This window comes from Eulemur rufifrons, chromosome 20 (assembly GCF_041146395.1).
Source record: "Eulemur rufifrons isolate Redbay chromosome 20, OSU_ERuf_1, whole genome shotgun sequence".
In the NCBI taxonomy this organism is placed as follows: Eukaryota; Metazoa; Chordata; class Mammalia; order Primates; family Lemuridae; genus Eulemur; species Eulemur rufifrons.
The window spans coordinates 48,815,923-48,886,800 of record NC_091002.1 but is presented as its reverse complement, the minus strand read 5'-3'; the positions used below and the strand labels follow the sequence as shown (position 1 = coordinate 48,886,800).

Genomic DNA, 70,878 nt, shown 5'->3' with positions numbered 1-70,878 from the left:
TGGAGTGGTTGGGGAAGAACTGTGGAGGGTGGCCAAGCCAGGGGACCACTTGGCACATCACCTCCACAGTCATTGCCGCCTGGCCCACTTCCCTTTTTTTTTTATTTTTTATTTTTTTATTTCAGCATATTATGGGGGTACAAAAGTTTATGTATATTGTCTTTGCCACCCCCCCAAATCAGAGCTTCAAGCACATTCATCCCCCAGACGGTGCACATCACACTCGTGTATACACCCATCCCTTCCTCCCCCACATCTGCCCGACACCTGATTAATGTTATTCCTAAATGTGCCCTTAGGTGTTGATCAGTGAAACCAATTTGACGGTGAGTACATATGGTGCTTATTTTTCCATTCTTGGGATACTTCACTTAGCCCACTTCCCTTCGACCATGCAAATCCTCCATCCATTTCCCGCAGAAGACTCTGCTCATGTCTCCCTGCGTCCAACAGTGTCTTGAACTGTTTACCATTTGGTGTGAGTTAGTCTCATAACATCTGGGACATTGTCACCTTTTCTGGAAATCTGAGCCCAAGTCTTAGCTCTTCTTAGTGTGTTGTTCAGGGCTGCACTGATGCAGGAGTGGGATGGGGCAACAGGATGCTCCATAATATGGATTGATTGATTGATCGATCGACTCGTACCCTATTGGCAATCTGTTGTATGAGTCTCCCGGGGCAAACACTCTTCCTGATTAGGTTTTTTACTCCATCAATTAAGGATGCTGTGTGTGAGCCCACTGCGTCAGCAAAAGATCAAGCTCTAAATAACGGTTAACGTCTGCTTTGGAGGCAGGCTTGCTGAGCCTAGATCCCGGGTTGGAGAGGCCACGCTGTGCAACGTCAAACACCGCGTGCAATGCAAACATGCCGTGGTGGGCGTGTACAAATCAATTAGCATTGCGGGCAGGCAGCACCGCTGAAGGGTGATGCGATGCGAAGGTTTTCGCTCAACTACAAGGTCATTTCACCTTCCCCAATCTATCGACGGTTTTCACCCCTGAAATTAAACAATAAAATGTGTTGCCCAAGTAAAAATGCAACAGCAAAATATCTTTATCACTCAAGTGTGGCTTCCTACTGTCAACCAGGAGGACAGGGAGGGTGGGGACAGATGGCCCTGGAGTTGTTCTGCATGTCCTGACCCCAAGGAAGAAAGTCTCTGGCAGGTACTGAGGTTTGTGAGTTCTGGGTTTGTTTCTTTGCCCCTAATTCAACACCCTCTCCTACTTCCTCAGCTCTGCAGGGTTTTTATTTTTCTTCTTTCTTGTTACTTTAAAAACCCCACATGCTTAGGAAACCCGAAGTTGCAGAGGGGGAAATAAACCTGCTGTGCTGAGACCAGGCCCCCTCTGGGCCCAGTGTGGTCCTCAGTGCTGGCCCCAACTTCGGTCTCGAACCGAAGCCCGAATGAGCCGTAGGCCAGCCTGGCCTAGCCTTGCCGTCCACCCGGGCAGACTTGTCCCTTGCTGTCGCCCCAGATAGAGCAGCCAGACCCATGGGGAAGGAGCGTGCTCTCCAAGCAGCCGACGTTATTAACCAAATGAACAAGTAAATTGGATTCATGATACTATAAATTAAAAATTATGCTAACTCTTCTTTCAAAATGCAGACCCTAAATACAGACTTAAATTAAAATGCATGCAAGGACAGCGTGAGAGAAGCTGTAATGAAAATGGGACCCAGTGACGACAGTTCCCCCCACCCTGTGCTGCCCGAAGAGGACTCCAGAAAGCCCTTAACATGCAAATTCCTGACAGCAGATGGAAGAGTTAACACCAGCAGTGAAAGGTGAACTGTGGCTGGAAATAACTTAAGCTTCTTAGGCCCCTCGGGTGGGGAACAAGGCGCCTCTCTGGGTGGAAGCAGAAGGCACCTGCTGCCGGCTAATTGGGAGTGTAATGAGGCTCCGGTCTCGGGCTCCCCAGGGCTCCTTGGGGAGTGATGCTTGCTGCTCCCTCCCCCGCAATTCACCCAAGGCTGGAACAGAGGGGCCTGGGCCTCCACAGCCAGGGGCAACAGGTGGCTGCCTCCTGCTCAGAAATTAGCTTGAGGGCTTTCTTGGGAGTCAAAATTATTTCTTCAATAACTTCAATATGAATTTGTTCCTTACATTCTCGAGTGTCTTAAATCTATACAGACGCGTGCGTCATGAACTCCATGCTTCCCGGTCTTGCTGTGCAGCTGCAGGTTGTCTGAGGAGCTGCTTCGCCCCTCTGGCTGATCTGGCTTTATGGGGGGTCGGTTTGATTAGTGGTCAGCAGGGTGGGGGGCTGAGGAGCTCTGGGCAGGGCAGGGAAGGCCAACCACTGATGGCTCGGGGCTGCAGGGGAAGGTGAGGTGGGGGCAGACAGCAGCGGGGAAAGCCCTGCTCTTGTCCTCAGAGAAACTTCTCTGCTTCCATTGTGGTGGCTCTTCTGTTCTCCCCAGAGCAGCCAAAGGGGGGTCTTGTCCTGAAAACTTGTGTAGTTGTATAGCATGGGTACAGGGAGGGGCTCACCTCCAGAGAGCACACGTAGCCTTGCTGCTCAGACCACACGACCTGCGGGTCTTATGGATTGGAGGTATCGGAGACAGGAAAAGACGGCATGGCAGCCCCAGTAAGAGAATCACAGTGCAGACCTCCTTTGGTGCTGGAGCAAGGCCATACCATCTGCAGTGGCGGATTACTGACTGCTTTAAGCAGACCTCCTGGTGACCTTCTCAGCCCCGTAGAGATGTGGAGCCTGACTATGGGTCATCAGGTGACCTTCAGGCAGTGCCCCCATCATAGCTGGGTTCTCTTAGACACCTCCTGTCAGAAAGTCAGGACAGCCCAGCAACAGGGTACTGTAGGATGGAAACGGTCCCCCCAGCAGGAGCACACGCAGGGCAGAGGGCACAGGTGAGCCTTGGGAGTGGGAGTCCAGACTCGCTTGTCGCCTACCGAGGTTGCACTGGCACCTCTCCTCCACTCACAGCATTGCCACCTGGGGGCGGGGGTGCGTCCTTAATGACCAGCTGAAGAATGAAAGAAAATCTTGCATTTGGTTCCTGAGTGGGTTGATCTGATGGAAACCAAAGTGGATACCAGGTGCACTACATTCCCACTCAGAGGTGACCCTGAAAGACAGTGGTGAAAGAAAATCCTCCCAAAACCAGAGCTTCGGGTAGTGCACATTGTCATTCAGTTTTGTTTGGAAAAAAAAGAAAAAACTAGTTCAATGTAAGAATATACATGACTCATGAGCAGAGGTGAGGAGCTTGTGTGGGAGGTCAAAGGCCTTGAGAATGAAGACTTGAACATTTGGGACGAGGAGGTCTGGGGACGAGGCATATGGAAGCACCCATGAGAGTTGTCACGAAGGGTTAAGATGGTTGTATCACATGTCCATGACAGGGAGCATCTGTCATGGAAGCCACTAGACAATCAGGTAGGCAGAATTGCTAGGCCAGCTGTCATCAGCTACTCTGTTGATGCCACAATGGGTGCATTAATAGAGTAGCTGCAGCAGCATGCATGGAAACTATGCATGAGCAGTCTAGCTACTGCCACCACCAAATATCCAACTAACACGTTAGATCCTCTAACGTGGCACCAACCCTCAAGGGCACCAGCCAGCTACTTGGTAGCAAGTTGATTTCACCAGACCCTTCCCACCTTTGAAGGGGCAGCAAATTCTCTTGCTTGGCACATATTCCAGGTATGGGTTTGCCTTTCCTGCCCACTGGGCCTCAGCCAGCCCTGCTCTTTGAAGGCTTAAAGAGGGTGTGATCTGCCAATATGAGATCCTGCATAATGTCCCATCAGACCAAGGACTCTATGGCAAAGAAGGTGTGGCAGTGGGCACATGACCATGAAATTCACCAGTCCTGTCACATGACATCACGCAGATGCTGCCAACCTGACAGAGTGATGGAATGGCTTTCTAAAGGCGTATCAAAGGTGCCAGCTTGCAGATGATATCCTAAGAGCTTGGGGCAGCGTCCTTCAGCCAGCAGCTAAGTCAATAACCATCATGTAGTTCCGTGTCCCCAATAGCAGCATCCATGGGTCCAGGAACCAAGGGGTGGAATTAAGAGGGGCCCCACTTATCATCACTGCCAGTAACACATTTGGGGGAATCTGTGCACCTCAATGGTAATTCTGGGCTCTGTGGGTTTACAGGGTCCCAGAACACTTCCACCAAGGGTCCTAGGACGGGTCCCATTAAACTTGAAGCTATGGTGTGCTTTGGGCTTCTCATGCTAAGAAACCAACAGGCAACAAAAGAAGCCACTGTCCTGGCTGGAGCAATAGACCCTGGTCCTCAGGAAGCTAGGCTGCAGTCACACAACGCAGCACGTTTGACAATCAGGCAGTCCACAGGGTATCTTTGGGTACACCCTTGACCAATTTTGGCTGTAAACAAAAAAATGTAGCAACTATGACATGAGAAAAGCCTGGTAACCTAGGTGGCCTAGATCCTTTGGAAATGAGCATCTCGTCTTAGTCATCTCAGCAGGCAAGCCACCTACATGAGCAGAGGTGCTACCTGAGAGTGAGGGCTCTAGAATTGGCAGTGGAGGAGGGAGGCAACGAGTAGCAGGTGAGACCCATAGATCACCTGCAGCAGCAAGGTCTGTAGCATGTCCCAGTACCCCTTATCTTGTAAGTTTGTCCGGGAAAGTGGCCACCCAGATTCTGGAGGAGCTAAACAAGCCGATCAGAGTGGTGCAGGGTGAAGCGTCAAGGATGTTTGGGTGTATCACCTTTTGGACAGAACCACTCATTCTCCCAGTTTCTGTGAGTGGCATCTGAAGGCTCTCCCGAGTCCCTCTCCAGGCATTGCCCTTGGCTCATAAAGATGCCACATTCGCAATGAGGCCTTTCCCCAGGGACAGTGTGCATCCAGTGACTGATTAGTGGGAGACATAAAGACCGAGACCCTTTGCCTCAAGGCAGGACAACACAAAGGTCCACCTCAGCTCCAGAATGCCCCATGGGAGTGGCTGATGCCGTTGTTGCAACTCTGTAGCAGTTGGACTCCTCCCTCCACCTCATCTTTATTTTTTCACTTTTCCACAGGTGCTGATCCTGAAGGAACATCCCAGCAATTTTTCTGTGTATAAAACACCAGCTCAGGGCCGGGCGCGGTGGCTCACGCCTGTAATCCTAGCACTCTGGGAGGCCGAGGCGGGTGGATCGCTCGAGGTCAGGAGTTCGAGACCAACCTGAGCAAGAGTGAGACCCCGTCTCTACTAAAAATAGAAAGAAATTATATGGTCAACTAAAATATATATATACAAAAAATTAGCCGGGCATGGTGGTGCATGCCTGTAGTCCCAGCTACTCGGGAGGCTGAGGCAGTAGGATCGCTTAAGCCCAGGAATTTGAGGTTGCTGTGAGCTAGACTGACGCCACGGCACTCACTCTAGCCCGGGCAACAGAGTGAGACTCTGTCTCAAAAAAAAAAAAAAAAAAAAACACCAGCTCAGAATCTGTTGCCCAGAAAAACTGACCTAAGACAGAAGCCATCTGCCATTCATTTATCAATTCAACACTCAATTATCCACCCACTCATCCAACGCTCTACCCTAACAACCTTCCATTTATCCATCCAACCATCCATTCAATTATCTATCTGACCAACCTCCCATCAGTCCATCTATCCATCTATCCAACACCCAAATATCTATCCAACCACTCAATCGTCCCATCTTCTATCCTAATAGCAAACATTTTTATTTATCCAGACATTTATCCACTCATCCATTAAACCATCTGATCATGCATCCATTCATTTACCTGTTTGCTGTTTTTTTCTATCCATCTATCCATCCATCCATCTAACATCCAACCATCCATCCAACCACCCACCCATCCATCCATCCACCATACAAATATGTTTTTTGCACCCACAATAGTCCAGACACTATACAGTGGTGGACAAGGCAGACCTAGCCTTTCTGGAGCTTTTTTCTAGAGATAAAAATCTAACAAATATTCAATACCTATTTCAAGCCTCTCCCTGGAAACACAAAGACCAAAAACGTCGTCCCAGCCTGCAAAGGGTTCTTCATCTAGAGGGGGAAACAGATGGGAAACGAGCGATTGCCACAAACCTCCAAATGAGGGATAGAGGAGGTTCAGGATCTACAGAAGCATCAGCAAAGCCCCTGACCCCCAATGGCAAGTTCAGAAAAGGCTTCCTGGGGTAAATGACATCTCGCTTCTGAAGGGTGAGTAGGAGGGAGCCAAGTAGAAAAAGTAGTCCAGGCCCAGGCACATGTGCCAACACTCAGTGTCTAGAACATGCGCACATATGGTAGGAGCTCAAAACATACTTGTTGAATGAATGTTAGAGGACAGGGAGGGGGAGGAAGAGAGGAAGAGAGAGAGATGGTGCTTTTAGTAAATTTAAAATTCCTGCCTGGCACAGGGTCCCACTGACGTTTTTAATGGAATGAAAGGATATTAGAAGGCACAACTGTTTGCCCGTCTCTAAAACAGGATGATAATAGCGCCTGCGTCATAGGATTGTGACCAGGATCGTAGCTCTTAAAACACTAATGGAATATAATGGTACTCTATGTTTCTATTAATAATTATAAATAATACTTGATCTTTAATGATATAATTAAATAACACAATACAATAACAACCATTGTTGACATTCTAGTATATAGCTATTATTATTGTCATAATTTGCAATCATCGCATGTGATATTTTTCTGCATCCAGCTTTGTAGGAGGAATTTGCTCAGGGAGCCCAAAAGAGGCACACTGGCTTCTGATGTCTGTCTCCCTACAGGACAGTGTCTGGGAGAAGTGGCGTAGCCCCTGACGGGTGGACTCACGAGGCTTTCGGAGGACCTGCCTTGTGCCTGGCCTCGTGCTGCCGGGTGCGGCGGCTGTGGAAACATGCAAGAGGCCGGGTGCCCACCTGACACGAGGCAGACCTCAGCCCACGGGTTCAAGAGCGGTGCGCCCTCCTTCCTCTTAATAATGCCATTATGGCTGTCACCCATGAATTTCGCTAAAACCTTTTGGGAAATTGTTTATATTTTCAGCTGAATAACCTCTTGGGGTAATGAGTTTCCATAACAACTAATGGGTGGCCAGCAAGCTTCCGCCCTGGCCTGGGTACTACGTGCTCTTTGGATTGCATCAGCAGCGGCTGATGGCAAATCAAGTGGTTCCTGTTTGTCATCTCCGCGCACCATGGCACACAGGCGGGGCACAGGCCCAGGACACGGGGCCCTGGGCCTCAGTGCCCCACCATGTGCCGACCCACAGGGTCAGGGCCTGGGTCTTTGGCTTCACCCGAGCACCCTCTAACAGGGGTCTATCTGCAGTCGGGGGTGCGGGGCTGCGCTTGTAGCTGGCCGGAAGCTTATGGGAAGGGTTTCTGGACGAAGTGGAAGCCCCTCGCTCAGTGGTCACCTCCACAGCCAAACAAAGGAAAAGTTTGGAGCACAAGAAAACAAGCACATAGATCACAGTGTCAGTGTCCATGCCTGGCATGTTTCCCTGCCTGGTGTCCCTGACGGTGGGGAAAAGAAGGAAATGGATTTATGGAGACCCTGGTGGCTCACCTCACGTGGGGCTGTGCCTCACACTGGGAGGCCTGAGCCAGCCCCTTCCGGGGCCAGGATCCCATCCCGGTGGGGAGAGGTTAGATTCACTTACTAGCATGGAGCCTTCCAGAGTGAGGGCCCTGCCAGAGGGGAGAAGCGATTGTAAAATATTTTACATGCACAGAGATGAGCTGATGGGCAGGTCTTAATGAAGGATTAGAGGGACACATTTGAGAGCCTGGGACGCGCCAGGCAGATTTCCATGGCCCCAGAATAACTGCTTTGTCTCTGACCTTTTCTATCTTGGGAACTTGCTCAACTTTAGCCCGAGAAACTGAGCTCAAGGCACCAGTTTCAACTCCTCACTCTGGGTCTCAGTCACGGACAAGGCCAGCTGGTCCCATCTACCCCAGAGGAACCTTTTGCTGGATTCAGAGGCTGCGTGGCACCAGCCACCTTCTTTTCAAATCCAAAGTTGCCTGGAGGTACCCCCGGAGTGGAGACGGGTAGCCTGGGGACCCCACTAATAGCTGCAGGATGAACACTCACATTGCGATCACCGCGCCAGGCCCTCTGCTCCCTCATGTGCAAAATGAGGAGCTCGCGAGAGATGAACCCAGATTCATGAAATGTCACAGCTGAAAAAGACTCCACTCCAGTGCCTCTGAGGCGCGTACGGTCACAGAACACATGCGTTCATTTACTCCAGCCAGTCCTCGCTGGGCTGGGGGTTGTGTGTGGACAGGCGAGGAGGGAGACGTGCATTCGGGTGAGGCAGGAGGGTCATAGCTGGCAAACAAACGGAAGGCAGGAATTTCCAGGCCACAGCAAGGGCAGCAAAGAAACTCAAGTAGACGATGCCATAGGAGAGACAGCAGGGTTAGTTCAGACAGTGGGGCTCGAGGAGGGGACGGCGGGGCCTACAATTGAAGAGGATGATGGAGTTGGCCGTGGGCAGATCAGAGCATCCAGGCAAAGTGCACAGCATGGGCAAAGGCCCTGGGGTAGGAACCAACTTGGAGAGAATCATGAATTGAAGGAAGCCAGGAGGGAGAGAGTAGCCTGGGGTATAGGCAGAGACAAAGGAGGGAGAACCCCGTGGCCAAAGTCTCAATTCTGGGTTTCACTCTTAGTGAGCAGGGAGCCCTAGGGAATTCTGAATCTGCCTTACAGTTTGAAGTCCACCCCAGCAAAGGGCAGCTGCGGGGCCCAAAGAGACAACGACCCCTGGAGAGTCTGAATCAGCCACCTTGGGCAGAGCCAGTCGTCCGTATTTCCGTAGAGTCCAAGCTGGGGCAAAAGCAGCCCACTCGGCAGCCTCCAGCCCCTCCCCGCTGGCCGTGGGGAAGGGGAGGCAACTTTCCCAAGGCAACTCCAGGGAACTCTCGGCATTTTGTTAGCACAAAGTCCGAGCTGTGCCAACACAGGCGAGAAACCGGAAGCAAAGAACTTTCTGGGCCCCTGTTCATTGTGCCTCCAGCAGAATGGAAGAAAGGAGAGAGCTCAGAAATGATGGAGGGGGTCGATGAGCAGCACAAAATTTGGCTTGTAAAAGGAAAATCAATTTGACCTCCTCAGGAAGAGGGCTGCATGTGGCCTGAATTACGATTCTGAGTTATTTGGTTTGCCTTCAAATCAGAAAATTGTAGTTATTACAGCCCCGGGAATTGATTGGCGTGGAGGCAGCGCGGCCGGCACCTCTGCCTTTGTCTGCGGGAAACCTGAACCGAGAGCGGGTCCCATTTCCTCCCTGGTGGTGGGTGGTCAGGCGGGAGGGCTGAGGCTGGCGTCGTCAAGGGCCGACAACTTCGCAAATGGCTTCCCTGATGCGTCGCAGCCACGACCCTTCAGGTTTGACATGTGCCCGCACCCTGCGGACTTTCCATGCTAAAAGGGGCCTGCTGGGGGCCGCCTTCTCGCTTCCTGCAGGACCCGCCCCCAACACGCAGACATGCCCGCCCCTGCCCCCTGCGGTAATTACCCACTGATCACCTTCAGGCTTTAACCTTAATCCCCGTAAGCCTCAGCAAGTAGCCCCTAATTCACAATCACCTGAAATGCTATCAATTTTTTTTTAAATTTAACTTGCAGTAAGTTTCCATCCCCACCGCCACCCAGAGGGCAGGGGGATGATTTCAGCCCCCCTCCCCTCCAAGAGCCATTAAAACCCCACCTCCTCCCCAAAACAGCCCTATCTCCCAAGCGCAAAACAGGAACATTTCTTTTCATCATTTATTGTAGCTCAATGACCTTTTAAATTCTTAACAGCTCCAAGAACAAAGCCAAGTTTCTAGCGTGCACTAGTGTTGCAATTTGTTATTAATTTGAAGCCATCGGACGTTAACAGCTACAGTACTTTCCCTGCTGCACGTTGTGGGAGGTGCGTTTCCGTTTGCCAGTCGGGCTCTCTGGCCCTGGCTGTCCGAGCCAGGCAGCCGCACGCTTTCTGCCCACGTCACCGGTCTAGGAGTGTACGTAACATGCCCCTTCTCAAGGACTCCCTCTGTGTCACGTTCCATCAAGGTCCAGGCAGAGACTGGAAGGTACTCTGTGCTATAGACCTACGTATATATTCTTAAAAGCTCTGCCCTTAGTATATCATCTTCAGAAGAGATAAATCAGCAAGATGACATTTTTACTCCCAGCTATGTGGGTAGGTTTTTCAAGGGCTAACTTCATGCAGAAGATCAGTGTCCCCATATTAATCATGTTCCCAGAGGACGGGGTATTGGAAAACCTAGAGGAGCAGGTGGGGCTGCAGCTTCGGAGTTCGATGCGAGGCAGCTTGGCCTGGCTACTTACTGCCGGTGTCGGTCACCTGAGCAAGTCCCTTAAGTCTTTCTGCAAGTTGGTTTCCTTGTCTATGAAAAGGGGACAGTAGTGTCACGCCGCACAGAACTACACATGCACAGATGCAAATGGTTCATGAAACATGGTGAAATCTGAAAAAGAGCTGTAGATTGAACCAATGTTAATATCCTGCTTTTGGTACTCTACTAAGTAGAGTCACGTAAGATATTGCCATTGGGGGAAACCGGGTGAAGGCTCCATGGGCACCCTCTACTGTTGTTTGCAATTTCCTGTGAATCTATTAGTTTTCAAAATTAAGATGTTGGGGTTTTTGTTAAGGGTATGATAATAGCGTCTATTTCTCAAGTTTTTAGAGGGCATTCAGAGAGATAAGTCAGTGTCGAGTGCTTAGAACCAAGCCTGGCATCAGTGTGTGCTTAATAAATGGAATTTATTTTTGATCTATTGGTCTGTTTATTTAAACCACCAGAGGCTCCTTTTCTCATTAGAGGTGTCCAGAAAATCAGAATGGTGTTTGTTGAAAGGGTGTCTGTTGAGCTTGGCAAAAGCAAAACTTTCTTTTGTGATGGTTCATTTATTCTCAAGGTTAATTGTCGCTAATTGCACTATGAGATTGCCAACGGAAGTGTCAACACAAGCCCAATTAGATGCGCTGATGTTGACTGGCTCCAGCGAGGTGGGCTGGAAGCCGGTCCTGCAGGCAGAGTTCAGGGTCCACAAAACAAGACTAATGAAGCCTAAATGAAGGCGGAAGGGCATTGGCTGCTGGTCAGTGTTGTTTTCAAAGTCTCCTTGTTTTCCCTTGTTTTGAATTAGGAATTGAAATCTCTTCTGTGCCTTTGCAAAGCAAAGCACGTCTTGAACATAAATGAGGTTCTGGCTTCATTTTGGCACTGGGCTATCTGACATTTCCCTACAGCTCTGCTCTCAAATTCTGTGGTTCCATGACAAGCACCTCCTCCTCCTTAAGCCCCTTGGTAGATAAACACAGGGTATCATAGGCAAAGCTAAACACACGCAGATCTGGCCTCGACTCCCACCACTGCAGTGTGACCTTGTGCAGGTTCCTTAACCCCTCTGAGTCTCGGCTTCTCCCCCCGTAGACTGCTGGTTAAAACACTTATTTTAGTGTTAACATAAGGAGAAGCTGGGCGAGGGGATCTCGGGGAACTCTCTATACTACTTTTGCAACTCTTCCGTGAGTCTAAACTTATCTAAAAATAAAAGGTAAAAATAAATAAGTAATCCAAACACATACTGCCTGGGTTGTCTGAGGACTGGAGATGACAAATGTGCCCGGCGTGGACTTGGCATTCACCAGCTCTTATGCAGAGGAGGGAAAACAGCTCAGTCGTGCTCCAGCCTTTACTCTTTCTTTCCCTCCCCCAAGCCCCCACTGTGCTCTGTGTCCCAGATGGGGAAAACAGATTGATCCAATGTTGACAAGGTGATGGAAATTGATGAAGGGTCTCCCGCAGAAAAGAACACCCTTGATACTGTGGAGAAGAGTGTTTCTCCCCTTGGAATTAAAATCATAACCTTAAAAACAAGTTTCGGGGTGACCAGCTGAGCTGATTGCCGGTTCCCTCTTGGCCTGAGGGTTGGAGGCCACTGAAGAGCAGGTGGAGGTGAGTCTGGCACAGGACCCAGCCTGCAGCCGGCAAGAACAAAGGAGGCTTGACATCCTCCTCATGTGGCTGTTCCCTGGCAAGCTCGACGGTTTGTGCCATTTTGGAGCCCAGAGAAAGATGAAAAATACTGAGCATCCGTTTTAGCTATTAAAGCAGGAGGAGTCCCTGATTATGTTTATGGGGGGTGGGGTTGGCAAGGGAAAGGCAATTCAGTTAAACAAAAGGCAGGACACAGAGGAAGTTTGGAAGGAGGGTCGATGGCTGAGATGCTTCATCCAAATACAATTCTGTCCCCCCCGCCCCCCGGAGGCTGCGGTGAAGCCGTGTCCAGCAGGAGATTTACAGCCCCAAACATCGCCTCTGCTGGGTAATAAACTGTGCTCGCTAATCAATATTGGTGCTGGGCTGTCTGTCTGCAGCATGGATGTCCATTTAGCAAAGTCACCGAGTAATGGAAAATGCAATTGAGTTGCATAATGAGTCTGGGTAATTGGATGGACCAGGCAGAATGATCCAGCTAAGTATATTCAGTCTGGCGTATTAATTAAAAACTTGACACTTCAAGCATCATCCAAAATGCGCCATTAATTATTCTTTGCATCGAAAGGTCAGATGTTGCGAATGAGTTACAAGACGATGATAAAATTGCTCAACTGTAGGGCCGTCACGACAACCGCATCCATTGCATCGAGTTCCTAGACTCACCTGTAGCTTCAGGGGAGGGTGAACAGCCCTGTCCTCACCTGTGCACTGCTGGCATCAGATCCGGTGGGAAGGGCCGTGGCCGCATGAGGTGCTGACACCAGCTCAGCCCCTGCTCCACGGGTCCTAGGCCACAGCCACCACGTGAACGGATGGGCAGACGGACAGAGTGCTCTCCATGCGCTGGCATTTACCGAGTGATCTTGTGCCTCCCTCCCTCGTCTGTGAGATCTTCAGGCACAGACAGGGAAAGCCATTTGCCCAAAGTCAGAAATCAGCAGATAAGGATCAAACTCAGGTTGTCAGGCTCCCTCGGCCATGGCAAGGTGCTTATTTTATGTAAGAAGAGACAAACAAATTTTGTGCTTTGGGAAAAGCAGAAGTGGCAGAGCTTCTCTATAATGTGACAAGCTGTGCAACCTTGGGCAAGTTACGTCACCTTCCTGGGCCCCTATTTGCCTGTCTGTAATTGAACAGACCACCTCATCTCTGGGACTTCAAAAGAGAAGAGGACCGTTGGCTGGGGTGGAGCTTGGAGCGGCAGGCTGTGCTTCTTCTCAGCATCCCCACGACAACTCCAAGGGCAAAGCCAGCCTGGACATCGCGGCCAGGCCTTCTGGAGTCCAGCAGACTCATGTCCCAAGACCGCGGCTTGCTTCCCTTGACCTGTGTGCCCTTCGACTTAACGATTCCACTTCTAGGAATTTACCCTCCCAGAACACAAGTGCATGTGGCTAAGATCCAAGCGCTTCTGCAGCAGAGCTTGTGACAGCAATGAGTTTACAACCATCCACACCCCCAGCTTCAGCCCATGAAGGGCACCCCAGAGTGAGGACACATCCCACAGCAGACTAACCAGGGCTGGGTGGTGTCCCCCACTCAACGCAGATACTTCCTGCAAGCAGGTGGGTGCTGCACTGGGCACCGAGACGGACAGGACGTCCCCTTGGGGAAAGGAATAAGGAAAGACGCCTGCGGGGATCCGTCAGGGCACAAAGCCAGGGCATATTCGCACACACACGAGGACCCCACTGTAGTTGTTAAAATACAGGATGTACATCCCCCTGGGGACACATAAATACGGAAAACTCCTGGAGAATGTAACGGGGTGAAGGAGGTGGGAAAATTTTTCTTTTTATTGTATTGCTTTCAGTCATGATTAATTTGTTTTGTATTATCATGAGCATATATTATTTTATACTTTGTAAAAAAGTTTGAATTTCAAAACTTCCATGACCAGCTCTGAAGCCGGTGGAGGAGACAGAACTCCTCCCCCACCCCCCCTGGGCCTGGGAGCGAGCCACACGTGGCACAGTTGGGAAGCCGACAGCGCCCACCAGTGAGCAGCAAGGCAGCGCTCTGAACCGGGCTGGCCCTTGAGCCCATGACAGCACAACTATTCATTTAACTGATGGCTGCTGTCTTCATTCAAATGATGTCCACCCTGCTGGAAATGAATGTCCATTGAATCTGTCACCATGATGAAGTGCACCTGCGTTTATCCTTCTGCTGCCAAGGCTGAGAGTTCAATATTTTGTCCGTTAATTTTTAACACTTTTTAAAAAATGGGGCTTTAGTGAGGGAATAAAGAGGCCATCGCTTTCCCAGGCATCCAGCCTTCCTGCCTCCTCCCTCTCCCGGGACTCGGCGGCCAGCAGAGTGGAGGCACCCCCCTTCGGCCTTGTCATTCAAAGGCCCAGCCCTCCCGAAGCTCTGGCTGATGGGCAGAAAGATGTGGGTGATTTTCTAACTGTCAGGGGGCACCCAAACTTGTGCCCAGGCGTGTGTGGCTCTAGAAGGAAGTTCCCATGTACTTAGAAAATATCCAGATATTGCCAAGGCCCCCAGGCCACCTCTCCTTCAATCAGTCTGTTCTGGTTACCCGGGAGCCTCTTCTGTCCCAGGCCTTGTCCCCTCAACTAATACTTGCCAGTTGAATTGATTAATTCTGTTTCCATAAGGCTCTGCCATGGCTTTGTTGTCCCCAAGCTTGTGCCTTGTAGGGAAGGACAGAGTGACCCTGACATGGCAGCTCTTTTTTTTTTTTTTTTTTTTTTGTTGAGACAGAGTCTCACTTTGTTGCCCAGGCTAGAGTGAGTGCTGTGGCGTCACCTTAGCTCACAGCAACCTCAGACTCCTCGGCTTAAGCGATCCTACTGCCTCAGCCTCCCGAGTAGCTGGGACTACAGGCATGCGCCACCATGCCCGGCTAATTTTTTTTCTATATAGATTTTTAGTTGTCCATATAATGTCTTTCTATTTTTAGTAGAGACAGGGTCTCGCTCAGGCTGGTCTCGAACTCCTGACCTTGAGCGATCCACCCGCCTCGGCCTCCCAGAGTGCTAGGATTACAGGAGTGAGCCACCGCGCCCGGCCATGGCAGCTCTTTCATTCATTCATCAGCCGGTACTAACATCCTGCTGCGTGCCGGGTGCTGTGCTGGGCTTGGGGATTTGGGACGGTCACGTCAGCCGGGACCCTCCCCCAGGTCTCAGCTCAGTCACGGGGCAGCAGGGAGGAGGCAGGTTTCCCATGCAGCGTTGTGTCCTGGGGCGACGCCCCTGTCCACGCCCACCCCTTCCCACCGTGGTGTCGGAAGCAGAATGGCACCTGGCACAGCAAACAGCGGGACCAGCAGGGCGGGACGGTTGCCAGGAGCCTGCATACGTTTGCCAGCCTCCAGGGACTGGGGCGTGGGGTCCGGGGCTGCCTCTGTGCCCATGCTGCCTGTGCTTTCTGTCACTGTTCGCAGCGCTCCTGTGGAGTGGAGCTCCTTCTAGAAAGTATCCCCTGACTGCACTTGCCCCATAACCTCCCTGGGCCTCCATTTCCTTGTTTGTACACTGGAGGTGGAAAGAGCTACCATTTTTTGTGCAGCGCTGAGTGTCTGGGGGTCCCCTAAGCCCTCCCTGTGCTCTGCCTGTCTGCCGTCCCAGCAACCTACACGATAGGCTCCACCTGCCCCTCAGCGCCACTGAGGAAACTGAGACTCCACGAGGATGAAGGCTGATGCCCTGTCCCTCTGTCCCCAGGACTGCAGGAGCATCGGCTGAGACACTGCGTGAGAAAGCCAGGGTTCGGCCTGGTGAGACTCAATTTCGGATTCCTTCCTGCCCTCTGAAGGGGTGGCCGGAGGGGACATTCCACACCCACATCCTGAAACACACCACTGATGGCCTCACCCCACAGCTCTGACCACATCTGGGATGTGGCCTTGAGGGAGTGCCCAGAGGGGTGAAAGGTAGTCTTACTAGTAAGCTATCTAACAGAGGAAAATAGCCTAACAGAAAGGGAGGGAATAAACTCACATTACAACTACGCTTTGATTACTTAAAACCCCGGTGTCTAACTTGTTATCTCTAAGACTTCATTTTCTCGACCTTGAAGGGCCCTAGGCGGACGGTAGGGGTGCAAACTCCCCACTTCAGTTCTTGCCAGCACCAGATTCCAAAGACTCAGATAACCCAGCCTCACAGAGAAAAGAAAAATAAAAATCACCTACAACAACTTTGCTGCCACTTCTGTTCTCGGTCTGTTGAAGCGGAGGGAAAAAGCCATCTTTACCCTTTAAAACACCAGCCGCTTTTCCCCACCTGCCCAACGTTCTCACTCTTTTCTCTGTGTGCCGGGGCCACTCCCTCCTCCTCTCTCTCTGTCTTTCTCAGGAAAATAGATAAACTTTGTACTTCTTTCTATCCTAAACTTTGTCCAAGAATTCTTTCTCACAAGCGCCGCAAGTACTTAATAAATTTCCATCCTTTCAAGGGGTCCCCTCCCAACGGCCATCACTGTGCCATGCCATAGCCCCAGATGGCCGGTGCCCTGGAGTTTCACAGAGCAGCCCTTCAGAGCGCAGGAAGGAATCCGAAATCCAGACCTTCTCCCTCCTGGCTTCCACCCGTTCTGGGCCATCCACTTCCTCAGGCCTAGAACATCCCCAACAGGGGCAGACACACACACACACCAGTTGTGTGCACCTGCATTAGATTCTGCCAGGGGAAAGTTGCTGCCACCAGGATTAATAAATCAAGCCATAGATGCTGGGCCCAGACCCTGGACGACAGAAAGCAGAAGTGGCCCTAGAGTCCCCATAGCCAGTGAGAATCTCAGGCCACATCTCAGAGAGGCAAGAACGAGCCAGGCTCTCTGATCCTCCCCATCGATGCACGTCACCTGCACACGCCCATCCTGCCATCTCTATTGTGCCAGGGGCTCCCCAGAGCTGTGCTAGGTCTGAGCAGATGCCAGAACATAGGAGAGAGCCTTCTGGGCGGGGCCACCTGTCCACACTGCTCACCAGACAGGTGCCCGTTGACCCAGCTGACGAGATCTCACTGACCAGCTCCCAAGAGCTCCCGACCTCTCTTCTGGACACCCTGGTCCCTGAGTGAGGGATGAATGGCCTTACTCGTTTTCCATCTTTCTTCTTTCTCTACCAAATCACCCCTTGCCCCTCTCTCTGCAGCCCCTCAAGGACACCAGCCTTAGTTCTGCCAATGCCCACGATCGGGGGAGACAGGCAGGCGGGCAAGGGCATGCCCTCTGAAGGCTGCAGCTGGTCCTCGGCCCCAGCCCCCTGTTGCCACGTGGAGATGCAGGGCCAGATCACCCGGGAGTCCCGGGGTTTATGTGAAAACTCTGAATTTCAGGGCCAGTCACTGCAGCTTCATTTGATAGAAGGAAGAAGCTCTGGTAGGTGGCTGCCACCTGGGTGGCCTGTAATACACACCTGTCCAGAGGCCAGGGACACAAAGGGCCCAGTGAGCTGCCGGAAATGGGAGAAGGAAAAAAACAGAAGGAAAACCAGCTCGAGTGGCTAAAGAAATGACTTACTCCGCTGCCAGGGGCGCAGAGGAGGGCACCTCACACTCCAGGCAAAAGACCCCGAGAGTCTCTGAGCCATCACTGGACAAAAAATAGAGCCAGCAGGGGTGCCAGGTGAATGGCACTCTGAGAGGGTGAGAGGGAGAAACCTCACCATCAGGCGGGATTCTGTCAGCCCTGCCACCTTGTCCTGGGAACAAATTGTCAATTACTCAGATCCAGTCCAGCGATACCAGCCCCAAATTCCACCGAGACGCCACAGGATGCCGGGCTCAGGTGGATGAATGTCTCCGCCCGAGGGAGGGAGGCGGTGGCATCTGCATCTCTTCAGACGGAAGATTTCCGGGTAAGTGCCCACATTGTTCCCGCCACGCTCCATTAGATACAGCAAGCTCAGACTATGCCGAGCCCTCAGGATTATGAAATGCCGCCAGTTTTAGAAGGAGGTAAAGTCATTTTTCTTTTGTTTCTTTTTCACTCTTAAAACTTAGTTTCCCTTGCTATGGCCTGCACTAGAGTCCCTTGAGCCAGCAGGTTGGGTCCAAGCTCTGGGACCTGAGACCCACCTGATTCGCTTCTCCTGCAGCCTCCCTCTGCCCACCGCCCACCCTCCCTCGGGACAGTGCGCCCCTCCCTCTCCTGGGCTCCAGTGGCCTCAGTTACTGCTCTTAACCTTCCTGGGTCGAAATGTAGGCATTTGTTTGTTCTTTTCCCACCTCCTGGAGATGCCTAGTGGTTGCCGGTTGGATGGATGTTTTGATGGTTGGATGGAGGAAGGAAGACAAATGGATGGATGGATTGATGGATGGTTTATGGATAGAGGATGACTTACCAATAATTAAGGCAGTGGTTATCAAATGTCAGTATGCCAAGTACTCATCTCTAAAATAAAAATTATGATGATACCTCTGATCGGGAACTATTATCAGCCCCACTTCACAGACGAGAAGGCCGAGGCTTAGAGAAGTGGGCTAATATGACCCAAGCTCCCACAGAGACCTCCCCCCAGTCCCCCATCCACAGCCATCTACGTGTTTGGTGACCGAGTCCCTGTCCCATGCAGTTCAAGTCCAGCTGGGGAGACGATGAGCACCAAAGATACAAGCATGGGGCTAATCCGCGAACTGACCGCCACGGCAGGCTGTGACCCAGTACACAGGACCCCAGCGAAGCGCGCAGGGGGAGAGGGCTGGGATGGGGCATGGACGCCACCATCGTGACGGTCACACTCTTTGCTTTCATTGGCTCAGGGTCACACAGGGAGCTGTAAAACAGTGACCCAGTCCAGTGAATTTGTCAACACTGTCATGCTTTGAAAGGGCAGCCCGTGGTGAGGAATTCCTGTAAAAGAACCAAAGGCAGCTCTGAAGTTGCCCTTCTTTGAGTCTTCATCTTTGCTGACATGTTTAGGAGCTGCGTTGCCTCTGGGTGGCCCACGGAGGAACAGACCCGTAGCTTTTCTGGCACGTTACATGGTCTTCCTGTTAAAGGGGACTGTTTGGCCAAAGACGCTCGGGGGAAGAGAGGAGAGATGCCATGATGAACCCATGGTGACACAGTGCCATCTGCGAGGACAGCAATAAATCGCTCGGGTCCTCGAACATGCTACATTAAACTCTTATCTCACCTTTTCTATTTTTTTGCTTCTTACATATTTGTTTAGATTACAACGTAATCCCTGGAAAAGGTAAAAGGCCCTTCCAGAGTTTGTTTTTAAGATCCACTGGGAAAAACCTGCAGTGTTCAAATGGAAAAACAGAACCTGGGTTAATCAACTGCATGACTCATGTTTGTTTTAACTCAGTGTCCTAGAGTGTTAGCGCTAGAACAGGCTTGACAATCTCTTCATCTAAGCCCTGAGTTTTCCAGATGGGGAGAGCTGAGGCTCCGTAGGCCACAAAGTCCCACCCAGCGGAGATCCACGGTGACCCTGGTGCAACTGTGTGTGGAGGCACAAGAAGTTGTCACTCAAGAAATGCCAAAGTGTGTGACAATCCCCTTTTTTGAATGAATTAGGGAAGGCTCAGGGTCACCTCTACAAACAAAATCACTCCTCTAGGAATTCCAATAGGTTTCCTCATGGAGGAGAGAAAGGAGGCTTCCAGATGATTCCCGGAGTGTCACACGTGACCGCGCACACCGACGTCCAGCTGTCGAGTAGTCTTGCCCAGTGTGCTTGGCAGAGTCGGGGCCTGAAAACATTTCAGTGAGTGAACACGTGAGGGACCTTGCTCGAGATCGTATGCTGGCCACTGGCAGGGTGCGTGAACCCCGTGGTGGACAGGCATGCCGGTGCCCGAGCCAGACCCCGCAGGTCCCCTTTGCTGTGTGCACATCCCCGGCCTCCGTGCATTTGCTCCTGACTAGTCACACGTGCAGGCGCCTTTAGAGGACGGCGCCCATGCTGCTGAAATACCCTGGGGGCATGGTGCCTCACTCCTCACCCCCAGGGCAGCTCGAAGCCCAGGGCTGAGTGCTGTGGGGCTACAGAAGCCCAGTCCGCTGCCTCGAGCAGGACAGACCTCATTGTCACCAGGGCTGCTTCACCCACCTGGGTCTCACCCTTCCCTCCCGGCTCCCTTCCCTACCTCCCCGGTTTCCCTGGGGGGTGCCCTTTTAATGAATCCACAATCCAGGGGCTGCTCCTGGGGAGCCCAGCCCTAGCGGAACTCCAAGCTCTCAGTTTCCAGTTCTAAGGCACTGCTGGCCCACTCGGCCACAGCGTGACAAGTCCAGACTCCCAAGAGGAAATTCATGACATAGGCCCCAACAGCCTGGGATGCCAAGTATTTCTGGACCCCGCTTGAGCCTGCCAGCTGCCATCCTCTCAGAGCAGCCCTGCCCTGCCCTCCTGTGTCAGCCTCCTCTTGCACATACGAACCTGCACCCTCCCCGGTTGCTGCCCGGGACTGTCACTGCTGGCCAGGACGATGGGTGCACCTGCCAAGGAGCTGCCACCCAGGACTCCCAGCCCCACAGGTCTTTGCAGAGTTAGGCTAGATTCCTCTCCCCAACTTGGGGTGGCACTTTGTCACCTGGGCAGCACCAAAGCAGGACCACTTGAGCCCAGAGACTCACAAAATCTCCATTCAAATCAGCTTCTTTCATTTCTGGCCTTAACACCCCTCACACTTTGACTCCTGGCCAGGGGGCTGGTGAGAACAGCAGGAGGCAGTCACTGTCCAAGCACTGTCACCCCAGGCCCCTCTCCAGAAAGCCAGAGCCCTAGTGCTTGTTAACTCATAAAAATAACCCCCCAAGCCAGGAAGGAATTCAGAATGTGACCAAACAATCTAACTGCGTTACAGATGTCTGAGACAACCTCGCTGAACAGGAAAGGTGCTGACCTGAGTGACTTCGAAATGAGCCGAGCGGGTTGAGGCGAAGGCCACAGAACCTGTTCGTAAGCACCAGCTCGTAAAGTTGTTCCCTGGGCTGGGGGAGGCACTGAAGAGCAGCTCTGACACCAACACACGTGTCCCCTGCAACTGTACAACGAGGTAAGTGGCTGGCAGGTGGGGAGCCAGCATCCAGGTTCCAGATGTGGCTCTAAGAGCTCAGCCTGATGCCGGAGTGCGAATCTGGACTCCCCACACCACTGCTGGAGTGAGATAGGCATGGGGGGGGGGCGGCCAGAATGGCCCACGCCATGATGGGTTAGCGCCGGTGACGTCAGCATAAACTCACATTGAGCTGCACATACACATGGGTGATTACATACGAAAGTATTCACAGATGTGTGTACATACATGGGCTAGCGTGCAGACACAGCTCTCCTTACTCTGCCAGCTGAGAGGGCCTGAAAGCAGTGACGTCCCATAGCAGTGAGCACACAGGCACCCACATCTTGGTTTCTAATATCATTGTCACTGGCTACAAGGAACAAAGGCTCCTTGGAGAAGTAGCTTATTGTAGGACCGGGGCAGCAATATACACGATGACCTTGGGGTGTCTTATAAGCGCCAGAAAGTAAGGAAACGCTAAAGAAATAATAATAGCCACCCACGAAAATGAGAGTATGTCAGAGAAACACGGGAGCCAACTGAAAGAGCTCCCAGTGGTCGAAGCTGGAAAATTTGAGCAACAAAATACATAAAGTAGTATCGAATCATAACTCAGGGTAAAAATAAATATCCATGAGACCATACTGATTAAAAATGTTGAATAAATAAATAAACTGGAGAGAAGAGAGAACTCTCCCAGGCAGAAGAATTCCAAATAGCTGATGTGGACACTCTGCCCTCAAAGACGGGGAGGACAGCTGCCAACTCCTCATGTGTGGCTGCGTGAGGACCTTCCTTCAAAGTGTGTCACGAGGGATCTGACCTAACCTGGGGGTGGAGGAAGCTTCCTGATGCTCCAGACAGGATCTGAGGAGGAGTCGGGTGACTTCATATGTGTGGTGGAGATGGAGGGAACAGCATCCAGGCACAGGGAACAGCATGAGCTAAGACTCTGGAAGGAGCAGTCAGAACGCCAGGGACAGCTGCAGCCTGCGAGGCACAGGTGCGACAGTAGATGCCTTCGATGGGAGCAGCTGCCTGCATAGGCTGTCGCAGGGTCTACGCTCTGCAGACAGCCCAGCCACTCTGACGGATTGAGGGGCTCCCGAAGGTTCCCAGGAGTGGGGGAGGGATACTGGGGAGCCCAGGACAGCAGCTGTTTAACAGTCGGCAGGGAGGGCTCTCGCAGTTCCGCCTGGGGCAGCCAATGTCTTCTGTCAAAGGCCATGCGGGACTTGTTTTAGACTTTGTGAGCCACGTGGTCTGTGTCACAACTCTGCCCTTTTATGGGGGAAGCAGCCACAGACAGTCTGCGAGTGAGTGGGCATGGCTGTGTGCCAACGCATCACTTGTGAACGCTGGAGTTTCAATTTCCTATCATCGTGTCAAAACATATTCTTCTTCTTCTGATTTTTTTTATCAGCCTCACAGGCTTCATCAGAGAGTTGGCCTTTTATCCCAGGGCCCATGGGGGGCTTTGAGTGGGATCTCGGGGCAAGTTTGGGGTCCAGGCCTCCACACTCATACTCCGGACTCCTGGTACTTGGACACCGGCAAGTCATTGCCCCAGACCGTCCCCTGGGCTTTTCAGAATCCCACGGGACAGTGCCCAGGAGGATGGGGCTGTGTTTGTGGGTCCCACCATCTTGGGCTTTTTGTTTTCCAAGGAGGCGGGGTGGGGGGGGAGCAGCCAAGGATCATTCGCTGCTGGCCTGGGGTTGTGACGTGTGACTTAATTCTGTTCGGAAAGGCTCAGGATGGATTGCAGTTTGGTTGGCTCTGGAATCAAGCGGAGCTCTAAAGGCACATCTTGAACCTGTCACCCTACACCCGCCCCCATATCTGATCTTCATCAATCTTAAGAATGACGGAGGGGGCCACTCTTCCCCCAGGAGGCTTTTCCGTGGAAGTAAATTTTTAAAGGCACAGCTTTCTTGACCGACAAAGTAATGTTTCAAAGAAAAAGCTGGATGCGGGGTGGGGGGCGTCTGGCTGAGGCTGGGGGCTGGGGAAAGAGAGGCCACCATTCTTGGAGGTCCAGGGAGCCTGCCTCAGGCATCGCCGGCTACAAATATGCTGTTTATGTAGCACCTTTGCGGAGGCGGCACCATGGCTGGAAATGGCCCATCTTTGGAGTGGGCAGGTGTATGATGATGGCACCACGAGCCTGCTCTTCTCTGTGCACCTACGCAGTGGCCTCTGGTGTCACCTAGCAGCATGAGCCAGAATCTTCAGCCCACCCTGGGCCATGCACCCTACCCATGCTTCCCTCCCGCTCCTGTCTGCTGGGTTTGCCTGAGCCCCTCCTGGTCCTCTGCCCCTACCTCCTACGGCGGCCACCATCGCTGGGTCAACTCTGTCTCTCTCCTGCCCCTGTTCCCCACTCTGGCTCCCCAGCTGCCCCTTACCCCATCCTGCCACCCTCTACTTGGAACCTCCAATAATCCCTTCACCTCCGCCTCTGGCTAGCGTGGCCCAGCCCTGTTGACCTGCCTGGCTGCACTGCCCTCAAATCTTCTTCCTCAAGTGCCCCTCATCCCAGACCACAGGGCCTTTGCCCCTGCTGTTGGCTCTGCCCAGAGCTCCCCACCCTCTTGCTTGGTTATTCCCTCTCACATGAGGGCAGAATCCCAGCTCTGTTTTCTTCATACCTTATATCTCTGAGTATGAACTCTTATCTCAATGATAACTTTTTGAGATAATTTGACTGTCTCTCTCGGATCCTGTTGGAAACCCCCTGAGGGTGGGGGCCATTGAGCACAGTGCCTGGCGCACGGTAGGTATACATACATATTTCTTAAATGTAGGACCAGCTACCGATTTTGCACGGCGGGTGCAAAATGAATACGTGAGGCTCCTTGTGCAAAAATGATCAAAAATTTCAAGACAGTGATGGCAGAGCTGAAACCCAGTGTGGGGTTTTTCTAAGTGCCAGGCACAATGCGCTGGCACAGGTCCCACACCCGCAGAGCTGCCCCTGCTGGGATCAATGTCCTGGGGCAAGCCCATCTGCCCTTGGCGTATCAGTGTCCTTACCGTCGTGCGTCGGGCCCTGTTTTAGCTATCTGTGCTAGGTAACAAATTACCAAAAACTCAGTGGCTTAAAACAACACTTAAGGCTCGCAGTTCGGCAGGTCGGAAGTCCAGGTATAGATGGCTGCGTTTTCTGCTCAGGGTCTTGCCCAGCTGAAACCAAGGTGTCAGCCAGGCTGTGTTCCTTCCTGGAGGTTCTGACAATCTGATTTCTTGCAGCTGTAGGACTGGGGTCTCCATTTCTTTGCCAACTCTCCCAGGGGTCTCTCCCAGCTCCCACCGGCCATGAACACGGCCACGAGGGCTCCTTCCTCTTAAAAGCCAGCAACAGAGCCTCCTCCACAGCAAACCTCTCTCAGGCTTCAAACCTCTCTCATTTCTGTCTCTGATCTCTGGACCTAGACTTTAGGGACTCAGGTGATTAGGTCAGACCCACCAGATGGTCTCCCTCTGAATTAACTCAAAGGCAACCCATTAATAACCTGAATTATACCTGCAAAATCCCCTGTGCTGTGGAAGGTAGTCCCGGAGTGACAACCATCGTATTCCCAATTCTGCCACACTCACAGGGACGGGACCACACAGGGGCAGGGATTTTGGGGGTGCCTTGGGGGTCTGCCACCACAGGCCCATACATCCTGACTCAGGGGTTCTGTCTGGGGAATAACAGGTGCATGATGGTAATTTATGTGTCCACTTGGCCAGGCTATGGTGTCAGTTGTTTGGTCAAACGCTTGTCAAAATCAGGGGCGAGCGTCCCCCTCCGTGCCGCTGAGCCATGCTTTCCCGGAACTGCGAGGTCCTCCCAGCTATGTGTTCCACTAAATGAGCTTTGCTGTTACTTTAATTAAAGCTGCTTTTGGAACCCTGGTCTCTGTTGTGTTTCTCTTGCCTCAGTGCAGCCCAAGATGTTCATTTACATGAGCCAGAAGCCCCCACGAGGTGCTAGGAAACAGCGTCTAGCTATAAACACGCCTGGATGTTCTCTTGGCACTCAGCCTGGGAGCTGGGGCCACTGGAGCACATCTGGCCTCAGGCAGCCATGGCGTGAAGCTTATCTGGAAGCTTTTTAAGGTTATTGAACCAAACTCCCTAGTGACTCTGATTATGTTATTACAGGGACTGACTCCACTAGGATCAGGGTTTACGCTCTGGATCCAACACCAACTAGTGGTGTGACTTTGGACAAATCAAGTCTCTCTGAGCCTTGGTCTAGTCACTGTGTATCAGTTAGCATTTGCTGCATAACAAACAAGCCCCAGACTCAGTGGCTAGAAATGAGAAACATTTATTACTGTTCATGAGTCTGAGGATCAGCAGGTGCCTCTTCTGGACTCTTTGGACTTCCTCTTAACCCACAGTCCGCTCCAGTTTAGACGGAGCTCCTCTGACCCTGCCGGGTCTCTCGAGTTTGGGATTCGGCTGGGTGTCCACAGGCGAGGGTGGTCTTGACTGGAGCAACTGAGCTCTCGTCCCCTGGTCTCCCAGCCACCATGGGCTAGTCTAGACTTCTTCTCAGGGCAGCTGGGCAGGTGCTGAGAGAGAGTACAGTGTCCAGCCAGCCCCATGATGTGTGGGACCTACAGTTGGCATATTGTTTATTCCGCCCCATATTTTTGGCCAAAGCAGGTCACAGGGCAGCCTGTATTCTAGGGCTGGGAGACAGACTTCATCCCTTGATGGGAGAAGACACAAAGTCACATCACACTGTACGGACCCAGGGAGGGGCTGGAACTCGTAGCTGTTTGGTAACCGGTCCATCCCAATCTGAATGGCAGCGCTGGCTTTTCTTCTGTGTGTTTCTGCTGTTCAGCATCCACGTCCTCGTCCCCACGGCATTCTTTTGGGGAAACCCCTATTCCATCCCATGGGGTATGGATGCTGCTGTCCCCTGGCCAAGAAGCAGGCCTGTGGCCGTGCGGGCGGCAAGACCCTCCCTGCCTGGATGACGAGTCCCAGGCAGAGAGTAGCCGAGACTGGCGTGGCGGGATTCCTGGGTCCCGTCATCCCAGCAGCGACTCTGATCAGGCAGTTCTTGCCTCTCTGCCGCATCCCTCACAGGTACATACTGTATCAGTCAGAGCTTTCCGGGGAGAAGGACCCGAGAGGACATAATGTATACACATAATCAATTGGCCCCCGGATTGTGGGCATTGGCAAGTCTGTGATCTGCAGGTGACTTTCAAGATCCTTGGGAATCTTGTCACACTCTTGACCTCTTAGTTTAGCCTGAGTGTGACCCAAGGCTTGATATAGTGGCATGCCCCCCAGGGCTCACATGGGCTCTGTTCTAGGCAGCACTGCACCAACGACCAGAAGGCACATGGAAGTGTCCACTGTGGGTGGCCTGCACTCCAGCCTGGCTGGGTCTGACAGCTAGCTTTCAGCAGGCCCCGGGGCTGGGCTGCGGCTAGGGTGGAGGGAACGGGCCAGCTGGCAGCATTTCGAGGTCACCTTAGCCTCTCCCTACAGCAGCATTTCCCAACCAGGAGTGACTGTGCCCCCAGGGTATGGCTGGCAGATCTGGGGGTGCCACTGGATGGAATCTAGTGGTAGAGGCTAGGGACACTGCTAAACGTGCTACAGCGCCCAGGACAGCCTCACCACGGAGAACCTTCCTGCACCAGACACCAGTAGTGCCGAGGCTGAGAAACCCCAGTCTAAAGAAAGCTGTGGGTGCTCGAGTCAAGGGTCCCAAGTCCAAAGTCAGCCTCTGAACTTCCCCTTTCCCAGGTGTCCTCGTCTGCGGTATAGGGACAATTGTCCCCACGAGACTGATGAGAATTCAGTGAGACAAGGCGAGCTAAGACCACGGTGGTGGCTGCGCAGAGCCCAGTCAGTGACAGCTAGTACCGAAAGCTGCGTCTCCAAGCACACGCCCCTGTCTGCTCCCACGTGACTAAGCACATGAGCAGGTCCAGATGAGAGGGGGACATGCACCAGGGCTCCAGGCTGTCTGCAGGGACACCCAGCTGCCTCCCCTAAATCACAGCTACCCCATCAGATGGCAGGCCCATTGTCACCACGGCTGCCTAGGGCCTCCCAGCTGCCCTGCTCTGCTGAGGGGCTCTAGACTTTTTGGGAGAGAACTTGTTCTCAGCATAGGCCCAACCCCCACCCCCTAAAGGATGGGAGAGTCATTGTTACCAGCTGTAAATCTCTCCTGCAGGTGGGGCTGGGAGGGCCTGTCTGGGAGGGCAGCCTCCCTCTGAGGTGGCTCAGGCTCTGTGCCAGCCTCTGTCCCGCTTGCCTGGCTGGGCTATTGTCCCAGTGTCCTGCATCTCTGGGGCCCTGTTTGGCCTCACCCACACTCCCAGGGTGGAACCAAGCGCTCTTCCTAAAGTGTGAACCTAACTGTCCCCACCACCCCTCGCCCTGTTGCTTTAAAACCCAGCACGGTCCCCAAGGCCGGATCTCAGCCTCTTTCCCCCTTTGGTTTCCTGCTGCTCCCTCCTGCTCCGGTCCCCACCCCAGCGAGACACACACATGCTCAGCACACACAAAGTCAACCCCCAACCCCCAAATTCTAGCTGCACTGGACCCCACACACGTCTGTTCTCAGGCCCCGGACTTCCCTCCGTCTCGAACCCCGTCCGTAACTGGCACCTTCTCCTCCCTGAGGCCCACGCCAGGGGCCTTCCCGCCGCCCTCCCACAGCGCCAGGCAGAAGTGCAACAGCTGCAGCTTATACGCATCGCATCGTCTCATTGGACCCTCACAAAAACCGCAGATAAGGACAGCAGGGCACAGAGAGTTTGAATTACTTGCCCCAAGTCAAAAAGCCACCAGGTGTGGAGCGGAGCCAGGATTTGCACCCCGGCGCCCCTCCTCAGAGCCTGCAGGCCTGACGGCCACGCTCTGCTGTGCTCTTACAGGCTGACGGTCCCTGAGCTCTCGCAATACCTCGCTGTCTCTTAGAGCTTCGCCACCCTGCAGAAGGCTTCCTGGATGCCTCTGCCCATAGGGCCAGATTCCAGAAGGCGACAGCCATGCTCAGAGCCCCAGGGCCCAGCTGGAGCCTGGCTCCCCGCCACTTGTGCATAATTGTTGTCACAAGGCCCTTTTGGCTCAAGCTTCCTTCTGAGCTATTTGAAGCACTAGCTGGAAGACTTTCTTTTCGTCAGCCTCCGTCTCCCCCCGAGCCTCGCCATGCGGGGTACAGGTGCGCTTTGCTATCGTACCGGCAGAGCCACCCCAGCAGATGGACCTCGGCATCCTCCCGGCCCTTCAGCAGCCGGTCTCTTCGCTGCTCTTGCGACGCATGGCTCTTTGCAAAGATGATTGGCTGGGGACACCTATTCTGACATGGGTCATGTTCCAATAACCCCCAGAGTCCACCTTTAGCCAGACTGCATCCCTGGTGAGGTTTAGGAAGCCCTGAAATATGGGGTGATGACGGCCGTGGCCTTGTTTCGTGGCAGACACGTGAAGAGGGAGCACACACAGACCCTCCTGTGTCCCGTCCTCTTGCCCTCCTTCTCATCGTTTATACGCTTATGGATGACATGTGCCCAGCGCACATTATTCTAAACACTTACGTGCATTATCTCGTTTAGTACTCACAACTGTCCCATGAGAAAGTGTCATTGCTATCCCCACATTACAGATGGGGAAACTGAGGCAGAGAGCGGCCAGAGAACTTGCCATGGTTACTCAGAGGAGTGGGGCCAAGCTTCCAGCCCAGAGCACTCAGGCCTCTGCAGATGCTGCCGGCAAAGAGGGTGCTCCCAGGTCCAGAACCCCAGCTCTGACAGCGCAGACTGACACCGCCTCGGCAAACAGCCGAGACACTGTTTGCAAATTTAAATGACCCCAGTGACTGTGTGCAGCTGAAGGAGCGGTAATATTTCACACACCAAACTTGCTGCACCTGCTCCCACCTGCACAGGTAGAATCGCTGGGGCTCCCTACGGTCGTCTCAAGGTGCGCACTGGCAGGTCCGCTGGCCACCCCCTGGCCCCATCGGCCGTTTCAGGGCTCGTCTCCCTCTGCTCCTTCTAGAGAAAACGAGTGTGCGGAGTACAGGGGGTGCCCCTGAGGTCCCAAGGCTGCCCAGGGCCGTAGCCTGAAGTTTGTGCTCCCTGGTCCCCTTTCTCTACAAAGAGTATTACAAAGTTGTTCTTACAGCTGTATTGATACAAAGATGAATATAACCCAGGATGGATTTGTTATGAGATAGTCATTATTGTTACAATATTTATTTTTTTCTTCTGATTTTAAAAGAAACCAAAACATTTTCATAGGACCCTAAAGGTTTCATGGTCCCTAGGCACTGTGCTTAGTGTGGGTAAGTTTCCCCAAAACTGCCCTGGGGTCTGCCTGCCTGCCGGGGCCCCAGTCTCCCCGACAGCTGCGCCAGCCTCGCCTGAGCCCTCTTCCCTCACCGCAGCACGTAGGCAAGGAGGGGTGAACCCCTCGCCACCCTCCTCCATTTTCTCTGCACCCTACACTCTCAGCACCCACCCAAAGGCCTGTGGTGTCAGTTCCAGAAGCAGATGTCGCAGGGAGTCAATGCCCATCGGTTCTCTGGTATCAGTCTGTGAATTCGAGCCAGGCACGGCCAGGCCGCCATCCGCCCACCCCACATTCCAGGACTCAGCAACAGCTGGCTGCCTTTGCGGAGCGGAACGAGCGGCAGGGAGCCTGGTGCCACGCTGGAATGGAGAACCACATCTGTGATCCCAGAATCTGCGAGGAGCATCTCCCCGTAGGCAAAGATGGTATTCTTGACAAGAGATGTGCAAAAGGAATGTTGCGTGAATTCCGTATTTCCTGAGACTCCAGTCTGCTGTTCTGATTTCAAGCTTCTCTGATGCTCAGACCCTCAGTCCGGGAGACAGAGTTGAGGGTCTGAAAATCAGCTTTGAACCGCAAGAGGCCAACACACAGAGTCAGGAATCCTTTCTGCACGTGAACAGCCACTTCCAAAATACCCATTCCAGGCCAGACTGTAGCCAAACAAGAAGACTACATTTTTGTTGTTTATTTTTTATCACGCCAACTAAATCTTCATTGACAGTCATCAGAGTATGTCTCAATTTTTGCTGGAAAATTGAGGGGAAAATGTCAGATTATTACTGTCATTTAAGCAGTGGGTTTTTTTCCCAGGTATTTTGCTATTTTAAGTAACATTGTGATGAATATCCTTGTAATCAAAGTTTGGGGTATGAACATTTTCGAGTTCTTCAATCATTTTGACAAACTGTTTACATAAGAATTATTCTTGCTTCCACTTCTATTGGTATGCCGTGAGAATGATAATTCCTATCTATTGCTGCCAAAATAAATTTTAGTACTCAAAAATTTATATTTTTTTCAATTAGGAAATAAAAAATGAACCACACCAGACGCTGATGTCTATTGGATTATGAGGAACTAAATCCCTTATTTATGACTTCAAGTACAATAAAAACTAAGAGAATGTTGCCCACTAGAACTCTGGTAGAGCTGGAAGGAACAGTGGATAATCACTCTACGAATTTACTACGTAGTGTTGATAACAGATGCTCCAAGAGGGCGGGGAGAGAGCTGTTCTTATAAGTAGGTCAGGCATGTCCCACACAGTCAGGATTAATCTCTTAATTTGCTTTTTCATAGATAATTCAGAAAGAAGCTCCAATCCATGCCCCGTTGGAACAATTACAGAGTCCGAATTTCCGGAGGCCGCGGTACCAAGCGTTGACCGCACAGCACCGCAGGTGCAGAACCTGTGACGTCAGAGGATGATCTAACTGAGGCCTCAGTGGAAACAGCGCAAATTCTGCTGTTCTGAGCCTTTGTGGTAATTAACCCTGAGCCTCTGGGGGCTTCCAGGCCGAATGCCCTTCTCCCTAATCCTTTCAACAAATGGTCTCTTCCTTTTCTTCTTCCACATTCCCCACGACTCTGAAGGGACAATAGCTGGGCCTCTGTGACAGGGGTGGGAAAAATGTGGTGCCTGGAGCAGGTGGGACCACCTGTGGTTGGCTCCAATTCCAGGCTCACAGCTGCTGCCCAGCTGCAGAGACCCAAATCCCAAGGTTTTCTGAGGATTTTCCCACCATCTGGGCTCAGGAATTCCCATGCCCAGAAGCTTCTCCATGAGCCAAAGTGTCCCGTTACAAATGTTACCAGTGTCCTCAGAGGATTCGCTCACAGCCCCTTCTTTCCCGGAGACATTTAATCCTCTCCCACCCAGACCCCCGCCTCCTCAGCAACTTTGTCCCATCTGTCTCCCAGCCATGACCGTGCATCAGAGGACGGGCTTCCGCCCAGCCCCTCATCCAAGCCTGGTTCAAAAGGAGCTTGGAACCTCTCCAGTAACACTGTCACCCTGTGCTGTCACGTGGTTTCACCATGCTAACAAAGGGAAGACGCCTTGCGGAAAAGCCCTCTTCCCACCCTGCAGTTGTCCCGGCCCCGTCACCTGCTGGCTACGTAACAACCCGGGCACTCAACGGAAGACGGGATTGGTGAGCGATTCTCTTCCAAAAGAGACCCCAAAGGGCTAGCCAACTTTTCCTGCCTTCTTTTCCTCCCGTCCTCTGCATTTCTCTGCTCTTGGAAAAGCTGGTATTGCGTAATTAATTTATTCATTCAACAGACTTTCCGGAACACAAACTTGGTCCTGGGCTCTGAGCAACCTACAAGAACCACCACGGTAATGGCTCACATCTATTGAGTATATTCAGTGTGTATAGCACCGTACCAGTGAATCCTCACAACCCTGGGAGGAAGTTAAACCTGCTATCTCCAGGTTATAGAGCAACTAAAACCCATAGGGGCCAATCCACTTGCTCAAACAACAAGTAAAACAACTCATAAGCACCAAAGTTACAGAGCCCACACTCAGCAGCCATCGCAGCTTCCGGGAAAATGCCAGGGGCAGTGTGGACACGTTAGACACAGAGCTTGATGTCAGGAGAGATCATCTTAGCAAATGTGCATTTTGCATCATTGTCATTTGACAAACATCAAGGCGACATTGAATACATTGTATGGAAAAGAAAGAATTTGGGTATAGCAAAGTCATATTTTCTGCTAGGGCTAAACATTTCGTTGAAATATGAAGCACAAATAAATGATAGATCTGCTATGCAGCTGTGACAAACACGAACATGTAACTCCAATTCTCCCCTCTTTCTATAGCCACACCCTTCGTAACGTGATTTCGTGGCTCATGTTAGCGAGAGGCAGAGTTTATCCCCAGGCCCCTGGAATCTGGGCTGCTTGTGACTCGCTTCGAACAGCAGGACGCATGGGAGACTCTGCATGCATCTCTTCTCCCTCTCTTGGGCCCCTGCCCCCACCATGGCCTGCGGGTGGATGAGTGACCCTGCAGGCAGGTCCAGGTCACTCCAGCAAAGGCCATGCAGGGCCAGCCAGCCCCAAGTTAAACCACCCGCTGACTGCGGACGCACAAGCAAGCCCAGCCCAGCCTAGGTGAGCAGAAACACTCCGACGGCCCATAGATTTGTGGGTGGTGTGGGGTGGACATCAGTTTTTTAAGCTTCTAAATTTTAGTGAGATCTGCTGTAAAGCAACAGCTAACTGGCGCAAAAGCTAACAAAACTTTAGGCATTTGGCTTTCTCCCTCAAGATCAGTCATTTGAATTTAGGCAACACTTGGACCCACACATAGCTGTGGCTTAGGAGACTTTCAAGTGCGTGGATTTGAGGGCTGAGGCAAACAGAAGCTGTTGGCTCCAAAATACAAAACAAGACAAAGCAAAGGAAAGGAAAAACATGAACAGTCTTCATCAGCCACCTTTAAAACATAGTGTTAACCAGCCAGCTGCAGCTCTATCATTAACAGTATGTAAACACATGAATTGAGCACAACCTAACCCTATAACCCCAATCAATAATTTCTTCTTAAGACCCAACATTTTAAAAACACATAAGAAAATTTTATATTATCTTTGTCACTTTTACTGAGCCAAATTCCACATAAACGTCCAAAGAAAAGTAAGAAAACTTTCGGAAAATTTTACAGGCCCCCCTGAATTACTGCCTAGCATGGACATGTCATCTGCATTCTCACGTCCTCACGTGCCTTGGCCCGTGCCCTCTGAAAATGACCGTGCCCAGGGCCTGCAAAAGTCTCAAAACGGCTCCGGGAAAGCATGGCCATTTTTTCAGATGGACAAACTGAGAACTGCAGGTTCTCCGGAGACAGTTAGTGCGGGTCTGACTCGGGGTGGACAAACCTTGACCTCCCCCTACCCCTCTGGCTTTCTACTGCTCCCCTCATCAGGCCAGTTCTCTAGGTCCTCCCAGAGGTAGAACTGGGGAAGGGAGCTGAGAGACTCTGGCGTGGGACAGGGCAGGATGGGGCAGGTGTGGTTAAAGAGGGGTGGAGAGAAGGCGGGAAGGCTACAGGGAGATTTCCACAAGTGTTGCTAATCTCTGTATCTCCCTTTGCAGCAAAGGGGAAATTCAAGTAAAAACTGAAGGCACACTTTGGTCACTGAGCCATGCTTCTTTGCAGCTCTGCGCTGCGGCTGGCCCACGGGGGTGGTAGCCTCCTGAGATGTGCGCTGTCAAGCACAAAGCAGCAGGGCCGCGACCCAGACTGGGTGGGGATGGAATAGATGCTGGCCAGGTGGAGCAGAGGGGAAAGAACATTCTAGACAGAGAAACAGTCTAAGTGAAGGTCACAAGGTGGACAGAAATTCCAGCAGCTGCACGGAGCCTTGTGTGGCTGCAGCCTCAGGAGCAGCTGGGCGAGATGAGGCGGAGTGCCGGGCAGGGCAGGGCACGGAAGGCCCCACGGCAACAGCAAGGATTTACACTCACTTTGTCTTAAGAGTGCTCGGCAAATAGCAGGTTCTTAAGAACTGGCTTTCTTTTTTTTTTTTTCAATGTTGACGATATTTACCAAGAGAAAGGCAAACACCCTTAGGACTCATCCTGCCTCGCTTCTAAGCTAGGGTCATATTTAAACTGAGCAAGTAGGAAGCGTACCCTGGGTGGGGAACCTCCGGCCTCAAGTGAAGCCCCTCAGCCGAATCCAAACTTCACAGAACAAATCCCTTTATTAAAAGGATTTGTTCTGTGAAGTTTGGATTCAGTCAAAAGGCCTCAGTCAAGAGTCCAGAAGGCCACCTGTGGCCCCAATGCCGCAGGTTCCCCTCCCCTTGGAAGTGACCTGTACCTCTAAGTAGGATTCCCTGCTTCCAAGTCCCAAGGTTAATCAATTAATTACTAGGAAAATATTTCCCCTGGTTTTTGATCCAAGCAACTAAGTGAATAAATACTTAAGATATTTAAGGTTGAACTTTGGAATTCCAGGTACTTTGACCCTGGATATGACGGGGATATGGTTGTGACACTCTCTTGGGCATCCCTGTAATGACATCAGTGCTCACTGGCTATGGACTTGCCATTGTGTTGCGACTGGGGAGGCGGCCTCCTCCTCCAACACCTTCAGTAAAAGAATGCAAGTTTTCCCACTTAATTTTCTCTTCTTCCTATTTATAACATTAAGCTGTTTCTTGGGCCACGGGTCATGGAGAGAAATAAAGGAAGATCTTAATATCATTGGGTCTACTCCAGTGAGAAATGTGGGAGAGACAGGCTCTTGAAGTGTCTGGATAAGCCTGACAAGGTGCAGGCTGGGGGCTGATGAAAACCACGGTTTATCTTAGAGGCAGCACTTAATTCCCTTAATTCAAGACAGGCACGATATCATAACCAAGGTTCGTGGCTTACCTGCTATGGGCCCTTCCTGGTATTTGCTGTTTGTTCCGCATTTTCCCTTCCTCTGGGAAGAGCTTCCGAACTTCCCTTGGGTCCGGCAGCTGAGTCCCAGAGCCCAGGCCGACCCTCGCCCCCTATAACCTCGTATCCCAGGGATTGGTCCAGGATGGACACGTGACCCAGGTTGGCCCAATCACAATGGAGCCAGCACTTGTACAGGCATGGATGGAGACAAGGCTCCCCCTCTTCCACCTGCAGGTGCAAGAGCTGGTGATTACTGGATTCTCTCTGACTAATTAGGGGAGGGGGGTGCCCAGGTCAGAATTTTTATCCCATTCCATGAGCTGAAGGAACTGGAAGGACTCTGCTGAGAAGAAACTGCATTCTTGCACGAGATCCAAGTACAAAGTGCAGCCAGGCCTTCCGAGAAGTCCAGCTGGGGACAAAGTGTCACCAAGAACCTAGAAAGTCTCCCTTTCCTATTCTCCCTGGCTACAGGCTGTCCTGCTCTCTTGTGGCGTTAGAGCTCCCTTGCTTCTCCCTGTCTCTAGAGACCCGCTGTCCTCAGTGCTCTGAGAACAAGGCCGGAGAGGCGTCACCTCCAGCTGCCTCTGTCCCGGTACCCGGGCCGTTCACTCGGATGTTCCACGTCCATACTCCTGGCTGACAGCCTTTCCAGGCACCCAGCCCTAATCCAATCAGATGTGGCCACAGCAGCGAGAGCAAATAATACAAACCTCGCCACAGAGACCCACCCTGGGAGTGGCGGGGTTAAGTTTTTAAAAAATGGGCTTTACAGACAGACCCCAAATGTCTGCTGCGCGTGGATATGGGCCTTGTCTTTTGCATTCTCAATGAGGAAAAGATTCTCATCTTGGTGAGAAGATGCAAAAGCTACTTTTATGAGATGGGGACCTGGTGCTTCTGAAAATAGCTGCTGTCCTAGACAACCAGACCAATCGGTCCACTGTAAAAGAGGGAGTTCCCTCAACAGTGAGGAAGGAGAAATAAGCATATTCTGCTTGCAGTGGCTCCCTCTGCCCACCCCAAATGTTAGCAAAATTCCAAAAAGAAATCACCTCCAGGAACATGATGGGGCAGGGGAGAGTCTCACCCTTCAGTGGCTCCTGCTCCTTTCTCTCGCAAGACTTCGCTCCACCTGCCGTTCTGCATAATGTTCCTACACGTGGAACCACTTTATCTCACTTTCCCCGGGAAGCACCTTCTGCTCTAGCCCATCACTCTTCCCTGTCTCCTGAATACCTGTGTCCCCTCCTGCCTCCTTATTAGCTGTGTCACTTAGGGAGATTGCTTCATCCGTCTGAGCCTCAAGTAGGGTCTTTATCTACAGGCGGGGATAATAAGGAAACATTCCTCAAATCTGGCAACGTCTACTGAAAGTACAGCTGTATTTTCCCTTTAACTTATCAATCTCACTTCTAGAAATCTATCCTACAGGTAGACCTGTACCTGTATGAGATGACAATTGTGGGGATACTCATTGTAGTATTATTTGTCATAGCAAAATATTGGAAGAAACCCCATTGTCCATTAATGGGTATCAGTTAAGTAAACTATGGTATACCCACTCAGTGGAAAACCATATGACTGTAAAATGAACGAGAATACGGTCTATGCACTGATACAGGAAAATCTTCTGGATACATTAAATAAAAGCAGCAGGTACCAAAAAAGTTCAGTATAATAAAAAATAAATATTTGGTCTTTATCCCTGGTTCCTAGCAAAGAGTTCCTAAAACCCTTGGAATTTGCAGCCTTTTGTATGCTAATGAAATGGCTCACAGAGTGGTGACAGTCCAGGCTAAATATCTTCAGGATGAGGAATGTTCACCCCAAAAGACCACAATTAGAGAGCTGGAACCTTCTGTCCTACCCCAGATGTCCAGGATTGAGTTCAATCTCCAATGGCTAAAGATTTAATCAGTCATGCCTTTGTAATGAAACCTTCCTAAAAAGCTTTAAACAACAGGATTCAGGGAGTTTCCATGTTGGTAAATACATTGACGTGCTGGGAAGCTCTCTGCCCCCCAATACCTTGACCCATGCGTCTCTTCCATGTGGCTGTTCCTGAATTATGTTCTTTGTAGCACAGTTGCAATCATACACAGAGCACTTTCCTAAGTTCTGGGAGTTGTTCTAGTGGGGAGGAGTGATTTATGGAACCCCCAAATCTGTAGTCAGCTTGGCAGAAATGTGGGTCACCTGGGGACCGCACTTGTGGCTGATATCTGAAGTGGGGGCAATCTTGTGGGACTGAGACCTTAACTTGTGGAATATGATGCTAACTCCAGCCGGGTAACGTCAGAATGGAGTGGAATTGTTGGACACTCATTTGACGCTGTAAAATTAGAGAACTGATGTGGAAAAACAACATGTTTTTGATGTCAGGAAAAAAAAAAACCCTCACACATTTGGTGGCAGAAGTGGTCACAGAAAAAAACAATGTTATATGCTAACTTTTGTGTAAGAAAGAATTGGAAACGAGAAGTGTTTGTATTTGCTCATATTGCACATTTTCAATTTTTGAATCATCTAAGGGTTTTACTTGCTCAATGTTTTGATTAAAAATTCCTTCTTCATAAAATTATTATGAGCCTTAATTCCTCACTGTCACTTGCCATTAACTAATTCTATGATAGGACAAGTGAGCATGCTGTGGACAGGTGAGGACACGTTACTAGCTACGTGACCACGAGCTAGTAACCCCCCTGGGTCTCAGTTTTCTCGATAATCTGTAAAATGGGGACAAGAATAGTATCCACATCACGGAATCATACTGAAGGCTTAAAAAGAGGGTGCACACTTTGAATGAATGCAAGACGCAGTGTGTGTTTGGGACTCCTCACGCATACCTTGTGCGAGGAGGGTTCCTAGGAACAGCTGTGGATTGACTGACAGCGAGGAACAAAGCTTTGTGGGAAAACTTGCTCCCAGATAACCTAAAACAATCTCTTAAAGACAGCCCCTGATTTTCAATACTAAACTCACACTCAAAAATAGGGAAAAAAAAGAAAATATCAAAATATGCAGGCAATGGAGAAAATATGTACTTTTTTTTTTGGAGACAGAGTCTCTCTCTCTGTCACCCGGGCTAAAGTGCAGTGGTGTCATCATAGCTCACTGCAACCTCAAATTCCTGAGCTCAAGCAATCCTCCTGCCTCAGCCTCCCTAATAGCTGGTGCACGCCACCATATCTGGCTAATTTTTTCTATTTTTAGTAGAGATGGGGGTCTTGCTCTTGCTCAGGCTAGTCTTGAACTCCTGAGCTCAAACAATTCTCCTGCCTCAGCCTCCCAGAGTGTTAGGATTACAGGCATGAGCCACCACGCCCGGCAGAAAATATGTAATTTAAGTGAAGTTCAAATAGGCACTCCAGAGAGGCCAGAGAACAGCAGAGTAGCAATATTGGAAGAGAAAGCTAAGTCTCCAGGAAAACAAAGGTGGGGCAGGGAAGGCCTTTAAGCTGAAAAGGTATACCAAGTGCTAATTGGTATAAAGTGAAGGGGAAAAAATCCCTACCTACTTCATTCAAGCAACCAGAGAGAAAAGACAAATTACCTGCAGAGGAAGAGTGATTGGTCTCAGAGAAGATTTCTACCAGCAATAACTGATGTCACAAGCGAATGAAATAATATCCTCAAACAACTGAGGGGCTACTGCTGTCAACCTAAAATTCTATCCCCAGCAAAACTATCATTTACAAGTTTCAGCATAAAGATATTTGCAGATAGACAAAGACATAGAAAATTCACTACCTCTGGCAGGTGTTGGCAAATTAAAGCCCACTGGCCACAAATGGCCCACGGACCGTGTTTGCAGATGAAGTTTAATGGGACGGGGCTGTGCCCACTCATGGATATATTGTCTATGGCTGTTTTCCAAGCACAAGGGCAGAGTAGTTGTGGCAGACACTGTATAGCCTGGAAAGCCAAAGAAATTTGTTTACTATTTCCAAAAATAGTAAAATATTTAGTAATAGTGAAATAGTATAAGAGTAAAAAAAATTAGTGGTAAAATATTTACTACTTGCAGAAAAATTTTGCTAATCTCTGCTCTATAGGGACTCCACATTTACACATGTATTTATTCATTCCATGTAAATGTGGTAAATATCCATTTGTGTTTTTCAGACCCAATGCACAGTGAGATAAAGAATGTCAAGTTCCTGGCCCCGGAAGACGAAAGCCTTTTTTTGTGGGTTCAGCTAGATGGTGGTTCCACTTTCCTGCGAGGTGGCGTTGGGAAGAATGTCTGGAGAAGCCTAGCCTAGGCGTGTATCTAAAAATAGCAAAATGGCACGGACGAATCAGCTTGCCCATCGATTCTCAGCTGTGCCAGATGACAAGCCTGTGTGAGCCTCGCCCATGTCAGGCATGCCGGATGGTTCAAAGGTCGCAGGGCTGGCTTTGGTTCCTTGTTGTCACCACTGCAGTCATATACTCCTCACTGCTCCCAACTTGCACTCCACATCTTCCCTCTTCCCACCTGTTGCTGAGACCCCGTGGCCGTCCCCAGGCTCTGTGCCCGGCTGCGCTCCTCTCCAAGCCTCTGCTCAGGAACAAAGCCCCCGCCCTCAGCCTCGACGTCCTCGTCCTTCCCGCGTTGCTTGGCTGAATCTTACTCATCTGCTCCACGAAGCCTCCTCCCCACCCCCAGACTGCGCCAATGTCGTCCTCTTGGCACAGCTCCATTTCATCTCATTATATACCTAATTATAACACATCTATTGAGTGCCATCCTTCTGCAGGGCAGTGTGCTAGACACTCACCTGTGTGTCCAGATGGGGTTTTCCCTCTACCTCCACCCCTTTCCGGGGGCTAGTGTTCATGGAAAACCAGGATAGCTACAGGAGACATTTGCTATGCAGTTTAAAGTGGAGGACAAGGCGGAGACCCTTGGTTGTGAACACCCCTTCGTGAGACAAGGAAGCCCGTGAAAAGGGCTGGGGCTCCCACAGGTGGTGCAGCCCCCCCTCCTCCCCCCCCCACACGACACTGAAGGCTGAGTCCATACTGGGAGCCAGATGCGGTCCTGGTGGTTCTTGCCAACCATACACATAAACAGGAATTCACATAAGGCAGCTTCATCGGGAGAGTCAGTCTAAATAGGGAAGGAGGAAGGGGAGGGAGAGGAGGGGAGGGAAGGGGGCAAGTTCCTGTCCACCGATACCTTCCCCTGTCCTTTCTCTCTGCCGTGAATTCCTAACACCCCTGCCTCTTCCACCTGTCACCCCACCCTTGTCACTTACCCAGTATCCCGTCCTGGAGCGCTGCGCGGAGCAAAGAGACACAGGTAGCACAAGCGGTGGTTTCATTCATTCATTCTGGCCTCTGACTGTGACCAATTCCCACACTTCCCTTGCATGAAATACCTCCCAGATCTCAATGACTCTGAGAATTCCCATCAGCAAAGCGAAAAGAAAAGGCATATTCAGTGGCAGAAGGACCCAAGTGGGTTTATAATGGTCTCAGTAACAAGTAACTTGATTTGCCTGGGCTTTGAAACACTTAAAAATTCACATATATTTTGGGGCTTGGAGAACATATGTCTTCCAGGGGGAAGAAAATTAACTATATCCTGACAAGTTCTATAAATCAAACTGCACTACTTTGAGGTACATTCTAAATTCAAAGATGTGCTTCCATGAGAAACTTGTAGTTAAAAAAAAAAAAAAAAAGGATCTGGTGGCAAGTTCAGGGCAAGGTTTGAAGACTTGAACGCTTGACTCCTCAATAAAGCCGCGAGGTGAGCAGAGCCGGTACCACACACGCAGCCCTGCCGGGCGCTGCCTCACATCCTGCAGGATAAATGGGTACCCCGCTTTCTCGGTCCATCGAAGTCAAAACTCTCTAAAATGAGGTTAATTAAAACAAGAGGCTCTTGGTTTTCTCAGATTAGAGAGTGGTCAAACCTCAGAATAACTGCATTTCTCTGTGCTCTTTCGCTAGGTCTCTGTCTGATTCCCTGCCTCTGAGGGTCACCAATTCTTGATTCAACTTCAGGGGGTGCAGGGCGAGGTAGGAAGGGAAGAGAAAGAAAATGAAGATCCCCCGCCCCTTTCTAACACCCTCAAGCCCCAAGGAGGTCTTGTAAGTCTTAAAGTATTAAAATGTGGCAATTGTGGTCGCTTCTGGCTCCTAATTCTCAAGGACTCTGAGCCGCGACTCCAGTGCGCTCTGCCAGGCGTGTGCAGTGGCGTCACCATCCCGCGCTGGCAGGAACCTCCCCATTACCGGGAAGGCGCAGTGGGCCCCCAGGGAGGAACCAGCTCTCTCCCACAATTTCTCTCTTCCCGACTGCCTTGCATGTTTTATCTTCTTGGGGTGGTCCCCAAACACCGATCCTTCCTTAACATTCGGGCCCCCCCATCTCACACCAGAATTCACTTTAGATGGATTCTACTTCCCGAAACATAACTGCCTCCTGTCTTCTCCACAGGTCCACAGAAAGCTGACGTGTAACCCACACCTATAACAACGGCAAGGAAAAAACCCACCAATCAGAGCACACTTTGAGATTTTTATTATGCATTTGACAGTTAGTATTTTCTGAGCATTCGCACAATGAATGAATTTCTCTGAGATACCACCTTGCCGCAGTGCCAAACAGTGCATATGCATTCTAGAAATGTAATTCAAGCGCTAAGAAATATGAGACTGGATTGAGAACACAATTTAAAATCTATCTATCTGTACACACAGTGACTTTCCTTTGAACCAATCCACATAAAGGAGTCGAAGGAGAGACTCGTTGCACAATAAATAATCGCTTCTCTAAACTGTACAAACTCCTGCCAGCAAATCAGTCGCTTATCATTTCCTCATGATACTCACTTTTGCACTTGTAATAATTTACGAAATACTCATAGAGAATTCAGCACTTGGTCAAGGCCAACATTCCATCATACACCACCGTCAACTTCTCCACGCAGTGCCTGGGCATGCACTGCCCTCCCTGCGGCCAGGCGGGAGGTGGGCAGCCTGGCCCCCGCACAGGCGACCCTCCACGGCGGAGTCGCAGCTCCACACTCGGTAAGCGCAGCACGGCAGGAAGAGCACAGCTGAAAGAGATTTTGAACTGTCAGGCGTTACAATTCCCAGTTGTTGCCAATTATATAGATAAATGGGAATTTACATAATTCACAAAGAATTGGTGTTCGTGGCTAATTTTGCAGCCATTCCCCAAAGATCCACATTTATTCATGAAAGCAAATATTCAACCTAATAGCCTTGAGCTGGGGACTGCCTGTACAGCCGGCTTCCTGCAAACGAGGCCTCCGAACGCTACAGTGCACGGGCCTGGTGTCTACCAAGGGCACAAAAGGTCGAGTTTCCAAGAACAAGCTCTGTGTTACATGCATGCCCCGGAGTTCAAAGCCAGCAGATATTAACTTTCTCCTTTTCTTGTCACAAACATCAAAGTTTCTTTTTTCTTTTTCTTCTTCCTTATTTATTTATTTTTTGAGATATATTCTTTTGGTGGGTACAAAGCACAGCTGAAAATTTCTCTGCCTAAATCCTATAAGCTTCAAACTCATAAACTCCTGTACGGCCAGGACTGGTGTCTGTAGCAGGCGCCTGTCCCGGTCGGGATGGGGAAGCCGGCGTGCTCCTGCCACACTGGCATTTTGCTTCTGTTACAAGATGGACACGTGTTTACATTTGCAAAGAGCTAGCTTGGAGTCCACTTATTCTGTAAGGGAAGTCACGTCAAAAGCCAGTAAGTGGCTTTCCTACTTGCCATGCCTCTCCAAAAACAATTTCCTGCGGGTAACCGGAGCCGTGGGCGTCATGCCCCAGGGCACATCTGGGATCATTTTACCCTTTAGGGAAACTGGGGTCATGTGGATTTGGACATTCTTGGAGTAGGGGGGTATTGTTAAGTGGGGACCCTATGGGTGGGTTTTCTGCCCCAGGCAAATTCACTCCTTGTCCTGAAAGAGGTGGAAATTGAACGGCGTATAAGCAATCGCTGAAGCCTCCGGAGAACAGGACGCTGCAGGCCGGTTCTCCGACGGGGCTCCTTCCTGAAAGGCAGCTGGGCGGGCAGGGGAGCGACAGTGACATCCACTGCTGGGCACAAGCTTTGGACGGTGGAGGTCTAAAGCCTACTTGCTTTGTCTGTCCTTGACTTCACCCTATCTCGAGGTAAGGGAGCAAAAGAAAAAACAGGCATGTGAGGAAAGAACAGCCCTACAAAGCGGAGAAAGGGGACTTCTTCCCGCTGCTTCCGGCCCGTTCCCTGACTGGCGCGGTACCCCGCCACCGGTGTTTCCCGGCGATTCCGGAGCCTACCCGCTGACTGGGAGGGTGTGAAAAGGGTGGCACCCCCGCAGCCCGGCCCTGTCTCTGGTCATCACAAGCAAAGGCTGGAGGCAGCTTCCTCTCTGAGAATGTGAATCTGAGAATTACTGACTGGAATCTTACAAGAAAGCAGGGAACTTGGCTTAATAAAAGACGTTTTCTTCCCAAGTACAGCTTCTTATAAGAGCTTCACATGAATCGTAGAGACCTGGAAGAACCACCTTTCCAGACCCCAGTGGGAAACCTGTGCCACCGATTTCATCTTTTGAACATCTGTATGTTTTTCCTGTGCAGGGCCGGCTGTTTCCCAAACACAACTCCTCAGGGCCTTTGCACACACTGTTTCCCCTGCCGGAAGCCCCTTCCCTCACTGCTCCCTATAGATCACCCCTCCTTCCCTTCAGGCGGCCTGGCTGGTGAGACTGCCCCCGGCCCCCCAACAATATACTGCAGCCAACCCACACCTCCCACCCCGCCAGGCTTTCCTGCTCTCCTCTGCACAGCTCACCATATTTTGCGTATTTGTTTGCTGCCTGCTGCCCCCACTATTTAAGCTCTGTAAGGCAGACCCTTCGTCTTGTTCCCTGCCATGTCCCCAGTGTCTAGAACAGTGCCCAGCAGGTAGCAGGTGTTCCACAAATCTTCGCTGAATGAATGCATAAGTGCACGAACAAATGGTGCAATGGATGGATGGGTTTAATCACATCCCGTCCTTGCTGAGAGGAGTTTTGTTTTGGGGTGAGGGAGAGAGAAAGAGGAAAAAGAATAAAGAGGCAAAGTGGGGACCAGCTGGGGTCTGACTCATGCTCTCGGGGGATCTCTCTCCGCCGCCTCGGCCCACCTCCTCCCTCTCCACTTTCATTACGGATGCTGACAGATCCCTCTCCGGACTACTGGGAGCGATCTGCCACCAATTTGGAAAGCCTCCTGTCTGCCGCGCATGGTTTAATCTTCCCTTGATCAGTCCCTGTAGGGACCCAAGCCACCTCCAGGCTGTTATTATGAACATAAATCACCATGCCATTGCAGATGTGCAGGTGAGTCATTAATAACGATTTCTGATTGATAGAATGACAAATAACCCCAGTTTGGCTGCAGGAAGCCTCCAGGTTGTCTCACCCAAAAAAGACAAACGGGTTAAAAAAATAATAAAAGGAGTTGGGGAACTTGGGGGAGCCTGCTGCCGAGCCGTTGCCATTCACCTCTGTCCAGAATCAGCCACCGAAAGAAATGATTCTGGGGGGTGAAGACCCCATGTTGCTATAGAAGCAGAGGCAGAATGTGGGCCTGGGTGGGCCAGCCTGCGGCGCTCTGCGGTCAGCTGGCTTTGTCCAGGCCCAGCCAAGCCCAGGCTGGACATTGCTGCCCCGGGGCTGTGAGGGGGGCGAGGGCCAGCTCCTAGGACGCGGGCAGGCTGGCCAGGGCCAGGGAAGTGGCAATGGCTGTCCACAGCTTCAGCCTGCTCTGGCCCCAGAGATGGTCGACCAAAACGCACTGTCACCTGTGGGTGTAGTGGCCCCAACCAGACAGATGCCACCCCCTCAAGATACCCTAACCCCAGGAGGAACGATGCGTCACATCTTCCCTCCTCCGTCTGGGGCCTCTGGCGACAGCTCTTGCCTTCTCTTCCTCTTCTTTGTCTGGTTTATCTGCTGTCCTCCAATTGCTGTGGGAAGAGAGTTGGTTTTAATGAATCAACCTGCATTGCCATGTGGCTGGTTTTTCAGTGTCAAATTATGACTTCCTCTTCCCCACCAATGAGCACATTAGCGCATTCCCCAGGGACTACGTCTCGAGCAGTTTCCAAAGGCTGAGCGCTCGGTGGGTGGATATCTACCAAAGTACAGCGTCTACTCAGTTACTCATCGGATGTTAAAAAGCCCAGAAGGAGGAAAGAAAAGGCCGTTAACACTGGGTTTTGCAGACAGCAAGTTCTGGGATCCTGGCTGCTGCGCGCCTGCCTGTTCAGACTTCCGTCTGTGCTCCCGTTGCATGCGTCGGGGAGCCAGGCACATCCCACCAAGGCCCGCTCCAAGAACGGTTCTTAAAGAAAGGTTTTAAAACTCTGCCTGGCTGGGTTGATGAGTTTTGGCCCAAAGTTTGGAAAAAGAGCAGTGAGGAGAATTAACAGGAATACCTGTTAAGTGAATGCCAGCTTCAACAGCCCCCCTGGGTCCTATCTGAGGTCTGCTCATTCATTCCATTAGACACGATTTACAAACTTCTCGAAAGCAGCTGAGCACACCACAGGGTCTCAAACTCAGGGCCTCCGGGAGCCACAGAGTAGGATAAATGAGCAACACAGGTGAGTGGACCCCACCCAGTTCCAGCCTGTAGCGGCCGGCGGGGGGAGTGTAGGACAGTGAGACCAGATGGTGCCATGTGCTGTTTTTGAAGAAGCTAAATATATGCATTTGTCAAGGGGTTAATTCTTCAATTTTTAAATTGTTGGCAACTTATGCGTATTTTTGCAAAGTGCTACACAGCCCAGAAGAAACATGTCTGCAGACAGACACAACTGTGGCCATGCTGTGGCCTCTGTCCAAAAGGCAGCGAGCGGGTGGGGCCGCCGCACCACCTGCCCTCCTGGAGTGGACGACCCCGATCTTCTCTGGGCTCAGCGCCTCCTTTTCCTGGCCCAGAGGACCACAGCAGCCAGGACAAGGCTGATCCATCCTGCACCCTCCTTCAAGAAGCCCCTGGTTTGGCCTTGCCCCGGGGTGGGGTGGTTAATGTCCACAAATGAGTAGAACTGGAGGTGTTGTACCTGCTGACATCCAGGGTTTGGGTGCAAAAGTGTACACAGGCCTTGTCATCTCTCTCCACACAAGCACAGCGCAAGGATGTCTGCTTCGATGGCTGCCAGTTCCCCTGAATCGGCCCCACGGACCTTTTGCCCCGGAAGCTTCCTCTGTAGTTGGACAGTCCATAGGGCACGGTCTGTCTGCAAAGCATAGAGTGATGTCAGGGGAGCATGCACAGGGGCCCGGGCCCGGGCACCCACAGGTGGGGCTGGAAAGGTCTCTGGAACTGGTGTCCACCTGCTCCCCATGAAGCTCTGGGTCTTAGGAAGGCTTTGGAGTGAACTCTACACCCTTGCTTCGCCCCCCTCCCCAGGAAGCGGGTTGAGGCTGAAGGCATGGAAGGACACGGAGCGCCTGGGGTCGCTGGTCGACTGGCAGCAGCCGGCTCTCTCGGGAGCCAAGCGGATGCCCGGGCGTGTGTGCAGCCTCACCCCTGCACTGGCCCCACCTGTGCACACGTGTGAGGTTCCCATCTTTCCAAGACCAAACCATGGCTAGGCCTGGCTTCCTCCAGGGGCACGTTTTGCTCCTCAGCTCTGAAAGGGCCACCTGAGCCTCCATCTATCCCCATGAAAGGCCAAGAAATAATTCGAAACAATGGGAGCACCCTGCCCAGGTTTTCCTGCCTGTGGCAAGAACATCTGCGCTGGCCCCCGTGCTGGTCCTGGTCTGTGTCCTCCCCGGACCACCCACCTAACCCGGCAGCCTGAGGCCATCCTTGGCCCCTCTGCCTTGGACTGAGTTTCCTCTGTGTGCACAGCAGGCCTTGCAGTTTGCACTGATGAGAATACGACAAATGCAATTACTGTCATTAGAGAAGCATGCTGGCCTCGCTTGGCCTCTGAAAGATGCTTCTTGGAAGAGACAAACATCAGAAGTGACCCTCTGTGCCCTCTGAGGGCCATCACCACTGCCCTGGCGATATAGCTGAGGGCCAGGCTGGCTCTGGGGAAAGCCTTATTATGAACAAAAAGTGTGAAACTGTTTTCCAATTTCGTTTATGGTTGGCGTTGAGGGAAGAGTGACAGTGCGTTCAGAGCAAGGCACATTAAATCTGGTTCTTACGCCTGAGCACGTCTAAACCATCACTCTCCAGAGAAGGGAGGAGCCTGCCAGGCAGCTCAGTGGGAAAAGGTTAAAAAACAGATGTTTACTTCATTAATTTTACTTAACATGATTCGAGGAACAAATTACTAATAACTAGAAGAAACTTATGTGGCCAAAGCTATTTTTCCAATAAATCTTGGTTTTCCTGTGAGTCCCCAAAGATCAACCACCTTGGTTTCTAAGAACCCCATGGAATATCACCAATCATCCACCTCAAAAGGAGTCTGACATCCTTTCTGTGTGTTTAAAAATAAAATGAAATTGAATTTCTTTTTATTTCAAACACATGCCATGGAGCCTTTTTGAGGTGGCAAGGGCGAATTGGGCGAGACGCCCCATAGTGACCAGACGCTCAGAGCAAGGCTTCCCCTGCTGGGTTGGAGACAGATGGCTGAAGACCCGACCCAAACTTGGTCTTCTCCTCTGTTCTCCTCTCCTGTCCTCCCCAGCCAGGCTCGGCAGACACGGCGCAGCGGTGGGTTCCTCCCGGCAGAAGCGGGCCCAGCCATTGAGCGGCCTATGTCGTAACGTGGGGAAAGAAAGCCGGGTCCAGTCCTGCTCTGAGCTGAGCCTCTGCTGAGCCCCTGTTGTCTCCAGGAAGGGAAGTGGTTGGGGGCGAGGAGAGAGCAAGACAACGCAGACATTGTTGTGAGGCAGGATTTGGCTAAAGGTGTATTTTTCCAGTAATAGGGCCACATTAACTCTCTAAGTGTTGACATTGAATCCAGTTCCCCATTTCTTGGTGAAAATTATATACAAAGTATAACAACGCTGCCATTTTTCCATCAACAGCAAGACCTGCAATTTTGAAATTGCTGTCAGCTGATTATGCATTTGCGCGTGTAGAGCCACTCAACTTGAGCAAAAACACTCTAAAGTGTTTTAAGTAAGGAAGCAAGGCAACTTGGTATTTGTTAAGAGAGGCATGCTTAGCACTCTCCCAGCAGCCAGCCGCAAAGTGCTAGTATGCAAATGAGCCCTGGCAATTTCAAAGAATGTTTATGGAGGTGCACAGCCCTGCCCCTACCCCACAGCACTGAGGATAGAGACCCCCTCACCAAGCCCCAGGCCTTTAATGTGTGCACTCTGCTGCCTGGCTGGGGTTGGTGGGATGACTCAGAGCTCAGGGTCATGCTGCAGATGACCTACCTACCCTAACAATTGTAGAGTCTGCAACAAGAGTTCAAAATGGAGGCCTACCTCCCGTAGGTCTGAAAATTTAAAGGTTTAAATCAATCTGATAATCTCTCTCTCTCTCTCTCTCGCTCTTTTTTTTTTTTTTTTTGAGACAGAGTCTCACTCTGTTGCCCAGGCTAGAGTGAGTGTCGTGGCGTCAGCCTAGCTCACAGCAACCTCCAACTCCTGGGCTTAAGCGATCCTACTGCCTCAGCCTCCTGACTAGCTGGGACTACAGGCATGCGCCACCATGCCCGGCTAATTTTTTCGATATATATTTTTAGTTGGCCAGATAATTTCTTTCTATTTTTAGTAGAGACGGGGCCTCACTCTTGTTCAGGCTGGTCTCGAACTCCTGAGCTCAAACGATCCACCCGCCTCAGCCTCCCAGAGTGCTAGGATTACAGGCATGAGCCACCACGCCCAGCCTGATAATCTCTTAAATAAAAGAGTTCTATCCCCCTACCTGGAAAAATGTGGCTTTGAGACACCTTGGAAGTCCAGGCTTCAATTTAGAATTCTGGGGCTCCTTGGGGTTCCATATTGGAATGTGGTAGCCCAAGAAGGTTCAGTACCTTCTCTTCCATCCTACACCAGCCCATGCCAAGGGGGGCCTCATCCACTCCCATGTAGATGCCCCAGGCTGCACCCCCAAGCTCCTTCCATCCCTGGCCCCATAAGCAACTGCCAGCCTGCAGGCCTAGGGATATATACCTGGAGCTCTACTTTGTCCCTGAGTCAGGACCCTGGAAGACACCTGCACAGGCCTGGAAGTGGGCTTGGGGACATTTGAGTAGGAGACTCCAGGACCCTGAACACCTGCAATGCAGTCTAGAAGATGACGTATATGGCTTTTAGTCCCACAGACTCCTTACAATGGGGTGGGGGATATGGCCAGAGGAGGGGTGTTGGCCTGGCGAGGCGGTGCCTCTTACTTAGCTCTAAGAGCAAACACCAGCTCCTTAAGGGTAGAAGGCAGGGTTTTGCTTCTTTTTCACCTGCCTTGGACCTAGCACAAGGCTGGGCAAATGGACTATTGATTGAGCAATTGGCAGTTAATCATGGGATCATTCTAGTCCAGCAAGCCTGGATTCTTTCTACTCTAAAGAGTTCAATAACCACAAAAATCATTACAAAGAGTCTCCGGCATTTGTTAAGCATCTACTGTATACTTCGTATCAATTTAAGCATGGTGGTGATACTGAAAGGCATATGTGTGTCCATGGCTTCTGGAGCTTATGTGCTATTGGAGTACAAAAACAGATAAAGAAAAAAAAAAGCAGATAAAGGAAAAATGACAAGGCAATATATACAGGTATGTGCAAGGTACACAGAGCACAGAGAGAGATTACCTGGTAATGCTATGATCACACTGTAAAGCACTTACATGATACTTACTCCGCCCTCCCAACAGCTTCTTGTTTGACAAAAGGGTTGTTGGATAAATCAAATGAAACAGTGCATAGAAAATACCTAGCAAAGAGTTAGCGGTAAACGAATGGTAGCTACTGCTGTTAAATATGTGGTCTGGAAAGTCAAGCGAGTTGTGTCAGGCAGGAAAGTCCGTCTACCAGGCCTGCACTTGAGATACATGACTAAGCAATAACAACGGGAAATAAGGAACCAGAGGCTGTAAGACACGCCCATGCATCCTTTGTGACGCCTCCTTTTGGCAAGTCCATAATTCAGCACTGCCCATCTAACAAGCATTGTATCTCAGTTGTGCTGTGCTTTGTCACTGGCTGTTTCCTGAACGGTGTATGGGAAAGATCCAATGGTGGAACCAGGAAAATGAAGCTAAGTTGACTGGAAGCCTTTGGCCAGCAGGCTCCGCCCAGTCTTTTTAGCCTACTATTCTACAATAGGGTTTAGAGAATGCAATTCCTGGTAAAAGTAGGCAGGTCTTCCATCTGTGAATGTTTCAGGTATAACACAGAGCTCCACACACTCTTAGAAAAAACGAAATGCCCTCCAGCACACCTACATATGCAACGTCTGGTGCTGTGGGTGTCTGCATTCAGATGTTGTCCCCCAACTTATATATTCAGAACATTCATTATTTGACTGATGTGGTGATAGCAGAATCTTATTTACCACAGTGTTTCTTATTTTTCACATTCCCCAAATGTCATATATAAATATTATTAAATATTAAACTCCCAAATCTACCATATTCATTCTTTACCTGCAGCATCACATTGAAAGCACTTTATTTCTCTGTACAAGAAGTTTTTAGATAAGGAAATCTGGCTTTTTAAAAAAAATCTGTTTTTAATTTCTGTGTTGCCTTTTCATAAATGAATTAACAATCTCCATTTTTCTGATCAGGAAACTGGCTTCTTACCTAAAGTTTAAAGAAGAGATACAGATATTCACAAAGGCCAGTTGGGAAACAGCAAAAGGAACTTCACTTACCAAATTCAAAAGTTCTCAGGAAAGTTTATCAAGCTGTTATCTCCTATCAAAAACCCAGTTTTCAATTTTGCTCCCTTTGAATAGCATTCAACAAATATTTGCTCGATGCTCTTCAACATACAAGCAATGGACCAGACTGTGGGTGAACGTCGAGAACAAGGCAGACAGGGGACCACATACACCCAGTCTTAATCTAGTACAGAGGTTAGCAAATTGGCATTTTTGTCAGGTTTGTCCAATCAATAAAATTTTTTACCAAATCTGGAAATTTCACATAAACATCCCAACTTCCGGCTTATCTTGAATAACTGGAAGTTGTGCTAACAGCAGCCCCACATTCCAACAAGCAGCCAAACAGTGATATCAGAGACCAGGCATAAGCACTCCACTTTGCCCCAGTCCCCACCACTCCCAATAGTCTTGCACCTCTCCTTCCCTAGCATGTTTGTTACGTGTCTGGCCCTCATGAATATCTGAGTTTATAATTCCTGATCTAGTTAGTGGCTTATGCCATAAAGCAAAGCCAGACAGGTCATATGACACATTAACAAAATTAGCACCTGATACTATTTTTCTCCTTACAAATTCAATTGTTATTTTAATTTAAAAAGCCCAAGTTCTGGCTGAGCATCTTCCCAACGAATAGAACATGTTGACTTCACACTTAGAATACATGTCAAGTTGATGCTCTATTTACTTCCTTGGCTGACAGTTTTCCTTCTGAAATGGGAAAGAATAGGCAATATTGCCTTGGGGCCCAAGGGACGTATTGCACAGAAGGCATGGCTGTGTTGACTCGTCCTGTGATCACACGGAGGAGAAACAACTGTTTCCCGCTGGCAGACAGTCAGGAGGCAGCCCCGAGCCGCCAGGCACCAGCAGTCATTGGATACCACCTCCCACCATTCCCTGGAGGAACAACCTCATGTGCTTCCTAACTACAGCTCAACTTCAGATTTTATTAAATGCCTTCTTTCGAAGGCACCACTCACCAGCTTTCTTAAGCTTAGAAAAGTCTTCCTGGACAAGGAGGAAAATGTCAACCACCTTCATTTGCTATCTTTGCAACCTTCACTAGCCAGAACTTTGCTCTAATGAGTAAGACAGAAGGAAATAACTACAGGAAGTGGTTGAATATTCAAAGGCCTAAGAAAGTGGCCCTTTGCTCTGACAAACCCCTACTGGGGGACAAACCCCCAAGTGTGGGAGCACAGAGGCGAGGGAAACACAGATCAGGAATGCAGCGCCTGCTCTCAAAGGACTTGAGAAGGAATCATCTAGAGCCAGAGGCCAGCAGTGGTTGTTTCTGTCTCCGAGAATCCGGTCTTCCATCTTTCCTTTGGGGAATTATCCTTCTCCCATTGGGAGGTCCCTGTGGGACTGTCAGTCAAAGTGCCTCACCTTCCCCTCCCTGAGGTGACCTAAGCCGGGCCAGTGGGACCCCCTCTTCCGACATGTGCTTTCTCGTTCTAAAGAACATGACACAAACCTTACGCTTCACACATGTCGGAGCAGTGAACGGGCAATTTGCATCTTCACTTCTGCTGCAGAAAATCCTGAGAGCTCAAAGCTGGGCGAAGCCAAGCAGACTGCTCACCCCGCCCTCCCAGGGTGGGAAGTCCATCTCCTGCAGCCTCATTAAGAGCTGGTGACTCCAGAGTAGTTGGAAATATCAAAGCAGTGAGCAATGTGCTGTAGGTTGATTGTTAATGTTTTAAAAAGACACTCTATCCCCCTCCCCAAACCTTTGGGATTATCCAGGATTCGGCTGTTTGAGAATTTAACAGTATCACATACATTTTCACAAGAGAATATTGAGCACTAACCCCTCCCAGTTGGACCTAACAATGAGGGTCATGACTTCCGTGCTGCAGGTGCAGCTTCCTCATGTCTCATTCAAGAGACGGGGTCCGGCCCTCACACGATCCCCTGAACTCGACAAGGGCAGGACTTTGTCCAGCTGGAGTCACGGGTTGGGTCTGCCTGGCTCACCTCTCCGCCAGGGCAGCTCGCACAGCGTCTGCTCAGATGCGTGCTCAGTAATGACCCCGTATCTCAGTAAGAAATTCTGTTACATGAATGGAGGAAGGAAGGGATGAGGTCTAAATTCGCCATCACATCTAAGCCATACCCAATGTCCCAATTGTACGAAATTCTGGGCTGATTCAATGGATTTCTACTTATTTTGTCCTCAGTTAGCCCACCCGTGAGGGCTTTTCCCAGACAGAGCGTGTCTCTAGATTACTTCCGGTAGAAGAACCACGTCTTGGTAGTAACTCCTGCAGGCCACAGCAGCACCGTGGTGGTCAGAGAGGACTGCAGAGGTGTCCCTGGGCCCACAGACCCAGGTTTATGGTCACTCACTCACAGAGAGCCCCGGGGTGGGCGCCGTCCCTCTGGGCCTGAGAAGCGGAAGGGCCGGCTGGGTTTCTCCAAGGTCCACCCAGAGATGCTCAAGTCCCCGCGCCATCCCCTGAGCACCCCCAGACAGTTCAGACACTGGAGAAGGCCCCAAGCCTTTGCTCCAGCAATAAAACCACAACTCAACGTGGGGTCCCCTGCCCCACCCAAGCTCAGAGGCTCCCAGGATCTCACCAACCATATTTAGAAAGCTGTAGGCCAAACTGTTTATGCTCCTCCATGGCCTGTTACCGTATGGCCGAGCTTAAAAATAACCTCAAAGCCACAGAACTTGTCATCTCACCAGCTCAGCGGAACACAGACCTACTCCTGCGCCAGCACAGGCACACACGCTCCAAAGGGCGTTTCAGGGAAGCACCAGGGCTCAAAGGAAAGGAGAACCATGCAAAAGTCCCTCTGTTTTTGTTTGGTGGTGTGGCATTTTCAAGAGTTACAGCTAAAAACAAAAAAAACCTCCCCCAATATGCAAGGAACGAAGCCATCTATGAAATCCCACAGATTAGCTGGTTTCTCCTCCACCTGGTTCAACCCAAATGCATCCGATGAGTTGGGTTAGATTTTCCCTCCCCACCCCCCAGTGACCCTGGCGAGTTCCAGGTCGAATGTAGGCAGGAGGAGCCCCGTGTGTCTGGCACAGCCTCATTATAACTTTATGCAGAGCTGCAGACAGATGGGGCTCAAAATAGTTCCCAGCAGTGGAAACGGGGGCGGGAGGGGAACAGGGAGCAGGTACGTGTGTAAGGACAGGGGTATTTGCAGAGGGATGTAAAAAATGCTGACACTGTCACACAAAAAAATCCACACAAAGCAAGAGGAGACACCCTTGCTAATTTTCAGGAGATGCCACATTAACGATGGAAAAGATCTTTGTGAACGAGACGTACGCTCCTCATCACAGTGGTGGTAGGGAGACTGTCACTTCCCACCTAACCTGATTGCTGTGCCCTTGTGTAATGCCCTTTTGGTAGCTCCCATAGATCAGTCACGTGCCTCAAATGAAGGTGACTTGAGTCCCTGTTAGAAATACAGGCTTTCCCCTCAAACAGGACTCCAGGGCTGGGGTTAGGGTGAGGCTCACTAAGCAAACTCAGGGTCAGATCCTGCGTTTAGTAAAAATAATGATATTTTGTTGATTATGAATTTTTGTACTCATTTTGATTTTCTGAAACCATTGCATTATATTTTACTTATTTTTCCCACTGAGTTTTTGGTGCCTCCTGAAACTTTGTACTCACCCTACTCTAGGCCCTGCAAGAAACCTGTGGAAATCAGATTCCTAAGAAGCCACAAAAGATTCACACACCTCTGTTTCCTCATTTACTTGCTTCCAACTTTCGGCAAAGCTGTTTTACCCTCCCCAGGCTGTGGGGCGGACCCGTCTACCAGTGGGCCGTTTGCGCCGTCTCTGTCTGTCCCTGCACCCTTCTCATGGCCTCGTGCGGGACAAATCTGTTTCTGGTTTGTGAATTACTGGGCCAGGGCACAGCACTCCCTGGCAGCTCCACCCAGAGTTCCTGTTTCTGACGACCTCCCGCCAAGCCTGCCCGAGAAGGCCTTAAAAGAGAGGCGGCCTTGGCCTCCAGGCCTTTGAAAGTCCCCACGTTCCCCAAAAGCTCTTGGCTGTCCTAAGCCCCTGAGCTGCGGCAGATGAGGACAGCCAGAGGCCTTGTCCTGACTCCCTATACTCAGGAGACTTGGTGGGTGCACCGGGATTTAGGGGCACCCAAAACTGGACAAGTGATTCACGCGTATCGCGGCCGTCTTCCAGGGCACTCAGCTGTGCTCTGGACTGATTCGCCTTCTGAGTACAATTGATTCCTATTCCAAAGGGGCGAAAGTGTGCATGTGCGTGTGTCTGTGTGTTTCCCATTTTAAGGAACTCTCTGTTTCCAACTGAAAAATGACGTGGATGAGAGCAGGTCACTTTCTCATGTGAAACAGGGCCACGCCATTTCCCATACACCCAAACGCTGAGTGGTGCTTAGCCAGTGTCACCTTGAGGTGTGAAATGGGCCCCTTCTTCGCTTCTCATGGTTGGGCGTGTTGAGATGCCGTGGTTCCAGCGCAGGACGCCGGACGGAGAGCTGAGAAGTCATTGTTTGCCTCCCAGCTTCCTTTGTTTTAAATTCTCGCAGGAATAAACCACACCAGACATGTCAGAGCCTTTCATCTGCCCTCAGATTTAAAGCCAAGTTCCTAGCGGTAGGCCCTTTCATCCAGCAGAAATCCAAATTCTCCCTTGGGGTCACTCAGGATCACAACCTCTTTGTACCAAGTTTTCTTGCTACAAATCAAGCTGCCTCCTAGCCTCGCGTCCCTCCTCTAAGGCAGGGATGGGGGCAGCGTGGCTGAGCCGTTTCTGTTCCTGGGCAACGCGGCTGAGCCGACTCCGGGGCAGGGAAGGGGCTTTCAGCCCATGCAAACCCAGCAGAAAGGTCCCCGTGGCGGCCGAACTTTCCAACAAACTCAGAAATTTAGCTCCAGGGCCCTCCAATTTTAAAGAAGTATCTTGCTAGCAAATGTTCTAAGAAATATGCTCCTCCAACGCAACACTGGGATCCAAAGTGTGCTAGATTTCCAAGGAGGGGACAGAAATGTTACGTGGGCGGGGAGATCCATATAGCCACGAGCCGTCAGAAGCCTGAGCTCAGGGTCACGTTTACTCTGTCTGATGTCAACTTCTTTCATGTGTCCTCAAAAGCACATCATGAATTATTTTTTGAAAACTGGTGTTCGCAGTATTTCCTGGTGACTCCCAGTCTCTGACACCTACTTCAGGTCCAGGGCAATGCCGGGTGAGATGGGAAATGAGGGTCCTGGGACGCCATGGCGTCCTCAGCTGCAGATTACAGGGTATTATATCTCTTCTGTGTAGGAACAAAAGACAGCAGGCCCCTGGCAAAGATTTCACCGTAGGTGTCTCACAAAGAGGTTCTAAACAGATCATCCAAATTGTCCTGAACCAATACCCCTGAATTACCTACCCTGAGTCACCGCCCGTACCTCCCACTCCACAGAGGAAGCCCCGGCCAGCGCCCTCAGACAGAGCCTCGTCCCACTCCTCCAGCATCCCAGCTGCTGGCGAGGCAAGAAGGAAGCCACGGGAAACCAGAAAGGAAGGGCAGAAAGAGCTACATCTCAGCCCAGCCCAGAACCACCTTTGGCCACAAGTGTCTTTATCAAGCTGCTTAGCAGCAGCAGAGGCAGCCGGCCAAGCCTTTTCCCAGCGTCTGTAAACCCTGTGCTAATTGGATGCTAATGGCCATCCTGGTGTCATCGGGTACTGTGGTGTGCAGAGGGCGCAGGGCTTGCTCCAGGGCACTCCAGGGGTGGAGGCAGACCAGGGTGATGGGATATGACAAGAGGACTGACTCTGGCCGGGGAAAGGTTTCTGCAGGGCTGGAGGCTGCATTTTTATCATTATAGCCATCGGCCATCGTCTTGTCTTCAGGATGTAGAGTGTTGACTAGATTCTAGGCATTGTGCTAACCACTCCCTATGTGCTTTCTCAGTTCATCCTGCTGACACCTTTCCTCACATACTACTGTCCATTCCCCTACTCTACAGATGGGGAGACTGAGGCTCAGAGGTGACATCTCCTAAGTGGTAGGTCCAGGATTGCAGCCTGGGCATTTGAGGCCAGAGACTGAGCTCTTAACCAACACAGGTCAATCTGTTCCTCCGCTAGGTGGGGATTTGGATGAAGGGTCCCTTGGTAAAAGGGAACCTTTTGCGTTTCTCTATAAACGCCATGACACCCTGAACCAAAGGATAAGATGAGTGTGAAGCCAGGTCCGCAAGAAGGGATGGATTCGAGCAGACCTGTCTCCCATCTCTACCCAGAAAGAAGACAGATCAGGGCTCGTGGTGCAGCAGCCAGGAACAGTAAAATCCAGCACCAGGAACAGAGCACGTGGCCTGTGAGTCTCTCTCCCTCTCCCTCAGATGTACACCCCTCCATTCCAGCATCTCTGACATCAGGACCAACCTGGTCTGCTAGCAGCACACACTCAACAAGCTCCTTTTTCCTACTGAGAGACCACCAAGGGCTCGGGAAGGCTAAAGAAGTGTTCTCAGCAAGCCAGTACTGTATCTCCAGAATAAAATTTAGGATGTGTGATGGACCAAGATCTGGGCTTTGCTCATGTGTTAGCTTATTTCTACAAAAATGGTCTTGCAAAGGGGCAAACATATTATTACAATGAACTATATATATGAGAATCATCACTATCGAAAAGAGCAAAACCACTGTGGATCTGTCAGGAATGGGGACCCTGTCTTTCATCCATCACTGGGTCCCAGATCCCCACCAAGAGCTGACCCAGATGGAGCACTCAAAAAAGGTGCTGAGCAAATGCATGCAGAAGTAACTTAGGACAGCGGTGAAGCCCATATTGAGAAAATGTCCACAGGAAGAGGCTTAGAGGGCGGGTCCCAGAACCAAACTGCTGGGCTGGCTGCCCGTTCCCTACTTACAAGCTCTGTAACCTCAGGCAAGTGACTCAGCCTCCCTGGGCTCAGTTTACTCCTGTAAACTAGAGAAGACAATAGCGTCTGGCTCACAGGGTTGTCATGCAGATCACATGAGATGGCGTGTGGTCACTGTGGACATTGGCCATCATCACCATCATCCCCATGGGCACTTTGGTCAGTTTCAGATTATTCATGACACTTTTCCAAAACTGCTGTCCAGAAAGATCCCATCTCTCTGCCTTAAACAGCTGCATCTCCAACAACCAGGTGTGGCTCATGGGTCAGGGCCACTTTTATCAAGATCCCGAAAACCACATAGTGGGCACCCAGCCGGCGCTGCATATGCAGGAAGTTAGGGCTCCAGATCCAACCATTTTATTGGGATGTTCTAAAATTTGGAATTTCTCTTATTGAAAACGTGCTAAAATGCCTTTCTTGAAGAACACAGAAAGCAAAGCCAGAATCTGCGGTGATGTTGCCTTTTTGCAGTAGAATACATTACAATAAATACAAGTTTAAATGTTTTATTAGCCTTTTTTTCTTTTTTTTTTTCTTTTCTTTTTTTTTCTCTTTACTTCTTCGGAGAAGAAAAGAACTCAAAACAAATGTCATTCCTGTGGGACTAAGCGTGGCGTGCCTCGGAGCAGCCTGGGCGGCATGCTGGGCAGCTCAGTAGTAGCTGGTCAGACCACTGGACTCGGGAGGCGCTGGAGGGCAATGTCCTACAGTTGGACTGACATCTGCACCTCTCAGAGAGGCAACAGAGAGGCGCCAGCACCGCCTTCCCCGAGGCCACTCAGAGGCTCATAGCCAGGACACAAGCTCCTGGGTTCTGGAGTCTTCCCCATGGATGGGGATTGTAGATCCCAGATTTCCACCACAGTCACGATTTCAGACATCCTGCCCTGCCCTTTACATACATACGTTCCTACTTGTCAGCACATATGGCTCCGACTTTTGTTTGGAAAACACGGTTACCATCACAGCACCATTACGTATCTCTCATATGTGCTTGGAAAGATTAGCAGATGGCAGGTCCCCTCCATTCTTGGGGTGGGGAGGAGCACAGTGAGGCTCGTTGCTGGTGTCCTGCAGCTCCGTCAGCCATGCGATGGCCTGGCTCACCCTCCAGCCAGGGGCCAGCCTGCCGTAGGATAGGGTTAGAACTGTGTCAACTTGTCTAGGCTATGGTGCCCAGCTGTTTGGTGAAACAGCAGTCTAGACGCTGCTGTGAAAGTATTTTTTAGATGTGATTAATGTTTAAATCAGTAGCAAAGCACATGACCCAATTTAAAGGGCGGGGGGGGGGGGGCTCACACAGTCAGTTAAAGGCCTTAACACAAGAGACTGAGGTCCCTGACTAGAAAATAATGCTGCCACCAGGTCCTTAGATTCATGGTGACGGACTCACCTCCTGCTGGGATTTCCGGTCCACCGACCTGCGATTTTGGACTGCCAGCCCCACAGTGGTGTCAGCTAATTCCTCAACATCTCTCTCTCTCTCTCCATCTATATATCTCTGAGGGACACTGCCCATAACCTCTGTGACACCCTCTAAAAGCCCACAGCCCCAAAGAGGAACACAGTGTATCCCTTGGCAACTGCACTTCCTGTACGTACACACCTGCACACACACACGTCCTGCTGGTCGGTCTCGCTACAGAACCCTGACACAGTCTCCGACTACCTGGCAGGACGCTCCAGTTTGTAAGTATACTCCTAGAGAACAGCCCCAAAGAGTACAAGCATATGGACCTCTTGTTCACCGCCTCTCCCCGTGTTATCTTACTCTTGGCAAATTTTCCATGACAATATGATGGGACGTGTTTTTCTCTGATTTGGGTTTTGGTGGGTCTTTTGGCAGTGGTGGGGTTGTTTGGGGGCTGTAGGGGCTTGGGGTTCCTAACATGGCCAAGGAAGATCTTATGAAAATCACACCGTGCCATCAATTATCTGTGATCTCAGCCACCTCGACAGGGACAAGAAGTACAGTCGCCAAGGGGCAAATTTTGTTACTCTTTGGGAACAAAGACTTTTTGGAGGATATGACAGAAATTATGGGCAATGTTCCCCAGAGAAATACACATGTCCACACACACGTGCAGGCCCTCCCAAGAGCACCCCCACACCTGGAGAAGAGATCTCACATGTGGGAGAAGCTCTACAGACTGGAACCCCAGTAACAGCAAAGGTGAGGAGGAAAAACCAGGCGGCAGGACTGACCAAAAGCCAACGCATGCCCACCGAGCCCCTGCTGCACGCCGGGTGCCGACCAGCTAAGCACGTGGGAGAAAGTGGGAGAGCCCACGGCAGAGCTGGAGACTCCCAGAGCCTCCAACCGAAAAGTACGGAAGAAAGTAGCAGTTGACTCTGCATGAGGAGAAGCAGAGTGTAACTCCCGACCTTAGCCCTGAGCATCCTGTCCTTAAACGTAGCAGCCACGCCCGTACTCAGAGACGTGTCCTTCAGAGACAAAGCAGGAGCACTGGTTCTCTCTCCACGCAACCCAGCGGGCAGCAGGCAAAGACACCCAAAGGTGAAAAGCACCCAGAGTTCAAGACTCTTGATGGAGGCGTGAGAATCAAGGCTCCTTCAGGCTCCCAGAGCAGCCAGCCATGGGGACAGCCAGGGGACAAGTCGCACGCTGGAGGAGAAGTCTGGAGAGGGAGGTCAGTACGCTAAGGAAGAGGGGGTGACGGCCCTGAGACAGGGACGCTCAATAGGTAGGGGCCGTGGCGAATGGAAGAGACAGAACTGCTGGAGAAGACCTTGTCACCCACTGCCACTGCCCCTTAGCTCAATTCATAATGTTCCATGAACATGGCCATTTCACCCCAGGCCCACGTTCCTGTCACCAGAGCCCGTTTTCTCAGACTGCAGTCCTGTCCAAGGTATTTTAAAGACAGCAAATACCTACACGTCTACAGAGTTTCAGGAAGGAAGGAAAGGAGGGAGGGAGCCATCCAGGAAATCTTCCTCATAAAAATTATTTTGCTTGTCTAATTTCAAAACACTCAAGCCTGGCTATTGTCATTTTTGTTTCCCAAGGAGCTCACAGAACGCCCGGACACCAGATTTAATCCTTCTTTCTGAATGTTTAAAACGTGCAGGGTGAGGGAAGAGGGGAAGAGGTAAATCAGACTTTAGGGGGAAAGTTATCAAGTTGCCTGTCCTGGAAAAAGTCAAAAGATCCATTTCGGGCTGAACAAGACAACTTGAAATTAGGAGACAGGATTTCAAACAGAAGGCAGGGGGTTTGCTGCGCCTGTTGGACACGGCTCCAGCAAAGCTTCCTCCCCAGCCAGCGCGCAGGGCCTGGTGAGCAGGCCAAGAACTGAAATGGTCTCCAAACCCTCCAGCCACCACCCCCACCCCCGCCTGGGCCCCTCACTCGGTTGCTGTCATCCCGCAAGACGAGACGCACAGCCTGGGAGTCCAGCCAAGACAAGGACTCAGTCCCTGTGACTGCCACTGCCCTCGGTGCCATGAGGCTGATGTGGTCAGATCTCGAGGCCGGAAGGATAAGAATCAGAAAGGACAAGTGTCAGAGTGACAGGGGCTGTAAGAAAAGGTGACACTGATCATTGTCTGAGAAGAGAAGGCGATCACTGATAGCCCAGCACACGTCACTTTTATCTTCCCCACAAAGGGGAAGGAAACAAGGAGAGCCGCATCCCACTGTGGGCTGACGACAGGTGGGCACGGCCCAGGCAAGCACACCAAGCTGTCACGGGAAGCTACAAATCTGTGGGACCCAGGAGAAAATGTAAACGTGGAGACTGTGGTTCAAAAAGTATCAAGAATTTCAAGACAGCGACAGCAAAGCACGTCACCCAGCCAGAGTCCTTCTGAGTTCAGGGCCCTGCGCAGGCTTCCGGGAGGCTGCCAGTGAAGTCACCCCGTCCGCCACCCTGACATAAAGGGGTACCTTTCCAGACCTGCCCCAGATGTGACTAGAGGTCTTGTCATCTGCTTGGAAAGACACCTGACTCCTCAGGTCTACCCTCCTTCACAATTCATTCTTGAGGTAGCCATGGAACAAAGTGGGTAAGTGAGCCCCACCAAAGCTGCCACCCAGAGGGCTCAGAGGCTAATGGGCTTGGGGACAAAACGAGGGACATGAATGGAAACAGCTCCAGACACAGTGGCAAAGTTGCCTTTCCAGGCCAAGGGTCTGTATTCACAAGCCCATGCCTGAGTTCCCAGCTAAGACCCACTAGCAGGGAGCAAGCAGGAGTCCCAAGAGATCCCAAGAACCCCCAGGGAACAGCTCCCAGGCCTCTGGTCCAAGTCTAGATTTCAGAGATCCACAAAGCAAAGCCCAGAAGGTAGTGCCCAAAGCAAGGTCAAGCCCTCCACCCCGTTTGCAGGTCGAAGGCTCTGCAGCAGGTTCCATAAAACGCTGAGCAAGTGAATGGGGGCCATCAAGCCCTCCCGACAGCAGAGCCACACTCTCTCCACATGGCCCCAGGAGAGGGCTAACTTCACCGCAGGGCAGGCCCCCAGGCAAATTCAGGACGGTACTGTGTATGTCCTATGGTGACAAAGTTCTTAAGGACTTGGGGAGGGGCCCTCCGTGGCCGTGGCAATGAGATAGCCTGTGGAAGACTCATGGGCGGCCGCCAAGCACCTACCCTGCCTTGGCATCCACAAAGGCCCGGGGGAGGAAAGGCGCCCGCCCCGGAGGAATTTCCCGGACTGGGCAGGTTCAGTCAGGCTTTGCTAAGCCCATGCTCGCTCTCCCTGGAGAGCAGGCTGCTTTCAAGGAATTTTAAACTGCTGGGAGCCCGGTGGAGTCAGCAAGGGGTATGGGCCCACTTAGCCCCTGCAGCATGAGATGAACTTTAGGGGCTTCCTCTATGTCAGGAAAGAGGCTTCTCAGGTATCTAATCCCCAGGCCAGCTCATTTTGCTCAGAGGGAGGGCTCCCCTTTCTACCAGATCAAACCTGGGATTGAGTTTCTCCTGGGCCAGGTCCTCAGAGGGGGTGGGGTCACATCCCTGACCTACAGAAGGGACCCGAGCTGGCAGGAGACCCCAGCCAGAGCTGAGGGTTGTGCCAGGGCAGGCTCTGGGCTGACCTGGCTGGGCTGGGGTGGGACAAGGTCGTCCCTGGAATGTGAAGAGTGGGCCTGGCCCAGGAACCGTGTTCCCCACCCCCAAGGCTGACTCACTCAGGAGTGTTGATCCAGATGATGTCCAGGTGGCAATAGTAGACACACTCCTTGTCCTTGTAGGTGAAGCACGTGCAGCGCCTGGATCGGTGGTGCTCAGGGCCCTCCTCAGCCTCCTGCTTCCTGGCCTGACTTGGACCCTGCTCCTGCCCAGGGCTTCCAGGGCTTGGACCCTGCACTGCTGTGACAGGAGCCACAGTCCTGTCTCTGGGGCCAGCCCCAGTCTCTTCAAGATCCTCCTCAAATGTGGCTACAGGAGGCACCTGGAGCACGCCGCTCCTGCCAGCGTCCCCAGGCTGGGGGCGCACGAATCCTGCAGGAGGCAGATTGAGAGCTCCTGAGCAGAGTGTGCAGACCCCTCTACACCTGCCACCCCCAAACACCTGAGGAGGGGTCGAGAAGCAAAATTTCTGCAAAGTTTGCAAAGCTATGTGCACAGTTTCTGGAAAGTTTGCAAGTTATGTGCATACTTTGTGAAAAGCTTGCAAGCTATTTTCACTCTGCGAAGTCTGCAAGTGATTTGCACCCGTGGAAAACTTGCACGCATTTTGCACACTTTCTGAAAACTGCAAGCATTTTGCACAGTCTCTGAATAGTTGGAAAACTTTTTGAAAAGTTCCCAACTTCATGAAAAGTTGACCAAGTCGGTCTGGGCATCAGGTCTCCAGCCCGTGTGTGGGCTCTAAGCCCCAGAGGCGGCAGGGTAGTCCCTGCACAGCGCTTCTGCCCCCCACCCCAGCCCGCCCCCAGGCGTCTTCGGGGGTGGAGAGTCCAGGCAAGAGTCTGCTCCCGGCAACCCACACCTTCTCCGCGCCCCCAATCCGCCACCCCTGGGTCCTTTTGTGTGCGCTCCCGCCAGGAGAGGCGCGCCCGCCCGCCTACCTGCGGCGGAGGTCACCGAGAGCCCGAAAAGGAGCCACAGCCCCGGCTCCATGAACCCCGATCAGGCGCGGGAGCTCCGGGCCCGGAGGACGGCCGCTCCTGGCCGCCAAAGGGCACTGGGACCGGACACAGTTGGCCTCGCCCTCCAGTTGTGGGGGTTCGAGGCCGGCCGCTCGCTCGCTCGCTCGCTGCGTCCCCAGCTCCAGTCACAAGTTGGCTGCGGCGGTCACAAACTTTCAGAGCGCGCTGCCCATACCAGCACAGGGCTGGCCGGCTGTGGGCTCGGGCTTTTCTGGCTCCTGCACCACCTCCCTCGCCTCCCCGCCCCCTGGAGGGGCTGGAGCTGCGGGGCCTTTGAACCCGGGCGCACAGGGGGTCGCCTCCCAGGCGCGGGGTAGGGGGAGCTGGCCTGGAGCACAGCGGCCGAGGCGCACCCAGGACAGCGAGGGGCGGGGGCGGCGCCGCTGGGTGGGGTGGGGTAGGGTGGGGGCCGAGACAGCTGCCAGCTGTTGAAGGCCACACGCGCGCGCGCGCGCGCGCGCACACGCACACGCGCACTCGCACGCCCCGCCAGCTCGGACCTGCAGCCCAAAGTAGCAGCCCCCCATGCATGAGCAATAGGAGATGATAAAAGGCTGCGCCTAAGGGTTGTTATCCATTATCTCAGGGTCTAAGGGAAAGAAACATTTCTCAATGTTCACCTAATGACACCTTAGCCTTGCACAAGAGCCTGCTTGCCAAGGCGCTAGGTGTACTTTACACCCGTGACTCACGGGCGCAGGCTTCTCCCTACCTCTCCCAGGTGTTCGGAGCAGCTGGGTGGGGCTGTGGGCCAGAGCAAAGTCAATAAATATCCTGGGTTAGCGGTCCTGAGGTGCCCAGGACTTCCTCATGGCCCCTGCGCAGGTGGAGTGGCTTCAGTGAGAGTCAGATTCCTCTTCCTAAAGGCCAAGTGGATTCACTCAACAACTGCACCCAGTGGGAAATGGCTTCCCAGCAGCCCCTGTTTCCTTCATAGCCTTGGCGGTGGGATGTTTGGGAGGCTCTCCCATCTTCAACCCGGATAGAAATGTCTGAGGCCCTGGAGTCATTCCTCATTCTCAGGGCACTTGTGGTCAATTTAAACCATGTCTGCAAATGACCCTCCTCTCATTAAAGGTGGGGTTGAATACTGCCCCTGCCCTGCTCTAGCCTTAACGACCAGCTAAACCAAGAATGCAGCAGACTTCTGAGTCGAGTCATAAAAGATGCTGCAACTTCCACATGGCTCAATGGCCAGAACGCTTATCCTCTGAACACAGCTGCCATGTCATGGGGCCGCACAAACGAGCCAGCGTGGGGAGATCACATAGAGAAACCCACATGGAGAGAAACTGAGGCCTCCCAGACAACAGCCAGCATCAGCCACTAGTGTGTGAATAAATGAGCCTTCAGATGACTCGAGCTTCCAGCCTTGAAGACTTCCAACTGAGGACCAGCTGTCCCTGCTGTGCCCTGTCCGAATTTTCCACCCATAGAATCCGTGAGCATAGCCAATGGCTGTTTTATACCACTGAATGTGGGGTAATTTGGTAGAGTCATAGAACCTAGAATAGCACTCAAGCTTCCAGAATTGAAGACGATACTTAAGTTTCTCCATCTCCTCACCCCCATTATGCCCAGTCCCTCCCAGTCAAGATGCAAAACGGAGTGGAGCTGGAAGGACGCCATCATTTATAGGGTCCACCAAGCAGGACAAATGCTGGTGGGGGCAGAGGGGTTGCGTGTGTGTGTGTGTGTGTGTGTGTGTGTGTTTGATGCTTTGAAAATTAGAAATCTCAAGACTGGCAATATCTTCTGTTCCCCTGGGCTAGAATTTGGATCATTTCATTATTAACTTCATCTGTTCAAGCTGCTATCAACTGCCATCAGCTGGGTGGCTTATAAACAACAGAAATTTATTTCTCACATTTCTGGAGTCTTGGAAGTCCAAGATCATGGTGCCAGCAGATTCGGTGTCTAGTGCAGGCTCACTTTCGGATTGATACATGGCATCTTCTCACTGAGTCCTCACATGGTGAAAGGCGCAAGGCGGCTTTCTGGGGCCTCTTTCATAGGGCACTAATCCCACTCATGACCTAATCATCTCCCAGAGACCCCACCTCCTATTACCATACCTTAAGGGTTAGGATTTCAACAGATGAATATAGGGGGGACAAACATTCAGATCATAACAATTATTATGTCTTTCTTTGGAATCAAAATATCCATCTTCTACAAAAATTTAACGAAGCTTGGATTGGGGGATGGTTAGAGAAATAGAAAATATACTAATCAGCTAAAAGGAAAAAAAAAAAAGAAGGTGGTTTCCTGGTACTACATGTTCAGAGACAGGAGATGTCATTGCTGCTTAGACCACTCCCTGAAACTGTTGCCTTCAGCAGCTTGGAACTGACTGCCACTTGTCCTCACTAGGACTAAAAATCAACACACCCTGGAAGAACTTCTCAGGCACCCATAAGTGCCGGCTGATTCCCAGGATGGAGCTGGCCCTGACCTCAGGATCGTCTACTCTAGTTGAGATGAGGAAGTTCAGGGATGGAGAAGGGATACCAGGTGTTAAGTCCAGAAGACACTGCACGGAGTTGAGAGAAGAAGAAAGTCTGACTGGCTGTGGTCAGAGGAGGCAGAATTCTCATTCATCCTTAAAGCCACCTGGGCACCATGATTCGAGGTATACCCTGCTGTAACAGTCAACAGCACGAGGTACCCCGCTGTGACAGTCAACACCACCAACTCCCACGTGAGAATGTTCTTCCCTTTCTACTCCATTGCAGTCCTCTCTGGACACCCAGGAGAACGCCTCAGTTGGGTGTGTCTTTAGCAAACTCCCCTTTCTGTAGAAAGGGAGAGCAGTTAGAGCGTTTGTCAGGCCATAGAATCGAGCTTTCCACATGTGGAAAATTACATTCCTATTAATTTAAGAAAATCAATTTTTTGACTTAAGTAAATTAATATGAAGTAATTCATTGTAAAGCTGGTTTGGAGACTTAGAAAAATCACAGATCATCCTGGGCTCCAATCTAAGCAGTGTTCAAAGGAAGCATACACTTTGCGTGACGCGGTGGCACACTGGTGGTGAGGGTTTTAATCATCGTTTTGCCCTGTGACAACTCAGCAAAATGTATACTAACATATCCCCATGTTACAGATGAAAGTACTGAGGCTCCAAAAGGTTAAAGTAACGGGCACGGTCATGCAACTGTTAAGTGGCAGAGTTGGGATTCAGAATCAACTCTGTCTGATTCCAGGGCCAGAGTTCATAACCATTTGGCAGCGCTGCCGAGGTCATACCCTGGGTTTATCATTGTTCCCATTCCCTTCTGTGGGCCATTGACGAGACATTGCCTTTCCATCTGTCTAGGTTCCTTATTCCCATGATCTCTGACAAAAGGTCATGCAGAGGAATAATGACCACACGTTTCCTCTGCAGAGGACGCTAATGAATGGTGGGTCTCCCCCACTGAAGTCCACCAACCTTCTTTGATCCCCTCCTCTGCCTCAAATGTGCCCCTAAGAGAAGTCAGATAGTAGGACCCCGCTGGGCCTCGGCCAAGTTTGTGGCTTGGTCATTGTGTTCATTTTTCCTCAACTTTGTCCGAGTCAGCAGACGGGCAGCTCTTACTTCGAGCTCTTACAGCTCACTTACGCTTCGATTCAAAACCCAGCCATGGAGAATATTGCAATTTATCTCAGACAAGCATCGCCTCAAGTTGCCTCTTCATGTGCTTTATGATTCTTTTCAAGATTGTTTTCCCTTAAATTTAGGGGATTTGAGGGAGAGTAACATAATACATCATGTGGTTTTCCATTGCCCAGGAATTTCTTCTCCTCTCCCACCCTGATCAGCAGAAACTCCTGTCTTGCTTGGAAATCCGATAATTAGGTGCTCAAGTCTTAGCTGTGCCTCCCCTCATCACCATGTGGTTCATGCTAAGTAAGACGCACTTGAGGCAGTACCAGGCTTCAAATTCTTTGCTTTGGAAACAACATACTTTGTATACAAAGTTCCCAGTGAAATGAAATGATCACAATGTGTTCTGAAAGATGGTGCTGCCAATAAAACGCTCAAGGGCTAAAAGAAATTGGCGGATCCCAAAAGGAAACCTGACAGGGAGTCTAATGAAAATTGTTCAAGAAAGTCCCGAAGCTTCACCCTGTTTTCTATTGTGGACGTTTGCTGTGGTTGCCCCTCAGCATCCGTCCCTTCGGGTCTGGTAATCGACCAGGTCATCCTTGGGGAACCAGCCCTCCCCACCCTCCGTCTGTGTGGTTTGGATGGGGCTCCAGGACCAGGCTCGTGACTCTGGACCAACCAATCAGAGCCTGACATCACCTTTGAAATAGGCAGAATAATAGGCCTCCCACCCCCCGCCGAAAAGGTCCAGGACCTAATCCTCAGAACCTGTGTCTATGTCATCCAACTTGGCAAGAGGGACTTTGCAGATGTGATTACAGACCTGGAGATGGGAGGTTACCCTCAGTTATCCAGGGGGGTCCCGGTATGGTCACAAATGTCCTTATAAGCAGGAGACAGGAGAGTGGCAGTCAGGGAAGATGTGACAATGGAAGCAGAAGCCAGAGTGGTGCAGGGCCACGCACCAAGGAATGCAGGCCACCTCTGGAAAGTGGAAAAGGCGGGAAACAGATCATTTCCTTCTGTCTCCAGAAGGCGCATGGCCCTTCTAAACCATTTTTAGACTTCTGACTTCCAGAATTGTAAGATAATAAATTCTCATTGTTTTAAACCACTAAATTTGTTGGTGCATCACTGCATCAGCAATAAGAAATTGATGCAACCTTAAATACAGTGATTGTCCAGGGATAGGCCCATGCATCGGCCAAGACAGTCCCATCTGTGCGTCCGCCAGTTCAAGCTAGGTTTCTTCCCCTTGCAGTCAAAAGCATCTTGATATGTTCTGTCTGACCTCGTTGTGACCTTGGAGTAGGTTGTCAAGGACACGAGTGCTGCCGATGGTGGTCGTCTTAGGAGGCAGCTGAATGGCCGTGTGGGTTAATTGGTCAGGGAATGACAGAAGCTACCAAAATAAATACTTAACATTTTTCTAGAAAGTCTGAGGTTCCACACTTTGAGCAGGCCAGACACCAATGCTCGTTCAGAACCATTTCTGGTGGGGGAGTAGAAACTGTGCAGGAGGAGAAGGGTGGCTTTTGAGCCCCTGAGCAGCGTGTTGCAACCATCAGATGTGATGGTAACCCAGAGCCGCGTGGCTGCATGGCACAAGTAATGGACCCACAGGTGGAACACTTGCGGATGAAAGGACACAGACAGTCCATCTGTCAACAGCATCAGCCCCCGGGGCAAAGTCTGTAAGGAAGGAGATTTGGTTTTGGAATCTCTGTCTTGCATTTTGGTGCTCATTTTAGTAACACCTCGAACTCATACCTTGCTCATCTCTCCTAGGAGCCCCCACCCAGACCACATGCATGCACACACACACACACACACACACACCCTCTCCAGTTATCTTAAACATGTGTGCATTTTTAACTGGTGCCTTCAATGGCTTAGATAAAGGTGGGAATTTCAGGCATCCCAGCAGATTAATGGGAGAGATGCTTTTGAGTAAGTTAAGTCAACATGCCACAAACACACCTGCATGTTTTATCTACCTTGAAGTAGGCTTGACTTTCATCAGAGGAATTTTTCACAAACTACGTCCTTCTAAAGCTCATATAGTGGTGAGTTCCTGTGTCCACCAAATGCAACCAATCACTGGCTTTGGGAAACCTGGTTCCAGCAGCTGTCGAATGCCTTGATCTGTTTGCAGAATAAAATTATTCATATAAGCGCTCCTCCATGGCCAGCTCCTTGCATGAAATCCTACCTACAGACACTTCAAATGCAGGCTCAAATGCTGTCCCTTCTAGCAAGTTCTACCTGATTTGCCTGTTTAAAAGGAATACATTGTGATCCTCTTATAGCTGCTAGAACATTTAGACATGCAGTAAAGTATAACAGTAGCTTTACCATTCAATCCAGTCAAACGGATCTGGATCAAAATACTCACTTCCCCCTTGTCTAGCTGTGTGAACTTGGGCAAGTCACTTCCCAAGTGAGTCTGGGTTTCCTTGTCTGTGAAGTGGGGATAAGGGTGGTAGGCATCTAGTAGGATTGTACAGATTAAATGGGGTAATGTAGGTGAAGAATTGAATATAGGACTTGGAGCAAAATGAATAAGCATTTAATAAATGTTACCCAGCAGTAGTAGTAATTGTAGTAATTATAGCTGGTTGTAAACTTTTGTCTTCCACCAGATTAGAAGTCCTTTGAGGATAGTGCATTTGTTATCTATTGCCACAATAGTGTGCATTACAGACATTCATCGAACCATAATGATGGTCAGTAAAGCACCTGCTAGCCAGGCAGCTCTGTGATCTTGCTGGACTGAGATCAGCTGCTGGAGGATCCAGGTTGGCCTTGACTAAGACAGCAAGAATGACCCAGCTCTGCTCCCCAGTGTCTCTGGTCCTCCAGCAGGCCAGCCAGGCATGTCCTTCCTGTGGGAGTAGAAGGAGCTCCAGAGACAGAAAGCCTTCGTGCTACTGTCGGGAGACACAGTCGGCAATGCGAAGGCGTCCTCACTACGCTGTCAGATCTGGGCACGTGCTGCCAGGAAAAAGGCAGGAATGAACAGAAGGGTAAAGAGAGACGAGGTGGGTGTGAATGGGGTGAAGAGGAAAGCCATTCAGCAGGAACCCAAGGAGGTGAGGAAGAAGGCCACGCAGACATTCCAGACAGGCGGGGATGGACCTGGCGTGTGTAGGGAAGAGCGACAAAGTCAGGCTGTTAGCGACTCTCCCTGCTCCATCTACTCTCCCTGTAGATCACGGATCAAGGGCAGTTTCTTGGGGAAAACTCTTCTCACGGCTCAGCTGGGTTCAGTGACCTGTTTGGATGCTCCTGGGAAGACCTAGGACGTCTCCTTACAGCGCTCCTCAGAATGTCTGAAGGTGCCTCCTGCCCCGCAGCATCACTGGGAGCCGTAGGTCACCTGTCCCTGCTCGCCGCTGCGGCCGGTGCCTGGAGCAGGGCCCGACACTGAGCAGCTGCCCGGCAGATGCACACAGTGCCCTCCCTGCGTCCTCTCATTCAGCCCTCATCACAGGTCTCCCACGTGGCCACTGCCATGGTCCTCATTTCATGAGACTCGGAAGGAGAAGTGACTTGCCCAAGCTACACAGCTGGGAAAGGGGCAGGGAACGTGATGGAACCAGGCTTTTAGTCCAGGCCTTTTTGACTCCGAAGCCCAACCAGCAGCCTCTTCTCTGGACAGAGGCGTGGCTCAGGGATGGGCACCTCACCTGGTCAGAGCCAG

General features: G+C 51.1%; 1 protein-coding gene across 5 annotated transcripts; it reads right to left on the bottom strand.

Moving 5' to 3' along the window:
• Positions 1–42,845: 42,845 nt before the first annotated feature.
• On the bottom strand, positions 42,846–63,551 carry EDN3 (endothelin 3). 5 transcript variants are annotated; one of them, XM_069496231.1, is made up of 5 exons: positions 63,500–63,551; positions 62,618–62,930; positions 45,816–45,992; positions 44,669–44,728; positions 42,846–42,882 (listed from the first exon to the last, which is right to left on the bottom strand). In XM_069496231.1, the coding sequence occupies exons 1-5, from the start codon at positions 63,549–63,551 to the stop codon at positions 42,846–42,848; spliced, it is 639 nt and encodes a 212-aa protein (XP_069352332.1). The 5 variants fall into 5 exon arrangements, with proteins under 5 accessions (XP_069352332.1, XP_069352331.1, XP_069352334.1 ...); XM_069496230.1 differs by having other exon boundaries at positions 42,846–42,875; positions 44,627–44,714; XM_069496229.1 differs by having other exon boundaries at positions 42,853–42,882; positions 44,627–44,714.
• Positions 63,552–70,878: the final 7,327 nt, after the last annotated feature.

Excerpts from the sequence above, each read along its gene's own strand:
- EDN3 (XM_069496230.1), bottom strand. The coding sequence starts at position 63,551 with ATGGAGCCGGGGCTGTGGCTCCTTTTCGGGCTCTCGGTGACCTCCGCC. Across the intron at positions 62,931-63,499 it reads CTCGGTGACCTCCGCCGCAG|GATTCGTGCGCCCCCAGCCT; the intron begins GTAGGCGGGCGG and ends TGCCTCCTGCAG. Across the intron at positions 42,876-44,626 it reads CCAGACGGAGGAGGGAAGAT|TCAAGGACAGACAAAGCAAG; the intron begins GTGACGCATCGT and ends GATAGGGTGAAG.